Source organism: Ornithorhynchus anatinus, chromosome 12 (assembly GCF_004115215.2).
Source record: "Ornithorhynchus anatinus isolate Pmale09 chromosome 12, mOrnAna1.pri.v4, whole genome shotgun sequence".
Taxonomy (NCBI): domain Eukaryota; kingdom Metazoa; phylum Chordata; class Mammalia; order Monotremata; family Ornithorhynchidae; genus Ornithorhynchus; species Ornithorhynchus anatinus.
Window position 1 is genome coordinate 15,947,535 of NC_041739.1, and position 72,089 is coordinate 16,019,623.

Sequence of the window (72,089 nt, forward strand, 5' to 3'; positions counted from 1 at the left end):
GAAATAACATCCAAAGAATAATAATGAGGATGGTATTTGGTAAGTACTTACTATGTGCCAAGTACGGTACTAAGAGCTTGGGTAGATACTAGATAATAAAGTTGGACTTTGTCCCTGCTCCACCCATGGAGCTTACAGTCTAAGACAGAGGGAGAACAGGTATTTAATGCCCATTTTACAGTTGAGGAAACTGAGGCACAGAGATGTTAAGTGATCTGTCCAAGGTCATACAGCAGTCAAGTAGCAGAAGCAGGATTAGAACTCAGATCACCTGATTTATTAATAATAATAATAATGGTATTTACGTGCTGACTATATGCCAAGCACTGTTCTAAGCACTGGGGTAGATACAAAGTGATCAGGTTGTCCTACGTGGGGCTCACAGTAATTAATCCCCATTTTACAGATGAGGTAACTGAGGCCTGGAGAAATTAAGTGACTTGCCCAAGGTCACACAGCAGACATGTGGCGGAATCTGGATTAAAACCCATGACCTTCTGACTCCCTGGCCTGGGATCTTTCCACTAACCCATGCTGCTTCTCATAATAATGTATTTTTAAGCACTTAACTCTGTGCCAAGCACTGGCACTGGGGTAGAAACAAAGTAATCAGGTTGTCCCACGTGGAGCTTTCCGTTTCCAGGAATGTGCCCTTCTCACTGGCCACTCTGTTTCTTAGTGGATTCAAAAGCATCATCCGCTAATCACTCAGCCATGCAGGGCTCAAATCTCACATCCCCAAATTCCTATACTCTCCTTAACACATTAATGCCCCACTGCAAACTCTCCAGCTTTTAGGAAAGCAAAATAATAGGAGAGGCGAAACTACAGGAACCTATAGCTATTGGTTCAGGAAATAACTGGCTTGAGGGATTGGTTTTGGATGTAGAGACCATTCCTCAGATTAACTTCACAGGCCCAGGAAATAGTCTGTGACTGGTTACTATGGCAACCAGATACCTGCAAATTGAATTGGGACCATCATGACTATTGCAATTTTCATGGTAGAGAGGATCTAAGAAGCCTCATAGCCCACTCTAGATGTTTCCATTCTTTTCACTCTTCTCTTACACCCCCGTAAAGTTGTTCTTAACCCTTCACAACTGTATTCTAAGCTAAACATGTTGTGACGCCCAAGTAAGAAAGCTACTTCTCTGCGTCCACTTCAGGAAGCAGAATGAGTGGAGGCTCGACCCTGTATCCCAAGTGCCACACCAGAAAGAGTTATTTTTGTTTTTTTGTTGTTGTTGTTAAGCTCTTTCTATTGCCCAGGCATCATACTAAATGTTGGAGCACATTCAAGATCATCAGGGTAGACACAGTGCCTGTCCCACATGGGGCTCACAGTGGTATTAATCTCCATTTTACAGATGAGGTAATTGAGGCCCAGAGAAGTTAAGTGATTTGCCCAAGGTTACACAGTAGATAAAATGGTGGCATCAGGATTAGAAGCCAGGTCTTCTGACTCCCAGGTCATGCTCTTCCCGTAAGACCATGCCGTTTCCGACTTCCAAACCATTCTCAATTTCTGGGGAATCACCCAAGAGCCAGAGATATTTCTGGAAGGAACAAATGACTACATCCTCTTGACACTACTACAGTCCCAACAGGGCAGTAGTGGTGATGATGCTTGCAGATCTGAGTAAACAGGCCTCTCCCTAGGCCCTACTGCCATTCTGCCATTTCCACTGGCAGCCCTGCTGGCAATCCAGCAACAAAGCACAAGTGGCGAAGCCCTCAGGTGACTGGTTCATCCTGAGCCGCTACCACAAAAGAGGTGAGTGAACAGAAGCGGTAATGGAGCAGAGGGTGCTGGTATGAATGATTTTCACCTTTTGCCTCCTCTGTCCCTTTTCTCCCTTTTCCCTTACAGAGAAAGTGCTACATCCTGGTACTGAAATCCATTTCTCTCCTCATCTCACTCTTCCCATTGACTGAGATATGATAGATGTCAGCTGGCCACCTTTTTGAAAAATCACCTTGTTAAACTTTAGGTATTTCTGTACCCGCATCCCCCAACTCCCAAAACAGGAAACAGAACAGATCCCTTAAAATTCAGGGCTGTTCAACGAAATCAGAAGGCTGGTCAGAGAGAGCAGAACCTTTCTTGCCAAGCAACAAGTCAGTCACAAGAATAAATGTTGGTGCCTTGCCAATAATAGATGGACTAAATCTTATTTGTGAGGTCTACGACTGTTCAATTTCATAAGTAGCTACTTGATGTTTAAACATCTCTCTTCTTGATTCTGTTTGTGCTTCTTTAGTTGCTTCCATTAACATTAATGGGAGTTATATGCCTGCATTCAGAGAACGGACAGAATTTCACAGGGTTTATGACCAATTAGACTAGGGGCAGTTATGATATTTTAGCAGTGTTTACTGAGTTGTTACACTAACATGTTTTCTTCCAAGATAATTTTTAAATAATCATCAGCGGGCAAAGGCATTCTTCAAACAGAATTACCACTCTGACATGATTAACTTTTCATTCCTGAGGGTTAAGAGAATCATCAGTCATTTCTTCTACACGTTGACTGGGGATGCTATTACAGTACATCATCCAAAATGAAGGCCAAAGGGTGGCACAATGGGTTATAAATACCCCTCCCTTTATGGCTGCCTGTGTTTAATATTTATGGCTGAGCCAGATTTCCAATTTGAGTTTTTAATGAATTTATATAGATGCTTGGGAAGTTGCAACTCACCCACATGGAGATCCTAATCTCCCCCGTGGCTAGCAGTTCACCTCTAAGATTTTTATGGACTTTTATTTGCCACCCCGCTCACCTTTTTCTAGCAAGAGCAATAATAAGCACTCTTTGATGTCGAGGCCCTGTAACAAAACGTGTTGCTACAATGCTGCAAATAGAAAAATCCCATGCTAGTTGAACTGGAGCACTGACTCCCTTATCTGCTCATGCAGAGGGTGAAAAGAGGGGCTAGCAGGTACATGTAGGTCTTGAAAGTAATTTCCTCTTGTTTTTCCAGAAGCCCAAATTATTTCTTATCCATTCAGCCCTCACTAATGATCAGGGATAGTAGAGGTTTTCCCCTCTAATTATTAACACTTCGGCTCACATTTCACCATGCTTGCCTAGTAAGGATCATAATTCACTCACCCAGTAGATATCCTACATTGGTGACTTTCATTTCTCCTTTATTTGTTTCTTAATGTTTTCACATATACAAGGAAGTCAGAAAGGAAGGATCAATAAAGTCTGCAACAAACAAGCCATAAAGAAGCAATCTGCACTATTTATTGGACCAGTCTTACTGTAACTCGGCATATGAACTGAATGTTAAAAATGTTAAATTGTCTGTAACAGAACAAATTGAGTTACTAAGAGACTCATTTATCCTGACTAGAAAATTGAAAACTTCATATGCATGCATGTGAATCAGCATATGTGGATGTAAAGCAGAGGGATTTCACAAGCTGAAGAGGTTTTCTTGGTCCCTTCAGGGGAGTTTTATTTTTCTTCAAGAGACTGCACCAGTTTTGACCTCCTCTATTTCTCTTTGAATGAATCTGAATCCATGATTCCTGCAGACAAACACTAACCGAGGTTCAAAGTATAAACAGTTTGTACCTTAACTGCGGATTTTAAATTCTTGTTTCCCCCTCTATCTCAATTAAAGAAGTAATTTAGTTTACTGGAAGAAGTATGGCCTAGGAGTCAGAGGGCCTAGGTTGTAATTCTGGCTCTTCCAAATTTCCTGCAAGTCACTTAACTGCTCTGTACCTCAGTTTCCTCATCTATAAAATGGGAGTAATAATGAGTATTATTATTATTATTATTATTATTAATTTATACTAGATGCCACCTTAGGTAAAATGAATTGAAATGCACTTGTCTGCCACTATCATCAACACCTCCACTGCCAGTTGCAGAGTCGACATTTATTGTACACCTATTTTGTTCAAAACCATGTATTGGGTACTGAGGGGAAATATAAAATCAATCAATCAATGAAATTTATTGAGCACTATGTGCAAAACATGGTACTAAGTTCTTGGGAGAGTACAATAAAACTGAATTAGCAGAGATGTTTCCTGCCCATGACAAAGTCTAGAGGAAGACAACGTGTCTGACCAAAGAATGATATAATCTAAAGAGTGAGGCAGCAAACCAAATAACATCCTCATGCAAAGAGAGACAAGCCCAAGTGAAAATCATAAAATTATAAGTGTGTTCATGAGTTTTAAGAAAGCTGGGATTGAGGGAATGATGAAGGGAGGAAGGGATGCATTTGATGTGGGAAAGTATCACGTAGAAGTGTTTAGTAGCTTTGAGAGAAGAGAGAGATAAGGTTTGTCTGGCCATGGGAAAGAGGGAGGAGAAGGGGTTGCCCAAGTGCAGGGGAGGGGAGCAGAAGTGTCCTGGGGAGGGGAAGGGGATATTTTCTTAAATAGAGCTGACAGCACGAGTTGATGGAAAGTGAGATAAGGGGCAAGCTATGGGTGAGAAACAGTTATGGAGAGCTTCAGAACATATGAGCAAATGATATGATGGATATAACAAGAGGGAATAACATAGAGCTTTAAAGAAGAGAATGATGTTATCAGACTGATTCTTGAGAAAGATGAGCCTAGGTGTTGACCATAGACTTGACTGCAGTGGGGACTAAGAAAGGCAATGTATAATCCAGTGATACAGTGATACGGGCTTTCATTAGTGTTGCTTCAGTAGGAGTGGAGACCAATTGGGATCTGTGGAACATTGTTGAAAACTGACAGGACCTGATGACTGAGTGAAGGAGAGAGCAGGAATCAAAGATGACTCCAAACTTCATATATGAAGAGATGGGAGGATTTTTCTGTGGCTGAAAGTGTTGAGGACCAAGAGAAGAAGGAGAGGAAGTGAGGGTTTAGGGGAGATGATGAAGAGTTCAATTTTTGACTAGATTTGAGGTGATGGTGGACATCTACAAAGAGGTGTTCCAGAGACAGGAAGAAATATCCATTGTAGGCAGGTTACGTGCCTACCAACTCTGTTATATTGTACCTTCCAAGTGCTTAATATTGTGCCTGCACACAGTAAGTGCTCAATAAATATGATTGATTACTTTTACAATAAAGGAGAATGAGGGAAGAAAGGGAAATCGGGGTAATCTCTCTAAGAAAGTGAATATGAAGCAGGTAGAGCAAAGTGAACCAGAATAAGCCTTGAAGAACAACCATAGTTAAAAGGTGAGGTAAAGGAAAGGAATCAGAAAAAGAGAAGAGATGCAAGAATCAGACAAGTAGGAGATGAACAAAGATAGCACTTTGAAGCCAAGCTTAGAAAGGACTATGAAAACAAGAGGACAATTTAAGCATCAAGGACATCAGAGAAATCCAGAATGATAAGATTAGGAGAGAGTAAGTGAAGCAAGATTTTTGTTTTTGAAACCCACTGATTGAGAACAGTGCACTCCATGACGTGAACAGTTTCAAAGCAAAAACAAGGACGCCCTGACCTTGAGTGTTTGGTAATTTTGCTTTTAAGTCAAACTCGACCATTTGGTTCAGTAGTCTGAGCACAGGGCAGTTTGGCCATGATGGTCTGGGTTTCATTTAAACTTTGTCACTTTAGACTCTAAAGAAAATGCTTAATGTCTTCCCCTTAATAACCTCCTCTATAAAAGGGGATGATCATTCTTGTCTGCCTCCTAGATGTGTTGGAGGGATTAATCTCTGAAAAACACTCTGAGATCCAAAGCAAGACGCTACACCAATATAAATTACTCCAGCTGCTGTATTTCCGAGCAAGAGCTCAGATAAATTGTGCCTTCATAGTCCAGTTTTGTTTGACCCTATTTCTCATAGCCATGTTGGAAGATGCCACAAGAAACTGGTAGCTGGTGTCAAAGTGAGATTCTGGGACACTTGGAAATTCTTCCTACTCAACATATTAACTCTTCTAACTCAAAATCCTGGAATCAGTTCTGTACACTAATGACAGGCCTCTGGAAGCTCACATACAGAAGGTCAGCAGAATATGAACCACTTCCAGAACCTGATGAGTTCTGAGGTATCAAAATTACCCTGAGGAAGATTGAGATTTTGTTCCAAGCTGTATCTTGTGAGCTTTTTCCATAACCAAGGATTCCCATCAGTGATCCAAGGTTAAAGGCTCTCCCTATATTCTGCTTCCTGAGCAGAAAATTCTACTTCCTAACCAACAGTGGTGCAAAGGCAGATGAAGACATAATAAACTGAAAAGGAGAAGGTTAACGCACTCTTCGGAAGAATGACCAAGTGTGGAATAAACATGGCCCCACATTGTAGAACCAAAGTGAAGTTTCTTAGAGCAGTTGTAGTTCTCCCTTCTACTCTTTATCTGGAAGACCTAAACTTTATCATAGTCCCCATAAAGTATGTCTAAAGCAGCCCCATCAACCTTACATACCCTCTTGCTTAAGAATTAATTCATGTACTTACTCCCTTTTCCTTCAGTATGAATTCATTTTAATAGTGATGGTGTTTGTTAAGCACTTATTATGTGCCAGGCACTGTACTGAGCACTGGGGTGGACTTTAGTATCTGTCTCCCCTGATGGACTGTAAGATTTTTGAGACCAGAGATCTAGCACTCTCCAAAGCATTTAGTATAGTGCTCTGCATATAGAGAGCACTCAGTAACTATTGTTGATTGATTGAGATGAAATTTTCAGACTGGATTTGCAGATGGGGAAAGCTTGAAGACAGAGGTGAGTCCACTTCCTTAGTTACCCCAGTGCTAAGTACTATGCTCTGTTAATAATAATAATGAGAATGATATTTGTTAAGCACTTACTATGTGCCAAGCAATGTTCTAAGTGCTGGGGAGATACAATGTAATCAGGTTGTCCCACGTGGGGCTCACAGTCTCAATCCTCATTTTACAGATGAAGTAAATGAGGCACAGAGAAATGACGTGAGTTGCCCAAAGTCACACAACTGACAAGTGGTGGAGCCAGGATTAGAACCCATGACCTCTGACTCCCAAGCCCGTGGTCTTTCCACTGAGCCACGCTGCTTCTCTACTGCTTCACAGTAAGTGCTCAATAAATACCACTGATTTCCTGAAACTCCCTCTCCCTTTGAATCCTTCAGATCATACCTCTCAGAGAGGAAGAGGGTGATCAAGGGGTTGAGTACAAGGCCCAGTGAGTTTATCTTGGAAGGAATGGTGAGTGCAAGCTGGGATGTAATGGGGAAGGAGAGAGGTGATTCATAAAATTAGAAAACTGATAGAGGGCCTAAAAACTACTTTCATATATCCAGTTTAAAACAATACCTGAAAAGGCAGCAAATAGAAATACTAATTAAATGTCATCTTAAAGAGTATAGAAGTGGGGAAGTATTTCCTCAGTTGTAAGTTTTTTTTTATTTATCTTTTAGGGATAAAAGGAATATTGTTGCTTGGCACATTGCTTTTATTTCTGTTTCCTGTAGGAGTTGACTATTTCTGCATTTCAGTCAGTTATATTTATTGAGTGCTTACTATGGGTAAAGCACTGTTCTAAGCACTTGGGAGAGTACAATATAACAGAACTGGTAAACCCATTCCCTGCCCACAAGGAGTTTACGGTTTAGAGAAGGAGCTTTTTCCTATTAATATTCCCTATTAAAATAAAATATTTCCTATTATTTTCCTATTTTTCCTATTTCTATGTTTATTTGATCACCTTGAGGCTGGCTGTTAGGACCACAACTGGTCTAATAAGCAAACATTTTTAAGTTCACTTCTTCAGACGTTGCATGTTGAAGGAGAAGGCTCAAGGATTGGCAGGAATTTCCCAGATGTGCAGCTAGCAGATGTGATCTCCTGAGACTACTGCTTTCGAGTCCATAACAGCTGTTGGGTTCCTTTAAAGATAGCAAGTGTGTGCCCTAGTTCTCTTTGGTCAGCAGCACCAAGATCTCTGTGCTGTAGCACCCATTCAGTTTACAGAGAGAACAGTCCTTCTGCCAAGCAAGTACTTTTGAGCCCTTAAAGTAAGATTAGCATCAAAGTGAACATGCACAAGAGGAATTCTGTCTTGATGTCTAAAACCGGTCACCTTATATCGTTCACCTATGAATTGGGGAGACATGAACATTACAGTGTAAATTCCTGCACACAATAAGTGCTCAATAAATATGACTGAATGAACTCCTTGAGGGCAGAGATCATTGCTATCAACTCTATTGTACTGTAGATTCCCAAGCAGTTAGTACAGTGCTCTACACCCAATCAGTGCTAAATATATCCCACTGATTATTGATTGATGCCTTATCTCATCTATCTTGCTGCTGACTCCTTGTCCTCCCCAATTCTGGAACTCTCCCATTCTGGAACTCCCTTCCTTCCAAATGCCATACCACCATTCTCCCACCTTCAAAGTTTTAAGGGTACATCTTCTCGAAGAGGCCTTCCCCGGTTTAGCTTCTTTTCTCCTAACTGCCTCTCCCTTCTGCATTTTCTATGTACTTAGATCTGTGACTTTCGGACATTTGATATCCACCCCACCATCAACACAGCATTTATGTACACATTTACAAATTATTATAATTTACTTATTCATATTAATGTCTGGCTCCCTCTCTATACTCTAAACTCACTGTGGGCAGGGAACATGTCTGTCAACTCAGTGGTACACACCAAAATGCTTAATATATAATAAGTACTATTTATAAATATAACTATTTATAAATACCACTGATTATGATGATGACCTCTATGTACATTTGTAAAAACACATATATTTGCTGAAAAAGAAAATCACCCATAGATAATCAATTGGACTGATTTGCTCTCTTGCTCTTTTCTTTTGAGGCTGTTCTATCAGGAAAGATGTGGATGTCCAAAATTTTCCTCTGGGTGAGAGATCTGTTGTCCCAGGGCTTTCCTTGTTATATTCTCATTTTATTTATCTTTACCTTATTGCTGTTCTGTGTAACCAAAGATATTACCATGAGGTCTTTGAAAGGCAGATGTCACACTGGGTTGATGTGAGAGACCCTAGGGAGCCCAGAGCAAATAACTGAGACCTTTCTGAAGCCAAGAAGAAAGAAAGCCCGGCTCTAAAACACGGTTGTGTGTCATGACAGTGTTTACTTTTCTCATCATCATAAATGGAGACAATTAATACCTTCTTAGCCAGATTTATTGTTGGATGTTTGCGACCCTGTGACCCTGAATAAGACTCGTGTCTCTTCCCCTGACTTTCATGGAATGAGACTCTGACCCAAATCTCAAGTGCCACCCATTATATGTACCAGTTTCTAAATTCTATGCCTGAGCAGAATTTGAGCAAAATGGCTGTTCAAATTTGGCATAATGTAAAGACCTGGCATTATCAGTGTTTCATTTTTCCAGGGCAAATATCACGAGAGGTTAGGGGTGGCAGAGGTCTTTTTTTTTTTGCAGTAATGTTCTGCATCTCCCAAATATGTAGGTGTTTGGATATGGGGTGAGAGCATTTAACCAGGTGACTAATGAAGGGAGAACACCAGCCATGAAAAAATATCCTGATCACATATGTTATCATAGCTTGTACATAAATATACCCTCAAGCTATTCTTTGGAAGTTTAGTGATCAGCCCTATTTTAAGAAATTAATGCTGCTGCCACTGAACAGTAATTTAGTTTTGTGGCCAGAACATCAATGGATTGCCAGTGTGTCCCTCAGTTTAAGACCGTCTCTTCCCACACCCTGCCAGATGACATCTTCCAGTAATCAGTGCAAAATATTTTTCAAAAATAGTGCCAGCAAACTTGAAAAAATCTGAACCTTGTGTCCTTTAAATTTCAACTTGACACTCAAATCTTAAATGCAAGCAACAGTTGGTTCCAGAATTGTTTTCATCCATCTAACCACCTATGCTATTATGTTCTTTCCCTTCCTCTTCAACTTCTACTTTCTCCCTTCCTCTTCACCTTAAGTATATCTTAAGTTGCTCTTCCTTGATCAGAAATATTGGAAATCTACACTGGCTTTCAGGCCTGAGTCAGAAATAATCAGTTAATGTTATTGTGTTCTTAATGAATGGCAAGCATTCTACTTATCAGTCACTTAGAAGAAAACACGTGCTCTGTCTTTGGGGAGCTTATGATCTTATGGATTGCACATTGGGTTTTTCAGTCGCACATGAACTCATATGCCCTTAGAATATGAAGGACAGTTCTTTCTATTCAGTGCTGTTAATAACAAATACAATAAATATTCATTAAATCATTGTTGACTATGGATGCCAAATTTCCCTAGTTAGTTTAATTGACAACATTTTGTGGAAAGTTTCAATGGCCAAGACAGCCATTCGGGCTTTTCCGGTATAGCTGTTCCTATGACTAGTACCTCGATTCTTCCTCTAGCACTCATAATCAATCAAAAAATAGTACATATTGAGCACCCACTGTATGAAGAACAGCGACTGTCCTCCCTTAGGTCCCCAGTAATCTCTTCCTTGCCAAATTCAATGGCCTCTACTCTATCTAATCCTCCTTGACTTCTCAGCTGCCTTCAACACTGTCGATCTCCCTCTTCTCCTTGAAACATTATCTAACCTTGGTTTTACTGACATTGACATCTCTCTCCTTGTTCTCCTCTGACTTCTTCTCAGTATCTTTTGAAGGCTCCTTCTCCATCTCCCACCCTCCTAACAGTGAAAGTACTGTTACTCTCCCTAACAAAATAACAGTGTTACCCTAAAGGCTCAATTCTCATTCCCCTTCTATTCTTCATCTTCACCCACTTTCTTGAAGAACTCATTCACTCCCACAGCTTCAGCTAATAAATCTATGAGGATGCTTCCAAAATCTACTTCTCCACCCCTAATCTCCCTATAATCGTGCATTTTCTCCTGCCTTCAGGATGTCTCTTCTTGGATGTCCTGCCGACATTTCAAACTAAACATGTATAAAACAGAACTCCTCATCTTTCTGTCCAAACACTGTTCTCCTTAGTCTTTCCCATCAGTAAAAAACTACCCTCTCTGTCTCCAAGCCCATAACCTCAATGCATCTCTCTCAATCAATATATTCCATGTGTCACCAAATCCTGTCAGTTCTACCTTCACAACATCGCTAAATCCTGCCTTTCCTTTCCCTCCAAACTATAACTATGATGATCCAAGTACTTATCCTATCTAGGCTTGACTACTGCATCAGACTCCTCACTGACATTCCTGCCTCTTCATTTGAGTCCATACTTCATTATGATGTCCAGCTCCTTCTCCTAAATAAATGTTCAGTCCATGTTTCCCAGCTCCTCAAAAACCTACAGGGGTTTCCGATCCACCCCAGCATCCAACAAAAACTCCTTACTACAAGCTTTAAAACATTCAATCAGAGCTTTCTCTTCTATCTTCCCTTTCTACAACCCAGTCCAAACTCTTCATTCCTCTAAGAACTTACTCACTTTACCTTGAGCTCATCTATCTCAATGCTGACCCCTTGCCTAAGTCCTCCTTCTGGACTGGAATTCCCTCTACCTTCAAATATGACAGAGCATCACTCTCCCCACCTTTAAAGCCTCAAAAAAGTAACATCTTTTCCAAGAGACCTATCCTAAGTTCTCATTTTCCCTACACCCTCTCCCTTCTGTGAAACCTATGCAAATAAATCTTTACCCTTGAAGCACTTGATATTCACCCCACCCTCATCTCCACAGCACTCACGTGCATATCCTTAATTCATGTTAATATCTGGCTGCTCTTCTACACCATAAGCAAACTTGCAGACAGGAAACATGTCTACCAACTTTATTGTACTCTTCCAAGTAGTTAGTGCAGTGCTCTTCACACAATAAGTGCTCAATACTATTCACTGATGGGGAAAGTATAATATTATTAGAAGATGTGCTCCCACCCTCAAATAATTTACAATTTAGAGAGGAGACAGAAAATAATTTCAGGTATGTAGTAAAGAGAATATAAATATGGCTATGTAGAAGAATTTGCAAGTCTCTTTGTACAGTTGCCAAAGGTCAAGGAGGATTAGGGTAGACCACAGTACACTAGATTTGGCAAAGAGACAGTTATAAGTAATAATGTTGGTATTTGTTAAGCGCTTACTATGTGCAGATCACTGCTCTAAGCGCTGGGGGATACAAGGTGATCAGGTTGTCCCACGTGGAACTCCCAGTCTTCATCCCCATTTTACAGATGAGGTCACTGAGGCACAGCAAAGTTAAGTGTCTTGCCCATAGTCACACAGCTGTTGAGTGGCAGAGCTGGGGGAGTACCTTGGGGAGTAAGTGACCTTGGGGAGTACAGTCTCAGTTGAGTAAAGATGGTGGAAACCAGATTATGGAGAGTAATAAGAGAGTTGGTGGAGAGGAAGTGGAGACCAGGTGGGTTTACCACTTCAGAGTCTAAAATCTGAAGGAATTTCATATTCATCCTTAGATCATGCTTGGGAGCCGATGACATGAAAACCTATTGAATTAATTCTGCCAAATCCCTCTATTGATAGTTTGTTTCAATTCTTCCAGTCAGCAATCAACTCCATGAAGCCCTGGAATATTCCCAAAGGATAGGGAAGAAAGTTTCTTATATAAATTTCCCCTCAGTGCTTCTGCAAAGAGAATAACAATGGGCTGGGTGTTGTTATGAGTAGCAAATAAAAGGTGTTTCAATATAGAAAGCTCAATTTCTGCCTCAGAAAATCTACCTGCAAATGGTTTCCTTTTATTATTAAGAGAAAGTACCCAAGGAGGTAGGGGAGTCTTGGTCACAGATCTTACCTGAATCTATGCAATTGTTTAGACTTGACATCGGTATGAGAAGGCTAGACTGCTTTAGCAAGTGCCATGATCTTGTTAGGCTCTAGGGCTATTTACAGGGCACATTAAAATATTCAGGCAAATAATCACCAACCCACAAAGGATGAAACGCAAACCAAATACAACTCCTTACAAAGTCTCTTAACTTTATGTGACCTCTCGTGAGTGCAAAATTTCAAACGGTGAGCAACATTTTTATCTCCTTCCAGAAAGCTTAAAATAACCATTCTGGCTTACCTATGGAGGGTTCTTCAGGAACTGCTCCAGAAACAGGCTAGTCACTGATCTGCCTAATCAGCAATTGTATCCATTAAAAAATGTATTGGTACAAAGAGGAAGGGGAGAGATTCTGCTTCTTCCCAAATATATCGTGTGTGATTTCTGAGCAAAGGGAGAGGAGTTGTGGGGACTAAGTCAGCACTGAGTATTTTGAGTGCACACTCACCAGACACACAGAATATCTTATGTTGGGTTCCGCCCTATACATTTCTACCATTAGACTGCACCATTTCTATTTTTGCTTTGTAATAGAATTCCAGTGTTGAATGACAGTCTCACATGTGCTTTGGCTGGCATGGTACTCTCACCCAAGGGGACTGACTCTGAGAAGACAGAAGATTCCATTTCCCAGGTGAATGAACCCCTCGAGGGAAAGGGTCCATGTCTAATTCTCACCTGTATACTCTTTCCCAGTGCTTAGTACGGTATGGTGCTCTGCACACAATTTGTGCTTGATGTGTACTGTTTAATAATAATGTTGGTATTTGTTAAGCGCTTACTATGTGCCGAGCACTGTTCTAAGCGCTGGGGTAGACACAGGGGAATCAGGATGTCCCACGTGGGGCTCACAGTCTTAATCCCCATTTTACAGATGAGGTAACTGAGGCACAGAGAAGTTAAGTGACTTGCCCACAGTCACACAGCTGACAAGTGGCAGAGCTGGGATTTGAACTCATGACCTCTGACTCCAAAGCCCGTGCTCTTTCCGCTGAGCCACGCTATTTCTACTACTGTTACTAACATCTTTGTTAGGAAACAAAGAATAACCTATTGTTTTCACTTGGTTATGAAATGTTAGTGAATGAAACTCTCAAAAAGAGAGTTTTTCAGCTTTGGGAAAGTTAGCAATCTAACCCTGGTCATTTTCTCTGCACAAGGATATTGGACTATAACAATACACTGTTGTTTTTTTCAAGAACTACATCAACATAAATTCCCAAATACTTATTTTCCAAGGGGATATTTGACAAGTCTCTAACCGGTATTTTAAACTTTTTTAAAGAAAAAAACAGTCTTCTTTTGGTTTGCAGTGGTTATCAGAATTTTCATTCACTATAAAACATGTCCGAATAACAAATGACATACTCAGAAAGGAAAATTAATTTAAACAAGTCAGGTAGAAACACTCCTTTCTTTAGAGAGAAGATCTTTTGTAGAAGTTCATCTTATTTACTGCCTGCCCAGATGAGTAAGGAAGGCAGTTGGTTTTTTTCCACTCCGCTCCTTTTCATGAAAATAAACGTCAGTCACTACAAATATTCCCATCTCTCTAAATTTCCACACAAATGTGCTCCTATATGATTCACCTAAGCCAGAATGAAGAAATCAAGTCTTGTTAATTAGTAAAATTCGTTATTTAAACACAATATTCCAAATGGTGAATTTTCAGTTTGGGAGCCGAAACAGCTCTCCATAATGTTCAAAATGTGTTTTCCCCCTCCTTCAAACACTATGTTGCATTGGTACAATCCTTCCCTGCATTTTATATACATTCATAAATAAGAATGAGATGAAGAAGGCTGATATAGCTATGTTTCTATAAATTTTGTTTATTTTGCAGTGTCTTTCATAGTGTCAAGCCATCAATAAAAAGAGTACTAAAATATACATTTTTCTTTCTGCACTACATCACCTACAATAATAGGCCCTCAGAGAAGCAAACCCATCGCACTAACTTATTAACTCCCTTCCAATAATAATAGTTAATCCCTTTCCACTAGTAATTCCATCCATTAGAAAAAAGGGTTTCAAATAATCCTATAATCATAGTCCTGGAAGGGATCTTGAGAGAAATGTCCAGGACTTGGCCTCCAAGCAAGTGAATAATTAGTCTATATATGACAAATGGATGCCCATTCTTCATAATTCTATGATTCTCAGAATCCCTTTATTATTAAAATATGAAATTGTTTCTCTAGAGATCCTAGAGTTGCTTCAGTAGCTATCTGTAAATCACATCCAGCATTTTGTACTCCTAATAATCAAGACATTTGTCCTTAAATCCTACAAAAATTCTTTATTGATTCAAAGGAATTTATTGAGCCATTATGACGTGTAAACCACTGTAGTAAGCACTGGGAAAAAATACAGGGATGACCATTAGACATTATGTTCAAGGTGTTGTTGAAGAAGGAAATAGTCAACGATTCCAAAAATGACAAAGCATTGGAAATTGCACTTTTTTATGGGAAGATTTGCAGAAACTCTTTGAGAGTAAACTCTATTAAACACTGGAACAGGTAATCCCCTGGGGTGCTAAAATCACTTATGCTAAGATCTTTTAAAGTACACTAAACCCCCACTCACTTGGATGATTCAGCTATGAAACAACTGTAGTCAGAGCAACAGATTAGAAATTCTCTTGAGATTCCTTCCAATTCCTAAGATTTCTCACCTTATTATTTTTTATTTTAATTCCTTTGGGGAATTATACCATTTTTTAAAAAACTACACTTAATTCTGTTAGAGTTAAATGAGGCAGGAACATTCCCTGATTGGCTAGGCCAACAACTCAGCCATTTCTTCAGCCTTGTAAATTTATATATAGTTCTAGTGTCTCTTTCTACTTTCATTCTATTGTCTAAAATTAGATTGTGGGAAAGCAAAGGAGAATTATAACAAATGATCCACTCAAAGGTTCTTGGGTATGCTGTTTCTTAGAAAGAAATCAGAATCACAATACTATAAGGCTTCTGAATTCTTCTAATACTCATAACAAAACACCACCTTCGAATGAGATTGCTACTTAATGTCCTTCAAAACTTTTCAAAGTATTTTCACCACAAGCACTGCTTCCCTTTTAGAATCTAAGAGTCACACTGAAATGTGAATCAAGCCTTCTCTAGGAATGTTGGATATCCATTGCTCTGCATTCCAGGTAACTGTTTTCAGTGCCAGTGGCAGATTTTCAGGCAGCAACTGAATATAAGGATTTCCATAAGTCAATCAATCCTATTTACTGAGTGCTTTCTGTGTGCTAAGTACTTGGGAGACTACAGTATAATGGATTTGGTAGAAACGTTCCTTGCCCACAATTACCTTACAGTTTAGAAGGCAATACAGACATTAATATAAATGACTAAATTACAGATATGTGCATAAGGGCTCTGGGGCTGAGGGTATGGTGAATAAAAGGTACAAATCCCAGTGTAAATGCTGTTGGACTGATAATGGGATGAGGACCCAAATGGTTAGGAGATTCAAAATGCGATGAGGAGATGGAAAGTTAGTCAGGGTAGACTTCTTGGAGGATAATGTGAATTTAGAAGGACTTTGAAAATGGGGAGAACGGTGGTCTGTCAGATATGAACAGGGAGGACATTCCAGGAAGGATGTAGGGCATAAGGGACGAGAGCGAGGCAGAGTAGGAGGGTCAGACCACTACTTAAAATGGTAATAACAAGGACAAAAACACTTCTATATCTTTTTTGCTTCCCATATCCTTCTAGACTTTTTTTAAACCTCTTTTTCCAGGCTCATAATTTAAAGCAGTTGATTCTTTGCCTGGAAAACTTGAGTTAAGAAAATCTTTTACCTAACAGGACAGAGGCATTAAATCTTGCCATTTTGCACTAAGCACAAAGTTTAACTTCATTAAATATTGATTGCTGTTGTGTATTCTTGAAAGTGAAAGCAGAATGAATTCATAATAAAAGTAATTTTAGGTCGATGTTGAACAATCTAGGAATTATTCAATGAACAGTAATGAACACCTTGCCATTAGAAGATGGATGATAAGAAATAGTAGTCAATACCCCATTAGCAAGTCCATTATAACCTGAAAATAAAAGGATACTTTATTTTAGGGAGCCACAACCTCCTAAAATGAATTCTAACTGAATAAATGCTTGTGCTAATCTATAGTTACAGAAGTTAAATAAATTAGTCACCTCATCATTCCTTTTGCATAAAATGTTATTCATACCCATCACCAGACACACTGTTCCAATCTTATTTGGTGTGCTGGCTAATGTTGTGTCAGCATTTGCTTCATAAGCTTCTACATCAAGGGAGACAGAAGGTGGTCAAATGCTAAAAGCTGCATCCTAGCCAGGAAACATTTTATTATGTCTAATTATAGTTTAAGAAAACCATTTTTAAACTTAAACATTCTGTTACCAAAAGTAAAAGGCTGCCTAGTACAGTAAGCACTCAATAAATATCACTGATTGATTGAGTGCTTATGGGCAGTGCATTGTGCCAAGCACTTGGGAAAGTATAATACAGTTGGTAGGCACAATTCCTGTCTACAAGGAGTTTACAGTCTATAGGAGGAGAGAGACATTTAAAAAAAATACCCATAGGGCGAATTGCAAAGTATAAGGATGTGTACAAAAGTACTTCAGGGTTGGGGCATCAAAGTGTTTACAGGTTACACAGCCAAGGGCATAGAAGACTCAGAGTAGAGGGTGGACAGGGAAAATGAGGGCTTAATTATGGAAGGCCCCTTGAGCAAATGTGATTTTAGGGGGATCTTGAAGATGGGAAGAGTGGTGGACTGTTGGATAAGAAGGGAGAGGGAGTTCCAGGCCCAAGGGAGGATGCCTGCTCACTGTCCCTCGTTCTCACCTGTCCCGCCATCGACCCCTGGTCCATGTCCTACTTCTGGCCTGGATGCCCTCCCTCGTCACATCCACCAAACTAGCCCACTTTCCCCCTTCAAAGCCCTACTGAAAGCTCACCTCCTCCAGAAGGCCTTTCCAGACTGAACCTCCCTTTCCTCTGCTCCTTTTCCCCTCCCCATCACCCTGACTCCCTCCCTCTGCTCTACCCCCTCCCCACCCCACAGCACTTGTGTATTTATGTACATATTTATTATTCTATTTATTTTATTAATGATGTGTATCTTTAATTCTTTAATCTTTAATTCTACTTATTTATATTGATGCTATTGATGCCTGTTAACTTGTTTTGTTTCGTTTTGTTGTCTGTCTCCACCCTTCTAGACTGTGAGCCCATTGTTGGGTAGGGATTGCCTCTATTTGTTGCCGAGTTGTACTTTCCAAGTGCTTAGTACGGTGCTCTGCACACAGTAAGCGCTCAGTAAATACAATTGAATGAATTGAATGAACGTGGGCAAGGGTTCAGGAGTGGGTTTGATAAGAGCATGGTACAGAGAATAGGTTGATGCTAGAGGAGTTGAGTTGGTGGGTTGGGTTGTAGTAGGCGATCAGCAAGATAAGGTAGGAGAGAGAGAATTGATTGAGGGCCTTAAAGCTGATGGTGAGGAGTTTCTGTTTGATGTGGAAGTGGATGGGAGGCCTTTGGAGGTTTTTGAGAAGAGGACTAGACTGAACTTTTTTTTCTTTTTTCCTTTTTTTTTTTTCAGAAAAATGATCGAGGCAACAGACTGGAGTCTGGCCTGGAAAGGAAAGAAGGAGCCAGTGAGGAGGCTGATGCAGTAGTCAGGTGAGAAGTGATAAGCATGGAAGCACTTTGGATGGAGAGGAAGAGCAGATTCTGGGGATGTTGTAAAGGTAGAACTGACAGTATTTCATTTCAGATTGAATGTATGAGTCGAATGAAAGAGGTTATAGGTATTATCCTCTCTGCCTTCTATTATATTCTTACAACTAGAACCTTGCTTTATAGTTCTCCATAGATACTATCTGTTATTTAAAAAGGGGTGCATTATTCCCCAAGAATCTGCAGTAATCCAGAAATGTAATTAGGAATCTCAATGTACCTCGGTCAAAGTTTGAGCCATTAGCGAGCAGCAGTGCCTCAACCCTTTCTCCTGAATCGGTGATTTACAAACTACGCAATAGTAATGACTGTGGAATTTGCTGAATACTTATTTGGGTCAAGTGCTGTGGTAGATACAATACAACAAAATCAGACAAAGTCCATGTTCCTCCTGAGGCTTGCAGTCTAAGGGAGAAGCGAGGGTTTTACACCATTTTATACCATTTTACAGATGAGGGAACTGAAGTACTGTGAAGTATTCATTTTCATGCAGCATAATAAATGCAGCCAAGAAAAAGACGCATGGGGAATTCAAAAGAAGAATAAGCGACTTGCCCAAAATTGCACAAAAGACTAAGGAATATAAGACAAAGACATGTCCAAAACAGAACTCCTTTATCTTCCTTCCCAACCCCTGTCCTCCCCCATTACTACAGAAAGCACCAACATCCTCCGTCTCACAAGCCCATAACCTTAGCATTATCTTCGACTCATCGCTCTCATTCAACCCACATAGTCAATCGGTCATCAAATCCTATGGTTTCAACCTTCACAACATTGCCCTTTATTCTCCATCCAAACTGCTACAACATTAATTTAAGCATTTATCCTATCCTGCCTTGATTACTGCATCAGCTTCCTTGTTGACCTCCCTGCCTCCTGTCTCTCCCCTCTCCAGTCCATATTTCACTTTGTTGCCCAGCTCATTTTTCTACACAACCATCCCCTCCACATCACACAGAAACTCCCTACCATAGGCTTTAAAGTGTTCAATCAGCTTACACCCTTCTACCTTACCTCCATGATTTCCTAATACAACCCAGCCTCCACACTTCACTCCTCTAATGCCAACTTACTCAATGAACCTCCATCTCATCTTTTTCACCACTGATCTCACCCATGTCCTACCTCTGGCCTGGAAAACCCTCCTTCTTCTTATCTGACAATCACTCTCCCCACCTTCAAAGTCCTACTAAGAACACATCTCTTCTAAGAGGCCTTCCCTTACTAAGCCCATATTTCCTCTTCTCCCAGTCCCTTCTGTATCACCCTTTCTCTTAGATTTATACTTTTTAGTCACCCCTTCTTTAGTCCCACAGAACTTATGTGCATATCTGCAATTTATTTATATTACTGTCTGTATCTCCATCTAGACTATAAGCTTAGTGTGGGCAGGGAACATGTCTACTGACTTTGTTATAGGTACTCTCCCAAGTGCTTATTACAATGCTCTGCAAACAGTAAGTGCTTAATCAATATGATTGGTTGGTTGAAGGAATCTCATCAAGGTTGCTTTAGATTTCTACTCATCACCAGCTCTTCTCAAAGTAAATGAAAACTGCTATGGTTTGTAGACCCTATTTACTTGACTTAAAAGCAAAATTTGAAGCTCACACATGGAACCCCAGAGAACCCAGACATCTATTTCCTCTGAAAAGTCTAGCTAGCAATCGATTCACTAAAGCCTACAATGCTTTCAAGTTCTAACCTAAGAGAAAATTTGCATTAGAAATCAAATTTAGACATCCCAATTTTGTGAATCATTTTGCTCTCCACACCTTATAGTGGTTCAGAACTTCCAGGAAGAGGTGAAAAGCATTACTTTTTCATCTTCAGTGTGGTCTAATGGCAAGAGAACAACCCTTGGACTCAGAGGATCTGGTTCTAACCCAGCTCTACCACTGGCCAATTGTGTGATGGACAAGTCACTAAACTTCTCTGTGCCTCAGATTCCTAACCTGTAAAATGGAGATTAAATACCCATTATTCCATCTACATAGACTGGGTAGGACAGAGACTGAGTCTCATCTGATTAACTTGTATCTACCCAAATTTTTAGAATAGTTCTTGGCACACAACAAATATTACAATATTATACATTATTATCTGAATTTCTTGTATCCATCATGGTTAAAAGTGATAGCAAAAAGATGCAAAGGGGATTCCCAAAAACCAAATTTGATAATGGCTTGAGTATAAAAAGGGATAAAATTGGTACATGTACCTTGTCATTTTTATATTTTTATTGAAAATTTGGTCAAAATTAGATTTTACAAATATGCCCACATCAGGCAACATAATCCAATACTCCATATAGTGCTACAGTTTCACAGATCTTCCCCTCAAACAATTGTTGTTTTAACAGTGGCCATGATGATGGCAAAAGGATCAGCGAAGGTCAACTACCATATTTCATAGAAAAAGTATGTAAGATTCTTTCTCAAATGCATACTCATGGATACTGTCTGACCACCAGCAGAGCCATCTTCCAACTGAAGAAAAACTCTTAATTTTTACAGCAAAGACATTCATGTCCACATCAAATGTGTTCGAAGGTACAATGAAGCATAGTAAATTACCACAGCTATATTTTATTTCCCTGAATTATTGCCCACATTGATTATTGTGCCTGAAAAATTAAGAGTTGTTGACTATATGGCATGATGATTCCTAAATTATTCAATTATCACAGTTAGAAAATTAAGCATTTGCATTATAGGAAATGAAAGGCCAAAATGAACAAAATGTACTTTTTAAGCTTCCACATTTTCTGTTAGATCATTTTTTTACTTTCTTAACTGAAACACAAATCTTTATGTCTCAGCTGGTATCCTTACCAGTCTTTTCCAGTTCTTCTAGCTATTACAGTTGGACCAAAATTTAAACAATTCCTTAGAGGTACCTGAACAAGATCTAGGCTCACGAGAGCAATCTGGACAATCAGCTTGCAGAACACTGAAACGGCTATGTTCAAAATGGTTACTTTTACTTGATCTAACACCACGGAAATGGATGGCTGCACTGGAAAGCTTTCCCAATTCTCATTCTTCTACTCTATCCTTTTCCTATGTTTTAATTTCTATTCTGTCTTTCTTCCCCTGTGCTTTTCTATCATTCCAGTATTAGAAACAAATCCCTTGAAAAATCGAAGGGGAATCTACCATCTGCAAAATAATTGATTTCTAAGGTAAAAGGGTCTCTTGAATGCAGCAAAGAGTGCCTTGTCTTGAGGATTTAATTACCATTTACCGTGGGAAGTTGTGCAGTCAGAAAATACCAGTAAGTTCAAGAGGAGCTGGGATGAATTCATGGATGTGTGAGACTGCACTTAATGGGATTCTTGAGGAAAAGGGAGGAATGTAGAAGGGAAAGTTAGAGATGCTAGATGGTTCATTCCTAAGCATCTGGATCAGTGTCAAGAATGCAGCTAACACATGGCTTCATCCAGGCTGCCTGTTTCCGATATCAAGACAGGATAATGGGCTTTACGGATCAGATATCTGACCCAGAATATACAGACAGTATATGCACACCACATATACAATGTATGTATGTTTTTACATACCGTGTATCTAATGTATACAGGCAAAATGTAAACATCTGGGTAAAATGCATGGTTATCTCAGTGATGGGGCTTGGAAGGGAATCTTAGCTACCACAGAGAGGCTAAACTAAATCTTCACCCGGATTCCTCATCTGGATTCTAATTTTGACATGGTTTTCAAACAGGCCCACTGATTTGCATACCATCTTTTTGCAAAGATCCCTGTGCAACAGAGTTGGGCAGAGTTGTGGGGTGCCCCACTGGAGAGGACACCCCAAAGCTGAGATAGGTCTCTTGCCTAGAAGGTGGCAGCCCTGCATAAAAGAGAAGATAATTTTAGAGTGGGAGGAAAAGGAAGCCACTCCAAGAAGATGGCCCCTTAATGAAGAAAGGGCCAGAGAGAATCAGAGACAGTCTCTATTGGCTGGAAGTGCAGGATCACTGGTGGGTAAGGACTACCACGATGGGAGCAACATTTAGACAATCTCGACAAATGTCTGGGGTAACACATGATACACAACAGGGCCTCCTACCAGGCTAATTGATGAGGAGATGGTCTTGGCTTGTGGGCACCGCACGGCATGCGACTAGTGAGAAGCGGCCTGACCTACTGGAAATAGAACGGGCCTGGGAGTTAGAGGATACTGGCTCTAATCCCAGCTCAGCTGTTTGCCTGCTGCATGATCTTGGGCAAGTCACTTATTTCTAGGTGCCTCAGTTTCCTCATCTGAAAAATGAACATTAAATACCTGCTCTCGTTCCCACTTACCTGTAAGTCCCACGTAAGACAGGAATGTGTCCAGGGTGGAAACCTTGTATCTTAAAGCTTGACACATAAGTGCTTAACAAATATTATATTATTACTATTATTATTATTATTCACGAAGGGTTGCTTAGCTACCTAGGCCCTCACCACCTCATGGAGAATTCCTCTATCTGCAGCATAAATCAATACCACTTGGAAAAGAGTTTTTGCAGTTGAAATTCTGTTGTTAACCGGGCAAGTGATGTTCCTTCCCCTCCTTATATTAACAACAGTAGAGGTGATGAGCCAGTGACCATGCAGACCAACCCTGGACTTCCATTTGTGTGAATGTCACAACCTTTTGCTTCATCATTCCTCAAAGCTAATTGACTTATTCTAATTATTCCATCCTCTTTATATATTACACTGAAACGTTTTGGAAATTCCACTGAACCTCATTAACTACTTAACATTAATGGTTAGAGATCCTGCTGTGCCTTCTTCCGTGGTTTCTGTCGATGCCAGATAGTGGACATGTTTAGGTAAAGAAGACATGATGGCCCAAACTAGATAAACTAAAGAAAAACTTTCTTGTTTCCTGGCTTTAAAAAATCCTGAAGCAGAATTCTTTGTTTGAATTTTCTAACTGCTTTTGGAAAGAGGCATAGATGAATATCTAATCAATTCCTATGTAGTATTGTAAAACTGCAGTACATATTTATACTTCAAATCTGATGTGTCCAAACATTCAATCCTTAAAATTGAATAGCCTTCAATTTTTAAGAAAACATTAAAAAAGACCCTGATTTTCTGCCATATTGTGAAAGCTTTATGTCGATGTCTGCTCGAAGCAAGGTCTGACAGTCAAGTTATAAATGCATGAAAATAGAAGGTCATGTTGGAAATTCTTATGGATGCTTTAGCAGAACAGATGAAGTTATTACCAATTAGATATAAAGTGTAAGCCTTTGAAAATTTATGGGTAGCACTATGCCTTATGAACTGAATATCTGAAGAATTGAAACAATGTCAAAGCGGTGAATTGAAAACATTCATTAGCCATAAATAAAGATGAGTAATGATTTGTGACTTGGAGACATACTAACTTTTACATCAAGTATGTACTTGTTACAAAATAGCTTTAGAAATGTTGATTCTCTATAAATTACTGCATAATACTAATACAAATTATTCCCATTTTAGTGAGTGTTCTCTGCAAATTCAAGTTGATTTTTCCAAATTATGAAACAAACAGAAGTTCAACCTTCTAGAGAATTCTTCCAGAAACATGAAAAACAGATCTACAAAGAGTACGTATTTATAAATACTGCATGAATATAATGTGAATTAATTTTTGTTTAAATTCTTAGTTCTTAAAGCAATGAAACATGAAAACCCAATTTACTATTTTTACAGTGTTAGAGAATGGGTGTGATTTTTCTCTTTCAACCTTCTTTTCCCCCAACTGAATAGACATTCCTTTTATCATGGAAGAGGTGGTCTAATTTGGTTACTCTTTTTTTTTCTTTAAATAGTATTTTTCACTTATGTGCTAGGCACTGTACTAATACATTATTATTATTATGGTAATTTTTAAGTGCTTACTATGTGCTAGGCACTGTACTAAGTACTGGGATGTATACAAGCAAATCTGGTTGGCCACAGTCCCTGTCCAATGTGGGGCTGTCTCAACCCCATTTTACAGATGAGGTAACTGAGGCACAGAAAAGTGAAGTGACTTGCTCAAGGTCACACAACAGACAAGTGGCAGTGTGGGATTAGACCCATGACCTCTTGACTCCCAGGCCCATGCTCTATCCACTACACCATGCTGCTTCTCTATTTGCTGGGATACATTTAAGGCAATTGGATTGGAGTTGAACACAGTCCATGTGCCATATGGAGCTCACAGTCTTTTTAATTGTGGTATATGTTAAGTACTAACTGAATGTCAAGTACTCTGCTAAGCTCTGGGGTGCAGATAAAAGATAATTGGTCCTACTTGGGACTCACAGTCTAAATAGGAGTGAGAGCAGGTACTGAATCCCCATTTTGCAGATGAGGGAACTGGGCCCAGATAAGTGAAGTGACTTGCTCAAGGTCAAAAACAGCAAGCAAGTGGTAGAACCAGGATTAATAGTCATGTCTTCTGACTTCCAGGCCTGGGATCTTCCACCAGGCTATGGTGATTCTTGTTTTATCGCTTCCATTTGGTCTGTCAGATGTTCCTACTTCCACTGGCTAATTAATACATATTAAAGACTGGGGTCACCATGGTAGGCTATGTCCAACCTGATGAACCTATATCTACCCCAGGTCTTAGAACAGTGCTTGACATACAGTATGTGCTTAACAAGTATAAGGATCATAATAATAATAGCTATAAATATTATCTACCCCAGTGCTTAGCACTAAGTAAGTGTTCAACAAATACCACAATCAGCATAATTATTTTTACTAACAGTAACAAAGGGAACCAAGAAGTATCTGTGCAATACTCACCAAGAAAAAGATGGTGGAACCACTCACTTAAAATTAATTTCTAAAATGACTTGACCTGGAAGATTTGTATATATACTATACTTTTTACCCTCACCTACTGTTACAGCTCTCCCATACTGCTTATAACTAATAATAATAATAATAATAATGTTGGTATTTGTTAAGCGCTTACTATGTGCTGAGCACTGTTCTAAGCGCTGGGGTAGACACAGGGGAATCAGGTTGTCCCACGAAGGGCTCACAGTCTTAATCCCCATTTTACAGATGAGGGAACTGAGGCACAGAGAAGTTAAGTGACTTGCCCAAAGTCACACAGCAGACAAGTGGCCGAGCCGGAATTCGAACCCATGAACTCTGACTCCAAAGCCCGTGCTCTTTCCACTGAGCCACGCTGCTTCTCTAGTACTAACTACTCAGGAAAGAGATCATAAACATATGCCTGCAGCAAAACCACTTAAAATTCTCTGCAATTGAGAACAATTTATTGTAAAACAAATAAAAGGGATTAGAAAGGTGAACCAGGATATATTAAATTTCTTCTAGGCCTACTCTCTGATTCTCATTAGACCGGCTTAGATTACTTTGAAGCTCTAGGAAAGTGGCTGAACATATTATAAACTCTGTATTGCTAATACTCAGTTATAACTAAGCTGCCATTTTCATAATTTGAAATATCTTGGGTCTTGAATCTATGAAAAACACCTACAATTTTAATAATATTTTACACAATAAGAATATTTTATCATCAACAAAATGGGAATAGTGGTCCAGATCTCCTTCAAGCCCTTGGTTTAAAGAAGAGCTGATGCAATTTCTTGTTCGTTCTGTAATTGAAGAGATATTTTGAACTCTTTTTGATACTGTAAATTAGTGAGTTTCATAGTTACAAAAGAGGAGCTTGGCCTAGTGGAAAGAGCACAGGACTGGGAGTCAGGAAACCTTGGTTTTAATCCCGAAACTGCTGTGATATGCTTGCTATGTGACCTTGGGCAAGTTACTTGACTTCTCTGCACCTCAGTTTCCTTAGCTGTGAAATAGGAATTAAATACCTGTTCTTCTTCCTTTTAAAACTGCAAGGCTCATGTGGGACAGGGGCTTATTGTCTTTTCATCTACCCCACCACTTAGTACAGTGCTTGGAACATTTAAGCACTTACTACCAAAATTATTATTATTATTATAATACTCTAAGACTTCCCATGAAACAAAACTTGTTTTTTTGTGTATACTTCATTGTTTGATTTGGTTCCTGTGAGCCTGTCAAGCAACCAGCACAATAGGCAAAATAGTGATTAATAATTCCTCTAAAAATGTAAAGGAATCTGAAGAAGTCTTCACTTTACATCTGCCTCCAAATAAATTCTGTTCCATACGCCATGACAAATCTTTGTCCTTGCAGCAAATAGAAAGACAGATTCTTTGTGTCTCATTAATTTTTATGTAAAATTGGTCTTTGTGCTCTTGGCTGCTCCCTATCTAAATTGGAAGGGAAAGAGCTAAGATTTTTATCTTCCGGGTTTAATTATCTATTTTCCACACTTCCTATTTGTGATTAAGTGAAGTGGGGTGTATATTTATGATAAATACTTGGTAGGCTGTTTTGGTTATTTATTTCATTCTCTGTAGAGCAATGCCAATGCCATTAAGATGACTAAAAGACAAGGAGAAAAATGAAGGACAAGACAGCCAGAAGTGAAAGGGCCTGTCCTATGTCACATAGAATCGAAATTAATTTCCACATACACACTTGAAATGGATCAAAATTTTTCAAAACAAATATTGATTTTTTTTTAATGTAGCATTCTTCTGGAGTAACTGACTACCTCAGAAAATACTAACCATATCCAGCCGCAGACAGTTCTAAAGTCTTGAGAGCTTTTATTTCATTGTCTCCTCCTATCTTTCAACACTTTACCACCTTTTCCAACAATCATGGGCAATGTAGTATTTATAAAATAAGAATTTTCATATAACCTGAGACCCAAGTTAATAGAAGCAAACAACCTAGATGCAATTTTTGAAAAAGGAAAAGGTAACTTTGAAGCATAATAAAACTGCACAAGATCTTAAGCAGGAAGGGCCAAATAAGAATATTTAAACTGTGTTTGATCTCTGCCTAAGCAGGAGTTAAATCTACCCATCTGACCTGATGCAGACTTAAGTCACATAAACCTGGTTTAACCTAACTCGGGCCCACACCGATGTTACTCAGCAGTCAGCCAGAATGACCAGGTCTAATTACTCCAGTAGAGAAAACCTCATTTCACAGATATTATTTCCTCTGAACCAGGCTGATTTCTTCCTGTTTACAGCTCTGGAGCACATTATCATGATAGGTGGCGAACTGTCAATATTTCTTTCTCCTGCTTGTAAATTATTTTAAGTCTGTCTCTCCAGCTAGATTATAAATTCCTTGTGGACAGGAATTATGTCTTCTATTGTATTCTCCCAAAGGTTTAGTGCGGTGCACTGAACACAGTCAGTTTGGAGCATACTGTTGAAGTGTCTTACTCCTTCCTACCCCTGTACCAGTACAGCAAAATCAGGTCCAAAATGTCAGTGGAGGGAGACATGACCTACAAAATCCTACTATCAGTCATGCCAGCTGTTAAATGGACTACGACTGGGACAGAGGGCCCAGAAAATAAATGTGGGGATGGCAAGAGAAAGAAGTTTCTGCTGGTCATTGTCTTCCTCTGTTTCCCACTTTACTATCTCGGTTTGCTCTTCTAATGAAGCCTTTTTACCTATCTCAGCCCAACATGGAGCATGCATCCTTTTTTCAAGCTCAGAATAAGGGTTTCTCATGGTAACCTCCTTATCTCTGGGAAATGTAATATCTAATGTTAATTTTTGGTTAGGTCGAGCCTTTCTGTAAACAACCGTCTGACCCAACTGGCTCAGTGGAAAGAGCACGGGCTTTGGAGTCAGAGGTCCTGGGTTCGAATTCCGGCTCTGCCACTTGTCAGCTGTGTGACTGTGGGCAAGTCACTTAACTTCTCTGTGCCTCAGTTACCTCATCTGTAAAATGGGGATTAAGACTGTGAGCCCCACGTGGGACAACCTGATTCCCTTGTGTCTACCCCAGCGCTTAGAACAGTGCTCTGCACATAGTAAGCGCTTAACAAATACCAACATTATTATTATTATTACCCAACTACGAGGCTACGTAAATCAGGTCACCCTTGGGGAACACGATGATGACAAGTCTGGTAGTTACAGGGCTCAAACAAAAACATCATTCTATTTCTCTGGGTTCTGCAGTACTTCTAGTTACTTTTCCTTCAACTCTATATGGAACAGGAAAGTTTTTATAATAAGCCTCTGCTGGATTTTGATTGCAATCTATATAGTAGTGGGCCCATTGTCATTTTACATTAAATCATTGACTGCTTTGATAAGTTCCCTTTTTGAGTGCCAGGTAGGAATAGGTTGTACAATTAAAGGGATTAAAGATTGAACAATGCTGTAAAATCACTACTTAAATTTGACTTTCCCTCCGGCTCTCTCTCAGATTGGTTATCACTGGATAGCACTTTTTATCACCCAGACTTATATTCTGACATTCCCACTCAATCAACCGGACATACAGACTCTTATGTATAAACAATTAGTTAACTACAATAAGGGACAAGGCTGGAAGAAGTGTTGTATAGCTGCTAGAAAAGCAGCAGAGATGGGTTTGGGAAGGGTTGAATGATCTGAATGGAGAAAGGACTCTCAGATGAAGGGATGGTTGTGAGGAAGGGCTAGAGAATAGAAGATACACAGTCAGTCTAACCTTTTGATCTGGTAAGAAGGGAGCTAAGACTAGCAACCTAATTTTTCAAAGACAAAAGAGCTGCCTGCCTAGTGTATTTAATTTACCTTTATCTGTTGGCTTACTGCACTTCTAATGTATTGGCCATTCCATTCCTGATTACCTCATGCAGCCTGTCTACGGTTGTTGATTCCATGACTCAGTCCCATAGATAAGTGTGTTGTTGTTGGCATTTGGTATTTGTTAAGCGCTTACTATGTGCAGAGCACTGTTCTAAGCGCCGGGGGAGATACAGGGTCATCAGGTTGTCCCATACGAGGTTCACAGTCTTAATCCCCATTTTACAGATGAGGGAACTGAGGCACAGAGAAGTGAAGTGACTTGCCCACAGTCACACAGCTGACAAGCGGCGGAGCCAGAATTCAAACCCATGAGCTATGACTCCAAAGCCCAGGCTCTTTCAACTGAGCCATGCTGCTTCTCTAGTAAACTTTATCCAAAGACCTGGCTTGTCTCCATCTCCATTCCTCCATAGGTATCCCTGTGTCCTATGAAACAATACCACACAATGAGGCTTACATAGCCTATTCTGAAATCAGAAAGAAAAAAGGTACCATCTATGATTTAAGCACACATCATCTAAGTACTTTTCCTCTCCAAATTTTCACTCTGTTTTTTTAGGGAGAAGGGATAGGGCACCCTCAATATACTCTTCAAGGCTGAAATCACCAGCATTCAGGAACTTACATTTCTATCAGAATTGATAAAAAGGGAGAAGATAGCACCTGAGAAGCATTATGATCTAGATTTTAAATTGTGAGCCCCAAGATGGACCATATTTATTTGCCACCTGTGTATTTTCTTCTAGTGCTTAGTACAGTGCTCTGCACCCAGTAAGTAGAGAGATCCCAGCCCTAAGATTAGTCAGGATTTGAATCTAACTCGGCTACTTGTTTGTTGCGTGACCTTGGACAAGTCACTTAACTTTTGTGTACTTCATTTATCTCAACTGTATAAAAAGGGGATAAAATACCCTTTCTCCCTCAACCTTAGTCTCTGAGCTCCTTTTGGGTCAGGGACTTTTGTTTCATCTGATTTTTCTCTACCTACCCAAGCATTTAGCACAGTGCTTGACACAGAGTCAGTGCTTAACAAATTACACAATTATTGAAAAAAAATCTAGTGGTAATTATAGATTGTTCTCCTTAGGTGTGGCTAACCGGTCTTCATGAGAAGCAGTATGGCATAGTGGAAAGGGCACAATCCTGGACCTCAGAAGACCAGGATTCTAATCCTGGCTCTGCCACTAGTCTTCTGTGTGACCTTGGGCAAGTCACTTAACTTCTCTGTGTCTTAGTTACCTCACCTGTAAAATGGGGATTAAGCCTTGGGGCTCCTTTGTGGGTCACAGACTGTGTCCAACCTGATTATCTTATATCTACCCCAATGCTTAATACAGTGCCTGGAACATAGAAAGCACTTAAATATCATTTAAAAAAATCAGGCCACAGTCAAGCTAGGTCTGGCTGTATGAGGCTGTACAGTTGCATAAACATCTCCATCTTCAGTGAATAATGTTGGCAGAATAATTTGCAGAACATAAGCACATAGAAAAGCAGCACCACTACAGTAGAGTTCCAGTACTGCTTCATGGTTTTGATTACATGTGCCTTATAACAAGAGATATTTTCAGGGAAATATAGAAGCACTTAAAGTTTTTATTTCCAAGATTGCATCCACAGATACATAACATTAAGAAATATTTTCTTTTGAAAATAGTATTTCAGGAAAAAAGAACAGCCATATAAAAATTATAATCATATACAACTTCCCAATTAAATCAAAGAGAAGAAGGAAAAGCAAAGTTAATAGGCCAATTCTGCCATCCAATCTCCCAGTTGTACCTGGATAGAATAGCCATTCCACTCTTTATGGTATTGAAGACAATAGAGATAGATTACTAATGAGGTGGGAACTTGACTGCTATTCTTTTGGATGTCAACAAATTATAAGCATGCAGCATAAGCATTTTGTTCTTTTCAATAAAGAACTAAGCTTCTAATTCTGTCCTAAAAAAATGACTTTCTTTTTTATATATTGCAGAGAGGAAAAATTGCAGACAATGAAATCTAGTTTCTGCTGTTGCTGCTGCTATTATTTGACAATAATGAGTATGACTACAAAACACCCAAAATAGTATAAACATTAAACTGGAAAATTGTGAAGCTACCATAATTCAAAATATCCACTATTTTTTCCATCTACTAATTTTGTTTTCAGATTTCTAGCTTTTGAAGTCTATAGTATTCACTAATTAAAACTGTCAGCAGTTAGTTTTCCGTTAAGCACCCAACTTCTAGGGGGTTTGCTTTCTCTTAAACACTTCCGTTTTGATCCTTGAGTTGTCAACCTTGGAGTAAATTTGGATTGCTGTTTTTGCCTTATTCATTTAGGAGCAATACAAAAGAGTAGGGGTATTGCTCTTCTTAGGCCATGTGACACTATCAAGATAACCACTTGCTGGTTGGGAGGAAAGGGTAGGGAGGTTTTTAAAGGAATGAATCCAGACTTCATTAAATTGTTTTCTTTCACACTATGACTGCACAGTTCTGCATAGGCAATAGCTCTGAGCACATCAGGAAGCTCTTACATAAGGTCAGGACTGAGTGGCCTCCTATATTATTTATGTAATTCACTTGCTACTGTGTATGTTCCTGTTCCTGAAGCAGGGCTAAACACAAAATAATTGGGAAAATTATTACTTTTTTTTTTTTACCTCATCATGAATTTCTGCCTGAAGGTCTAGTAGTCATGAAAGCACAGATCTTTTGCAGACCTTTCCCTGTCTAAGAATCAGCCCCATCAGCACTTCCACTAACCCCATGGCTCTCTCCAGTTACCACCCCATGGTGCTCTCCAGTTACCACCCCATCTCCCACCTAACATTCCTGCTGAAACCCATCAAGCTTGTTGTTTACACCCGGTTGTCTCCATTTCCGCTCCTCCTGTTCTCTCCAAACCAGTCAAACCTCCAATCTGGCTTCTGCTGAAACTGCCTTCTCAAAGGTCACCCCTGATCTCTTCCTTGCCAAATCATCTAGTCCATCCTAATCCTCCTCAACGTCTCAGCTGCCTTTGACACTGTGGATCACCCCCTTCTCCTGGAAACATTATCCAAATTTGGATTCACCTACACTACCCTCTCCTGGTTCTCCTCCTAACTCTCTGGCCACTCAGTCTCAGTCTCCTTTGTGAGCTCCTTCCCTGCCTCCCACCCCCTAACTGTAGGAGTCCTCAAGGGTCAGTTCTGGGTCCCCTTCTCTAACTCCCTCTATACCCATTCCTTTGGAGAACTCATTTGCTTCCATGGCTTCAATTATCATCTCTACGTGGACGATTCCCAAATCTGTATCTCCAGCCCTGATCTTTCTCCTTTTTCAACAGAACCCTTCATCTTCCCACCCAAACCGTATACTTCCCCAGTCTTTCCCATCACTGTAGACAACAACACCAGACTCTCTATCTCAGAAGCCTGAAATCTTGACATTATCCTTAGTTTATCTCTCTCTTTCAACCCCATATTCAATCTGTCACCAAATCCTACTGGTTTTACCTTCACAACATCGTTAAAATCCACTCTTCCTCTCCATCCAAACTGCTACTATGCTGATCTAAGCACTTAGCCTATCCCGCCTTGACCTCTGCATCAGCCCCCTCACTGACCTCCCTACCTCCTGCCTCTCCCCACTCTAGTCCATTCTTCTCTCTGCTGCCCAAATCATTATTCTCTAAAACTGTTCAGTCCATGCTTCCCCACTCCCCAAGAACCTCTAGTGGTTGTCCATCCACCCCTATATCAAACAGAAATTCCTTACCATAGGCTTTAAAGTACTCCATCACCTCGACCTCTCCACCTCCACATCTTACCTCGCTGATTTCCTATTGCAACCCAGCATGCTCATTTCACCCCTCCAATGCCTGCCTACTCACTGTACCTCAACCTTGTGTAACTCACCTCTTCCCCTTTGTCCATGATCTGTCTCTGGTCTAGAACTCCCTTCCTCTTCATATCCAACAGACCATCACTCTCCACACCTTCAAAGCCTTATTCAAATCACATCTCCTCCAAGAGACCTTCCCCAACTGGCTTCATTTCCCCTCTCCCTCGCCCTTGGATTTGTATCCCTCATTCATCCCACCTTCAACTCCACAGCACTTTTGTAGGTATCTGTAATTTATTGTCATGTCTGTCTCTCCCTCTAGACTATAAACTCCCTTTGGTTAGGGACCATGTCTATAAACAGTGCTATATTGTACTCTCCCAAGCACTTAGTATTTCTCCAAAGTCCTACCCAGTACTTCACGTATTTTTTTCTTTTGGAGTGCACTGCAGGTGGTAACTCAGAAAAATAAGAAAGACAATGAAATTAGCATTAAATGCATAGCAATGAACTGTCTGTGTGATTTTACTGCTGAGTTGTCCTTTACAGTCTATCTTTTTTATATAAATAGCAGTGTGTAATTAAGTCTCTCTCTTTCTGGCCATCTCTTAAGAATTATTTCTCTAAATGTCCTAGTAAAAGATGCATCTTCTATATAACATCAGGTGAAAACTTGCATTCTTTATTCTCAGGATGCTGCTCTGTGTTTTTGCCTAATTGGACAACCATATTCAGTCCACAAATTTATGTAAGTATACATTTGTAATCCAGAAGTTACCATCCCTTAGTTACAGCTCAGGCTAGCATTAAATCTACTTACTTTAAGAAGGGTGGCCAGGGATGCTGTGCATCAACTTGGAATATCATTTCCTAGACTACAAGGAAGGGATACATAATTATCCTGTATTGGAGCGACACAAATGCTGTATCTCCTCGTAAATGGTGCTTAGGAGAAACCCACTGACAACTCTGCCTTGTATTCTCAGAATTGAAAGCCAGAAACACTAACTTAAATGGCTAACAAGAAAAGCCTAACTACCTCCAGGCCAGCCTCTCCCTAGGCCCAAAAGACTCGCTCAAGTTTCTAGCCCACTTCAAATATAGTCAGGTAATTCCATTTCCATTTACAGACCACCCAGGGGGAAGCTTATAAAACAAAGTTGAGGATGGAAAGTGATAGAAGCCACAAGACAGATAATAGCATAGTTGCTTATCATGGGATCTTAGCAATTCGTAAGAAAGAGAAAAGTGGAAAAGTCCAGATTCTTTTACACTGTCTCACTTTGATAACATCTGGGTTTGGGGCAGGAAGAAAATATATAGAAAACCAGATTTAAATATTTGGAAAGAAAATCATTTTGTTTATAGACACACAGAAGAAATAGTTACATAGATAAATTCTTAGTATGGTGCTAAGAGCTTAGTACAGTGCTCTGCACACTTACTCATATCTGACAGAGAATTATTCTCATCCCTTCAGATGCTTATTGAAGGGGCATCTCCTCCAAGAGGGCTTCCTTGACTAAGCCCTCCTTTTGTCTTCTCCAACTCCAACTCTACATTACCGGGACCTGCTCCCTTTATTCATCCTCCCTCCCAGCCCCACAGCACTTATGTACATATCTGTAGTTTATTTATTTATATTAATGTCTGCCCCTCTAGCCTCTGCTCATTGCGGGCAGGGAATATGTCTGTATATCGTTATATTGAACTCTCCCAAGTGCTAAATATAGTGCTTTGCACACAGTAAGCGATCAGTAAATACAATTGATTGAATGAATGAATGAATACTACTGATTGATTGATTTGATTTATGCTGGAAATCTGCCCTATATTTTGGGAAAAAACTAACGTTTTTCTGAATGTGAGATTACAGAGAATCCTGTGTTGTAGCACCAAGAAATTTGCAATGGGAAGGACAGATCAATGTCATTATCTAGAAGGTGCTACTGAAATAGATTTAAATTCCCTGGCTATAATTGCTTGCTGAGTTAGACATTACTATGAGCTGGACTGATTGAAGGCCTTTAACTCCTCAAGTTATACTGAGCTACCAACACATCCATAATCTTCGAGGCTAAAAGACAGGCAGACATTGGGGGTTAATTTAATGAATATGGTACTCTAAATGACAACAAAGAATATTCAACGTTAATGCCAGAATGTACGAGGGGCAAGTGAACAGAGATAATCTTTCTGGCTTAAGCATTCAAGCCTTGATTCTTTGGAATTTTCAACATGAAAATTCTCTGATTGGAAAACTCTATGCCATTTCTGTTCTGCCCCTTGAGAGAAGCAGTTCTGATTCCACTATAGGCATCAGAACTAAAGTCAATGAATATATTAACAGTGCATAAAATAGCAATGAGGTAGCAAGAAAATGCACTTCTCCATGTTGCTTTAGATTTATCTGTGATTCTTTAGATCAGTAACAGTCTATTGGGCTGCTTCTTTCTCAGGCTTTCTTAGAGGCACCAATTGGCTAATCCTGAATTTTTAGTGGTACAATATATATATAGTTGTGTATGTGTGTGTGTATACACACACACAGGTCTTCCTATGAGGGTTAGGAACATTGTACTACTGACCTGTAAAATGGGTTCATATCAATTTGGTCATCCATGGCATGAGGTCCCTTACTGGGAGGAAGTTATGAATACCTTGGTATAAAAGGAGTAGCCACCAGCCCCTCTAAAAGAGAATCTTTCTTTTTAGTATTTCGAGCCCCTCCAATTGCCATTCCAATATCTAAAATACCCTTAGAAGGAAGTGGTAGAGGAGGTTGTTGAGAAGTAGCTCCAGGCACCTCAAGAATCTCTTGGCTTTCCTGGAGCTTTTTAGCCTGATTTTAGATTCTTATCCAGTTCAGTGACAAATTCCTTTCTCCAAAAATGTATAGAGCAAGTGGTGAATGTTGATTTTCACATTCAAATTTCACCGCTAAATAATATTCAGAAAAATACTGTTCAAAGTAAAAAAATCCTAAACCCTTCAGCCCAAGATTGGGTGGCTCTTTCTCCTCATATAAAACAAAGATGTTCTCTCTGTGATGAGAACTCGCTCACAGTTGCTTAATTTTACAAGGAAATGCAAATGATATATATCAATCAATCAATAGTATAGATTGAGCACATACTATGTGTAGAACACTGTACTAAGCACCAGGGAAAGTAAAATATAATGATATAACATAATTGGTAGACATATGCCTTTCCCACAACTAGCTTACAGTCTAGAAGACCAATATATGTATATATATGTATATATATATATATATATATGAAATATCTTTGTAATTTGAATCAATTGCCTATAAAGATGTCAAGAAAATGTCCAAAACCAAAAAGGCACAGTTTGTTAATTTACCAAAATCTGAGGATTTAGCTCTCTGACAGAACAGATTCCCTCTGGACCTGCCATTGTGTGTAATTTGAAATCTGTCAATGGTATTTATAGAGTTTCTTGTGGATAGGGAATGTGATGATGATGATGATGGTATTTGTTAAGCACTTACTATGTGCCAAGCACTGTTCTAAGTGCTGGGGTAGATACAAGGTAATCAGGTTGTCTCACATGGGGCTCACAGTCTTAATCCCTATTTTACAGATGAAGGAACTGAGGTACAGAGAAGTTAAGTGACTTGCCCAAGGTCACCCAGCAGACAAGTGGCAGAGCCGGGATTAGAACTCATGACCTCTGACTCCCAAGTCCTCGGTCTTTCCACTGAGCCATGCTGCTTCTACTAACTCTGCTGTATTGAACTCTCCCAAGTGCTCAGTACAGTGTACTACCCACAGTAAAGGCTCAGTAAATATCCTTGTCATGAATCACCTAAGATCTCCTTTCCTTTCCCTAAGCCCCTAAATTGTAAGCTCGTTGTGGGCAGGAAATGTGTCTGCTTATTGTCGTATTGTACTCTCCCAAGTGCTTAGTTTAGTGCTCTGCACACAGTAAATGCTCAATAAATATGATTAAATGAATAAATGAAAACCCTGCACCATGCTCCACTTCCCCAATACTTTCGTCAGGATTACGCTGCCTCATGGCTGCATATAGGCATAGTGGATAGAGCACAGGACTGGGAATCAGAAGGTCCTGGGTTCTAATCCCTGCTCTGCCACTTGTCTGCTGTGTAACCTTGGAAAGGTCACTTCACTTCTCTGTGCCTCAGTTACCTATCTGTAAAATTGGGGATTTTTGACTGTGAGCTCCACGTGGCACTGGGACTGTCTCCAACCCGATTTGTCTGTATCCACTCCATCAGTTAGTACAGTGCCTGACACATGGTAAGTGCTTAACAAATACCATTCTCATCATCATATAATTTAAAGAAGATCCAGGGAGTACACAACAAAGGTGTGAGGGAGTAAAAGCACCTTTGCGGAGAGAGGAGTCATCTCCAAATAAAGGGAATAGTCCATCTTATCTGTTATCTGTTTGCAAGCCCACAGTGACTATTTGCCATGCCAATATGAGATAATTAAGGCTCTTAATTACAAAGAGAGGAGAAAATTATTGAAACATTTAGCATTGCCATAGAATATTACACAAAATTTCCAGAGTGGAAAAATAATGTACCTGAAAAACTAAAAATCCAATAAACAAAGCACTGGTTCAGCATTTGAATAATAGCAGGCAAATCCGAGGCAAGATGTGAAGGAGTAGTGATTCTACTCGCTGGAAGCTACTGGTGTTGTTAACTGAGCATAGTTCAAAATACCATGGGCAGAAATGAGGGATTAAAAGATGACGATAGGTCAGGCACCAGCAGATTCTTCACAAAATCTATTTAGAGTCCTTCAAGTCCAAACAGTGAATAATGCAACAAGTTCTAAAATAGGTTTGTGAACTACCGGGGTAGATATCCCAAGGAAGAATTACACTCTCCAGGGAGTTTCTATTTGTCTCTTCCAAATGACCATGGTAAATGGACTCCTCAGTCATATTAAGTGGCTAGGGGCTTAGTCGTTTCTTGCGTCTTAAAACATCAGATTTCTTATTTCAGCCTTTTCGGTCTTGAACGAGTGTTTGCTTTTCCTTGTTGGCCTCAAGACAGTACTCCATGACAGCATAAAGATTTTGAAGCTTTTTGCAGGATGGATTACCATGTGGCTTCAGCACTTTTTAGGTCATTTTTTGCTGGTCTTTCCTTATTGAATTTCAGATCCATTATGAAAACATTCTTAGATAACAAGCCACTCCTGACTCCCTGGACATTCCCTGTTTTCCCTGAAAGAGGATTCTTCAGAAGATGATTATGCATCCATCTTTTCCTTTCTCAATTCCTCTTTGTTCATTAAGCCCCTGGTCTGGCCTAAGCATTTGGGAAAGTCCCATAAAAAGACATAGTCCTTGTTCGCAAGGAGGTTAAAATCTAATAGCCACAGAGTGGGTACAAAGGATGAAAATCATAATAATTTTCTCTACTTTTTCCCCAAATGCCTTTTTTCTTTCATCCTTCTCCTCACTCATGGATCTTATTGTACATTTTTCTTTTTCAATCCTACTTAGTATTCAATGATTCAAAGTGTTCATAATAATAATAGCTATTGTGATATTTGTTAAGTGCTTTCTATACACCAACAATACTGTACTAAACACAAAATAATCAGGTCGGACACAGTCCTTGACCTACAAGGAACTCACATACTAGAGGGGAGGGAGAACAGGTTTTGAATCCCTGTTTTATAGATGAAGAAAAGGAAACTGAGGTATGAAGAAGGTAAGCAACCTGCCCAAGGTTACACAGCAGGCAAATGGTGGAGTTGGGATTGGAACCCAAGTCCCCTGACTTCCAAGCCTTAGACTGTAAGCCCATCACTGGGCAGGGATTGTCTCTATCTGTTGCCGAATTGCACATACCAAGAGCTTAGTACAGTGATCGGCACATAGTAAGCGCTCAATAAATAAATAAATGAATATTCTTCCCACTAGGCCAAGCTACTTCTCCCAAGATTAATCACACGTTTTCTAAACTCCCAAGGTTGTTCATGATTATATTTAAGAAGCTGATCAGGAACATGGACCAAAGCAGGCCACTTATCCATTCTATGAGAGAAACAATATTTCTTCTGATTTCTTGTTAGTGAATAGAGCACAGGCACAGGAGTCAGAAGGACCTGGATTCTCATCCCAGTTCTTCCACTTGTCTGCTACGTGACCTTTGGCAAGTAACAACCTCTCTGTGCCTCAGTTATCTCATCTGTACAATGAGGATTGATACCGGGACATGGACTGTGTCCAACCTGATTAACTTGTATCTACTCTGGGGCTTAGTATGGTGCCTGGCATGTAGTAAGCACTTAACAAATACCATTAAAAAAATGAAACTATATTCAGTATGTAGTATTATTGTGCAGGGTCAGAACTATAGTTTTGTCACTTGCAAGCAAATGGCACATTTGAATTTTGCTGACAAAACTTCAAGAAGACTTCCAGTGCATGCTTTAGGTAGCCAGTTGTTTTATTCAACTGGAACCAGTAGCTCCGAAATTATTTACTCAGAGCCAGACAAAAAACCACCTCACTCCACCAACATCAGGAAGAAAGAAAATTGCTCTATCATCATCTACAAGAGAATTCTAGAAGCTTGGCTCTTTCTGGGACTTCCCTGTACCGTGATGCAAAAAAAAGTAAGGCGTCAGACCCTTTGTTTCCTGGGAAATGTAGTTTTTCCTTTTCTTCGCTTCAATTCCCTTGCCAAATTTCAACAAGACTTTTGGATGACTGGAAAACACACAACTCTCACAAAACAGTGACCACAATATTGCACAGTCCACTCCCTCCCGCTATTGACCAGTGCTAAATTCAAGGTCAAATGACTCAGGCACCAATATGCATTTCTTCCTTAGCTTCATACAGACAATAAATGTCTACTTTTCTTGGGAATCAATAAATTACAATGTATCAAATAGCTTCCAGGATGTACAGTGAATCCCTACAAAGTAAACACAGTAGAAGAGTATTATAATCCTGAGTCATTACAACTTGAAAATATGAAGTTTATATTTTAGGTTATGAATGTTCATACTTGACTACCATTTAAACAAAAGTGACCACTTCAGAATAAATTAAGAACAAGCCTAGTTCTGCTAACTTTCTATCCTCTGAGAGTTAATCAATGATGATCAGGCCATAAATGGAAAAATCATGACTTTGGGGATGAACAAATGAAATTCTCAGATCACCTTTATGAAGTATTTGCCTTCATTCATAATAAAATAAAAAGGATTTGCTCTTTGGGAAATTGATTCATGATCCCCCTCCCCCGCCCCTCTCTCTCTCTCTCTCTCTCCCTCTCTCTCCCCCCTCCCCCCTCCCCCGCAAGCACATATACACACACACACACACACACACACCCCCTCCCCCCCCAAAAAAAGCAGAAACTGGAAGCAGAAACAGAAACTGGAAGCTATCTCTTAGTGAGAGTTGCACATTGCAAAACCTAACAATTTTTACAACACAGTAGTTCTTAAAAAGTCTTTTCAGCTTCTGATATTGGAAAACATAATGATTATTACAATACAGTGATTCTTCCAAGGTCTTTCAACTTCCTTTAAAATTAAAGGGCACAGCTAATGGAAAACAAATTTTTATTGGGGATCATTACAATCACGATGGTTCTATGTAAAATTAACCAAGCTTATAAGGTCCATGTTATAAATGGGATGCGCAATATGGCTTCTACTTAATAGAGAAGATAAGTAAAATGTACCCTATCGATGAGTCTCACTGAGACTATGTTACTGGCCCTAGCCGTGATTATAAAAATTGATGTTTCCAGTTCCATCATTTCGGATTAGGTAGTCCACCAAAATCAGAAGTGCAAATATCCTAGACAGATTAGAAATGACGGTTTTCAGGCACCTTCTATGTAATCACTAAGGGCTATTTGCAAGATCTGGGAGAGATAAGTTAAGTTTGGAAAATAATATGTTTTCCTTGGTCAGGGTAGAAATAGGCAGTGTTCATGGTAATTTCTTTTTTTTTTCAACTGGGAGAAATGGCACTAAAAGGAAGGAAAAATCCATACTCTAGGAGCATAGTCAATATGTTAAGGTTGTTTATATGTGTATCTTTTTCCTTTCAGGTCATTGCAACTGTAATTGTTTGTATTCTTATCATTCTAAAGGAAAATGATACCTTGTTTCCTAACTATTCCACTGGGCCTCAGGGTTTTAACTCTAGACCTACCGTCCTTCAGCTTCCAAATGGAAAAGGAAATCAGGTAGAGGGTTGTTGTGCTCTTCTTTAGCAAGCATTCCTTTTGTCAGAGAGTTTTCTTTTATGTTGCTAGAGAGAAATGCATTTAACAATTTACTTTCTGGCACCTGAAGTGTCTAACCTTCTGCTTGTTTCCCATCTCTGCATGCTTACTAGGCTCCCTTTTTAATTGCTGTTGGTAGTAGATTTGTTCCAACTGCTCTAATGCAGACTTGAAATTCCAAGTTGCCTGGAATTCCAGGAGAGAGTGATATTTTCTAGGGTGAGTCTTTGTGCCAGTGCCTTGAATTCCAGCAGAGAGTAAGTCTTACTGGAGTGAGCCCTTGTGCCAAACTGACCAAAACTGCCTCCTTTCAGGACCTTTTAGCCCTTACGGTAAGAGGTTTTTACTCCATTTTCATCTCTGCCTTATTAAATCTTTGTTTCTCTCTCATACCCTTCATCATGATACAAATGCCACCCAGGAACCTCCACTGAAACAGTTTCACTCTTCTCAAACATCCCCTCCCCAAGGTACCCCCGTGACTATCTAGCTCTTCCTACTCCCACTCTTCTCAGTTATGAAAAATCAGTGGCTGAGTTATTTCAGGATTTGTCCCTTGATTCCTAATAGTAACAACAGTTATTATCATTTGTGCCATAAATGATAACTATTATTATTATAATTGATTTTTTCAAGTCTTTCCCCTTTCCTATCATCTTGGGTCCATCTACTGGGGTTTCTTCTCTTCCAAGGAGCAACTGTGACCAGCCAACACGGCAAAGGCCAAATGAATAAAGAGGATTCCAAAGCTCACTCACACTTACTATAAATTTGCTTAACACCGCTACTCTGGACCATCTCTCCTAGTGGCTACTGCCTAGCTCCATTAGCCTTGTTTCACATGCTCTCTAAACTGATCCTCCCTGTGGATCCTGCTCCTGCAACTCTCAGGAGCTTTAAATCCCAACACTGATAGCCTGCCCTTGGCCCAACCTCCCCAGAACAAGCAAAGAATGCATCTATCTGCACAGATGCACTGTGAAGTTCATCTCAACAAAACTGGAAGGATGTTCACTCAATCAACCAGTGGTATTGCTTAAGCACTTACTCCATGCAGATCACTGTATGAAGCACTGGGGAGAATACAATACAACATAGTTGGCAGATGTGTCCCCTGCCCCCAGTGAGCATGCAGTCTAGAAGAAGAGACCGACATTATTAGAAAAGACAAGGACATGAAAGGGGGAGGCTGTTCTCTCTTTGGTTACCTTAGCGGACTGTACACCCTTACATGGAATGATCCTGCTTTAATCCCTTTCAGTGCCCTGGAAACAATTTGTGTGCACATGACCCTAAGAGCTGAACTTAATTGTGAAGGTCTTTGATAATTACATAGCAGATGAGAGAAGCAAATGCTAATATATCATCGTGACTGACATGACATTCTTATTTGAATGACCTGCATCACTCTAAGCCTACACTGATTCTAAACTACTTCTCCTGTCAGAATGCAGTACAATTCTTTCACTCCTTTTATCATCACCTGAATGCAGTTTGCTCATTACTTGGAGACCCAGAGGAATTTTTTTCAAACACACATCAGGGATGGGGCAGAAAAGTGGCATAAATGGGAATCTCTTGGGAAAGACCCAGGAGATTAAAAAAAAAAAATTTAGTTTCAAGGAAAACTAATCGCTACAACGGAACTCTTGTTATCGCCTGAAGTTTCAGAGTTCCATCTAGTGGTCGGAGAACAATTCCGCTGCTTGGAACAAATCAGCAGAAGTCCCTGCTGATTTTCAGATTTATTATTGGCTTTAGCTCAACAGTCATGGTATATCGTTATGTCCCATAAAGTGTGTGACCCACTCAATTCTAGGTAAACATTTCATGTTAAGTAGCAGTCATATGTAGGGCAGGGTCCTGCCCCTTTGGAAATCTTTCTACGAGTCGAGACATTGCTCTCTAGGCTCATTCCGGGAGGAGATTATTGATTTTTGTTCTGCAGCTGACTTAGTTTCTTAAGAATCATTTCTGGTACTGAATATCAGTCTCTTAACAGTATTTTGTAAAATGCTTGGTGACACTAGCCTCATAAGCATGGCTTTATATATATTGAGGATCATATTAGCAATGCTGGAGCCTTAAAGTCAAGCAAAGAATCATATTTTCCTCCCCTAATGGAATCTTTCTTACTGGCCCAGTGGCATAGGCAGGAGTTTTGAAAAAAGCAGACAGAAAATAATTTCCTTTGGGGAATAATTTTATATACTGTTTCAACATTTCAATTGTTTTTCAGTTCTTAATGCGCTGAGGTGTCTAAATCTGGATGATTTTCAAAAAAAACCTTGGATATTTACCATGTAGTACTATATATTTTTAATTCCAAACTGTTGTCAGCATGGTAGTTACCTTCGTGAGCAGTTGCAACAGAATGACACTGAGCCAATCTCGACCTCCAGGGTAAACTTAGGCTTTGCCGCAAGTTCTGGGAAACAGCAAATTCATTATGCTTACGGAAACACCACTCTGAGCTGAGCACGAGGTTAGGCATGAGGATGGGTGGTGGTAGAACACTCACACAGCTGCTGTTGGGAGAGGTGAAAGGGAGTGAGTGCAGGAAGGATGAGCAGGAATGTAAACACAGCATGTTTCCAGTTGAAGCTCAGCTTCAAGCAATGAGTCTGCGGATGGAGCCTCTATTTCAGCCAGGGCTACTCCTACAGATTGTGGTGCAGTAGCCATCCAACTCTTAACACAGAGGAAGTAAAATAGTCATTTTGAAGGTCTCTAGAATTGCAGGCTGACGATCACAGAACCCCACTTCCTCCTGCTAAGTCACCTGGCCCATTTTTCAGCTTTCCCCCCTTCCCTTCTCCAATTAAAATTGCTTCCTCACCTCCTCACGGTTTCTGTCACTCCTCTCCCACCCTTTCTGTCATTCCTCTCCCCCCCTCCCTTGCATCCCGAGTCCTCCCCAATATCCATATGGTGATCCTGGTGCTGTTCCCCATACAGTGATTTTAAAATGACAATTGTTTCTCTGTTCACCACCTTCAATCCCCAGAAAACTCCCAGCCACTGGAGGCTAAATAGCCACCGGGCTATGATGGGGGTAGCTGGTGGGCATTGCCTCCATAGCCTCTTTTTTATGGTATCTGTTAAGCACTTACTATGTACCAGGCCCTGTACTAAGCACTAGGGTAGACACAAGCTAATCAGGTTGGACACAGTCTATATCCCACATGGAGCTCATAGTCTTAATCCCCATTGTAGAGATGAGTTGACTGAGGCACAGAGAAATGAAGTTTCTTGCCCACGGCCACAGCAGACAAGAGGTGGAACTGGAATTAGAAATCAGGTCCTCCTGACTACCTGGCTCAGTGGAAAGAGCACCGGCTTGGAAGTCAGAGATAATGGGTTCGAATCCTGGCTCTGCCACTTGTCAGCTGTGTGACTGTGGGCAAGTCACTTAACTTCTCTGTGCCTCAGTTACCTCATCTGTAAAATGGGGATTAAGACTGTGAGCCTCACGTGGGACAACCTGATTATCCTGTATCTACCCCAGTGCTTAGAACAGTGCTCTGCACATAGTAAGTGCTTAACAAATACCAACATTATTATTATTATTACCGGGCACGGGCTCTGTCCACTAGACCGTACTGCTTCCCAGCCTCCTCCACCCAGATTGGCCTGGTCAAACCTGACCCAGTCCTAATGGCTGTGGTGGCCCAAGAGGCCGCAACCAGGATGAGATCATCCAAACCAGGAAACTATTTTTTTTAATCTTACAACTGGTAGAGAAGCATGTGGCATAGTGATTAGAGCAAGCTCCTGTGAGTCAGAAGGACCTAGGTCCTAATTCCAGTTCCACTACTTGTATGCTGTGTGACCTTGGGCAAGTCACTTCACTTCTCTGGATCTCAGAGATCTGTAAAAGGGGGATTAAAACTGTGAGCCTCAGATGGGACATGGACAGTGTCCATTCTGATTACCTTGTATCTACCTCAACCCTTAGAACAGTGACTGGCATACTTACTTACCATAAAAAAGGAAGGTAGATTTACTCCCAGTTTTACATATGAGGTAACTGAGGCTCAGAGAAGCGACTTGGCCAAAAATCATAGATAACAAACCGACAACTGGAGAAACCTGGATTAGAACCCATGTCCTCTGACTCCCAGAACCAAACCCTTTCCACTAGCCACATTTTTTCCTATATCACTCACCAGAAGAGAAGTATAATGATGCTTCCTTTCATTTAGCAATTCCACATCTAATGATTAATGATTTAAATGATTAAATAATTTTATCATTTAATTGACTAAAGAAGGGTGTGAAGAGTAGTCCCAAAGCACACATTGGTATGGTAGATTCATCAAAGATTGAGTAACAGAAAATCCATATGGATCAGGGATTTGGGTGGGTGATGTGACATTGCACTCCACAGTAAGATATGGATCATGCATTTTTACGTTCATCTTTCTCTTATATCTCAAAGACAGTTTACCACTCCCAGTCATTGTTACTCCATTAGCTCTCCATAGGGAAAAAATATCAAACTCACACAGTGTCTGTTTTCAGAATGAATTTGAAGTTGCAAGAAACTGAGAATCTTGTTCAGTTACTGGCTGTAGAAATGTAACTCAGATCCAGAAAAAAACAAAACTTTTTTGAAACTGCCTCAGACCCTCACTACATAATAATGTTGGTATTTGTTAAGTGCTTACTATGTGCCGAGCACTGTTCTAAGCGCTGGGGTAGACACAGGGGAATCAGGTTGTCCCATGTGGGGCTCACAGTCTTAATCCCCATTTTACAGATGAGGTAACTGAGGCACAAAGAAGTTAAGTGACTTGCCCAAAGTCACACAGCTGACAAGTGGCCGAGCCGGGATTCGAACCCATGAACTCTGACTCCATCCCTCCACCAGTTCTGCCATGATTTACCTGGACACCCATAAGAGCTCTTGTGGAACCATTGTGATTTCCTAGATCAATATGCATCTCAACTTGCATGCTTATCTTGAGAGCTCATTTTAATTAGCCAGTAGACATTAGCAGAGCCTTTCCAGCTGTTACTTTATATCATGCCCTGGGAGCATGCTTTTGGGCACTCTTTAAATGGATTTTTGACCTAAAGATGATGAGGTTCTCAAGCACTTATGACAGTACGTGGTGTAAATCTTCATCAGTTGGAAAATGAAATAGAGTAGGTTCTCTACAGTCACTGTGGCCCAAGGCCTGCTTTATATTCTAGGCATGATCACAGATTGTGAGTATTAAAAGGTCTTATGAATCATTTACTCAACATCTTAAAACTCATAACCAACCAGCCTTTTTAACAGTTCTTTCTGAAGTTGAAACCTTAGTCATCTTCTTTCTATACAAAGGCAGTGCTTACAGCATAGCTCAGTGGAAAGAGCCCGGGCTTGGGAGTCCGAGGACATGGGTTTGAATCCCGGCTCTGTCGCTTGTCAGCTGTGTGACTGTGGGCAAGTCACTTAACTTCTCTGTGCCTCAGTTACCTAATCTGTAAAATGGGGATGAAGACTGTCAGCCTCAGGTGGGAAAACATGATTACCCTGTATCTACCCCAGCGCTTAGAACAGTGCTCTGCACATAGTAAGCACTTAACAAATACCAACATCATTATTATTATTACTAGCTAACAACCAAAAGAGGGGTGAGGAATGATCTGAATCTAAACATAATTTTATCTGCTTTGTTTACATGAGGAGAGTTCAATTTTATTGTGCAAAACTGGTACCTCATGTAGAATTATAAAAGAAATTGTGGAATTTGTTAAGAGATTACTATGTGGCCAGCAGTGGGCTAAATTCTGTGGTAGATACAATATAAGGAAATGGGACACAATCCCTGACAATTCAATTTCCGTGGCTTAACCAGACCAAGAAATGCTACAGCATTTTATTTTCTCTGTCAGACCTGCATTTCTTGTCCCCTCCCATCAATCAATTGAACATTCGTATTTATTGAGAGCTTACACTGGGCAGAGCACTGTACTAAGTGTTTGGGAGGGAATAATACCACAGAGTTGGCAGAACACATTAAGGAGCTTAAAGTCCAGAGCAGGGAGACAGACATTAATATGAATGTCCCTCTTCTGTTACCCTTCCTTGTCTATTTTAAAAGCTTCTATACCCAGATCCCAGCTCCCCTGGACCTCTAGCCTTTGCCAACTATCTGCTTTCTCCTCATTTCTCCTGGGCACTGTAAAAAGAAGACCTAAGACCTATCTCTAAGTTGGCTGGGAAATAGAGAATCAGAAAAGCCTAGTCCACAGCTTTGTAAATCATAGTAATTAAATAGCTGTGTGTTTTTTTAATATGACTACTTTTATGAACACTTTATCTCTGTAGTTGAAAGGAAATTTAGACTTTGTGGGTTTTGTTTTATTATCTGAGTAAGCATGGGCTGCAATCATACACAAAGCATTTTGGAAGGAACCACAATGAGAGAGATCACTGCAAGGGGTCCCCATGGTTCACCTTTCTGCTTGACAGTGGTCTAATAAAGGGAAAACATCCTCAGAACACTGTATTTTCAGTAAATTTCAGTAAATTTCATTTTCAGTAAAGGGACATAAATTACTTCACCACCACTCTAACCCTCCAGAGAATGCTGGGAGATTAAAATGAGCCAGGGTCATCCTTCATGTATCTGTGGACTATAAACTCATTAAGGGCAGGGAATGTGCCTGTTAATTATATTGTGTTGTACTCTCACAAGCACTTAGTACAGTGCTCTGGACATAGTAAGTGCTCAATAAATACCATTGATTGATTTCTCTAGAATGGCTTTTTAACACGATGTAATTCTTCCCATTAGCACACAAGCTCGTTGTGAGTAGAGAATCTGCCCCTTCTCTGATTTTTTACTTCCCAAAGGTTTATTTCAAGGTGTGGCACCTAATGGTGCTTTCTTAAATCCCACTAGGTCTGCTACTTGTTCAGTTGACTAGCAAAGCCAGCTTTTGTGATCTAAACTGAGCTCACCCTCCTGTCACTCAATATTACTGTCATTTAATGGTTCCATAATCACAGTTGACTGTAAACTTCAAAACTGCCGGAGGGTTGTTCTTTTTTCTCTCTGGTTCATTTTGGGCAAGTGGGCTCCTTGGATAAAAATTCATTGTTTCGGCTTGCTGCCATTGACCAAGAGCCTCAGTAGTTAGACCAAATAGAAGAAATTTCCCCAAGGTGAGTGTGTGTGTGTGTGTGTGTGTGTGTGTGTGTGTGTGTGTGTGTGTGTGCGTGCGCGCATGGTGTGTCCAGATATGTGTGAATGTGAATTCCCTCAATCATGTTTACTGAGTGCTTACTGTGTGCAGACCACTGTACTAAACACTCGAAATGTACAATTCGGCCACAGATAGAGACAATCCCTGCCCAACAATGGGTTCATAGTCTAAAAGAATGCCTGTGCTCGTATGTGGATGTGTGTGTGTTCACATGATTTTTCCTCCTTTTTTCACTGATATGAGTATCAGCAGTATTTTTTGAGCACTTACATATTTAGAAGTCTATTCTAAGCATTTGGGGAAAGAAGAAAAGAAGGATACCTCCCGGTCTGAGCAGCTTATAATAGGGAAGTCAATAAACAAATATTAATAAACATATCACATGAAGTGAGAAAGAACAGAAATGTAGACTGAAATAAACTAAAAAACAAGCAAATAATTAGACAAATATCTCAATGAGGAGCTATATATTGGGACAACATGACTACGAAGGAGGGGACCTATTAGGGAATGCCTCTGAAGAGGTCATTTTAGGAAGGTAGATATGTGCTTTACCAAAGTGGAAGTGGAAAGGCATCAGATTTGTGAAGAAGGGTGTGAACAATCAATTGGAAAGAGTGAAGAGCATAAACTGGGGTGTGTGACAATCTCCCCTCAGAATGCCAGGGGATGGGCCTTGGTCTTGGGACTTCAAGACCAAAAGTCTACGTGTGGGAATTTTATTTACAGTGCTAGTGGCCTGCACATTGTCACTCACACTCTTTCAGTCATGTGTCAACCGGGGCACGGAGGGCAAAACGAGTAGGTGGACAGGGTGCAACATATTGCAAAGTGTAAACAAAGGACATTTTTAAGTGCAGGCACTATGCAACACTACTGCATAGTGTTGGTGGTTTTTTATGGTTTAATTTTTTTAATGGTGTTTATTAAGTGCTTACTATTTGCCAGGCACTGTACTAAGTGATGGGGTAGATACAAGCTAACCAGGTTGGACACGTTCCATGTCCCACATGGGGCTTACAGGATTAATCCCCATTTTATAGATGAGGCAACAGCACAGAGGAAATGAAACATAATGAAATGAAATGACTTGACCAAGATCACAACAACAGGCATGTGATAGAGCCGGGATTAGAACCAAGGTCCCCTGCCCACCAGGCTCTTTCTGTTGGGCCTCACTGCTTTCCACGATGCTCCGGCACTGCTACCCAGAAGGCATCTGCAACTGTAGTAAATGCCATCTTTGCCACCCAATCTAACCAGATAATTTTCAGGCTTTCCCATTGGACCTGTCCATTTTATAGAATTCCCAGGAGGTTCTTCATTCAGAAGCCTTCACCACTGATGGTAGAGACCTAAAGGGCAAAACTAAGACTAGAACCCAGGTCTCGTGATTAATAATAATAATAATAATAATGGCATTTATTAAGTGCTTACTATATGCCAAGCACTGTTCTAAGTGCTGGGATAGATTCAAGGTTATCAGGTTGTCCCATTTAGGGCTCACAGTCTGGATCCCCATTTTACAGATGCAAAAACTGAGGGACAGAGACAATAATAATAATAATAATAATGTTGGTATTTGTTAAGCGCTTACTATGTGCCAAGCACTGTTCTAAGCACTGGGGTAGACACAGGGGAATCAGGTTGTCCCACATGGGGCTCACAGTCTTAATCCCCATTTTACAGATGAGGGAACTGAGGCACAGAGACGTTAAGTGACTTGCCCAAAGTCACACAGATGATAAGTGGTGGAGTCAGGATAAGAACCCATGACATCTGACTCCCAAACCTGGGCTCTTTCCACTAAGCCACGCTGATTCCCAATCAGTCAAACCTACTGAGTGTTTGCTGTATGCATTGTGCATCACTTGGTGTCATATTTGTTTGTTGACTTACCTATTTGATTATAAGCTCCTCAGGCTGGGAGGTGACTTTTACTCCAAGCACTTAGTATAGTGTTCTGCACATAGTAAGCGCTCAATAAATACGATTGAATTAATACTCTCCCAAGCGCTTAGTGCAATGCTTTGCATACAGGAAGCGCTCAATAAATAGAACTGAATGAATGAATGTGGAGCACTGTACTTAGCATTTGGGAGAGTACAATATAACAGAGCTGGTTCCCTGCCCACAAGAAGTTCAAGTGCTTAGTACAGTGCTTTGCACAGAATAAGTGCTCAATAAATATGATGGCATGATTGAACAAGTTTACAATCCATCATCGTGACATATCCTTGGCTCATCCTTTACACCTTTAATCCCCGCTTGACTATCAATGGGGCTCCTTATTAGTTCACTAGAGACAACAAGCCCGCGAGTCAGAAAAACTAGGTTCCTTGAAAACTTTAATGATAACAACAATAATAGTATTTTTAAGCACTTTACTATAAATCAAATACTGTTCTAAATATTAGGATAGCAGCATGGTCTAATGGAAATAACTCTGGCCTTGGAGCCAGAGGATCTGGGTTCTAATCCCAGCTCAGCCACTTGTCTATGTGATGATGGGCAAATCACTTCACTTCTCTGGGCCTCAGTTACCTCGTCTGTATAATAGGGATTAAGACTGTGTGTCCTATGTGGGACATGGACAGTGTTCATACTGATTAGCTTGTATCTACCCCGGTACCTAGTTCTGTGCCTGGCACATAGTAAATGCTGAAACAAATACCACACACACAAAAATAGATAAATATTAATCAGATTGGACACAGTCCCTGTCCCACATGGGGCTCAAAGTCTAAGAAGGAAGGGAAAATGAGGATGGAGAATAGGGTCATCAGTGTGACCTGTGATCAACAGACTGTAATGCATGAGTCCTCCCTGGGGCATAAAAGACAGAGACTTTATGTTCTAAGTATGCTTTTTTTTTCTGAAGCCCACCACTGTAAGTTGGTGAAAACCTTCAGTCAAAGGAACTGAGGTGGGGAGTTGATAGTGTTCTACTTGGTGTGGCAGGAATGTGTTCTCTGTGATTTTTTATATGCTATTTGTTATGTGCTTACTTGTGTCAAATATTGTCCTAAACTGGGACATAGTTTCCGTCTCACATGGGGCACACAGTCATGAGGGAGAACAGGTCCCTATTTTACAGTTGAGAAAACTGAGGCACAGAGAAGCTAAGTGACTTACCCAAGGTCACATAGTACAAACCCAGGTCCTTTGGCACCAAGGCCTGTGCTTTATCAACTAGGTTTTTATTTATTTGCTTCTTGGCATTCTATTTAAGCTTCCTTTGCCTTTGTTGTGTTGTTAAATGTGTCCATTGGCCTGAGCTGATGCTGGCATTTCACAACAAAATTTAAGCCACGGAACTCTCAGAAATATTACTGCCAAGAGACGCAGCAGAAAGCTGAATACACCGAACTGAACACATGTAGGATTTTTACACTGTTTGCAACCTGTCAATTTTATTTTATGGTCAACTGCTATAAAATACTGGAAGAAGAAAGGTTTCATTTTATTTTATATGGAAAGGCCAAGTCGGATGCACCAGACACTCTGATCCATAGGGTCCCATCTTGCTCCTCACTTCTGAATATTTAAAGAGTTGGGTCTCCAGGAAACTAAACTTTTGAATACCTTCTAAAGTTAAGAACATATTGTTTCCAATATTTTTAAGCATAGAGATGAAAGAAAACTTTGAATAACCTGAGAGATTCTTCTTATCCCTCTGAGCAAGTGGCACCACCCACTCGGTTGGATGAATCTCTCACCAACTCAGAGTTTCCATAGATGGTCTAATTCAGGGTCATGAGATAGAGGAAGCAATCCTGGGTTGAGGGTTGCTTTGTAAAATCCACTGGAAGACAAGTGGCTAATCTCTCATTTGGGGAGTTGGGAATAAGGGAAAGAAGAGGATGAGACACAGGTGGCAACTTGATGGTTCCTCCTTCCTTGTGGATAAAGCATGGCCCTGGCATTCAGAAGGACCTGGCTTCTAATCCCAGTTCCGCCACTTGTCTGCAGTGTGACCTCGGGCAAGTCACTTCACTTCTTTGCGCCTCAGTTCAAATGGGGATTAAGACCGTGAGCCCCATTCAGGACAGGCTGTGTTCAACCTGATTTCCTTGTATCTACTCTAACACCTAGAACAGTGCTTGACACATAGTAAGCACTTAATATCATCATCATCACCCTTCAATCAATCAGTATTTGTTGAGCACTTTACTGAGTGCAGAGCACTGTATTAAGTGTTTAGGAAAGTACAATATAACAGAGCTGGAACACACGTTCCCTGCCTACAAGGAACCCCTTCTTTCTAATGGCTCTATGTGCTTGTGACACTATAATTTTTATATTTGCTAACTTCTTACTATGTGCCAAGCACTGAACTAATCACTGAGGTAGATAAGCTCCACAGAACTTTTGTACACATCTGTAATTTATTTATATTAGTGTCTGTCTCTGCACGCCCCCCCCCCCCACCGCAACCCCCGCGAGACTGTAAGTTCAGTGTAGGCAGGGAAAATGTTAGTTTATTGTTGTATAGTACTCTCCCAGCACTTAGTACAATGCTCTGCTCACAGTAAGTGTTCAATAAATAAATATTAGATAATCAAGTCCCACACGGGACTCACGATTTAAGTAAGTGGGAGAGCCGGTATTGAATCTCCATTTTGCAGATGAAGGAAGTGACACAGAGAAGTTAACTGACGTGCCCAATGTCACTCAACACTTAAGTGGCAAAGTCAGAATCGGAACCCATGTCTTCTGACTCCCAGGCCCATGCTCTTTCCACTGAACCACGCAGCCACACTATCTGATCCAAGTATCTCACAGCTACTTGGATGTCTTATGAAATGACTCTCTTTCAAATTAAAGGGGTGTTGCCAAAATCCTAAATGCATTTTGCATCTGGTAGACAATCAACAAATATAGTCTGATACAAAAGTCAACTCTGCTGACATGGTACCTATAAACAATCATTTGATTTTGTCCCAACAGTTGGTGGTCCTCCAATGTGATCTTGAAAAGAGGAAAGGATTCTCTCTTGGAAATTTCCCAAGGTTACCCTCTGGGTGGGGGCGTGGGGAAGGGGGAAGATAGGTGGAATTAATGAAGACTTCAAAGGGGGAAAAGCCAACCTGTGTCTAACACCAGAAAGCTCCAACCTGCAAACACACTTAACCGTGCTTTTCTATCATGTATAATTTTCAAGCAAATTGAAAACAGCCCTCTACTATGTTATCTCACTGTAGGCAGGGATAAGGAATTGTACCTCCCAAACACTTAGTACAGTGTTCTATACACAGTAAATGCTTAATAAATTCCACTGATGGATTAATTTTAAGATTTCAGGAACTTCAGTATTATAGGTCTAGCTTGGGTCAATAAAAATTGATTGCTAAATGAAAGTGCTCTTAGAGTATCATTACTAAGAAGAAATCATGTAAAATACATTAAAAGTCCAAATTATGAAAATTAAACTAGTTCAATATATTTTCTAGTGCAGGAGTGGTTTTTCCAAAGAACACTGTGTTCATAAAAACTCATACTATAGTAATGCTTTGCTTTGACCAATGCCACATAAGAGAAATACTGTTCCTTCCACAGCCATATAGATCTAAAAAAGATACAGAAAGACACAGGTAATGGAACAAATGTTCTTAATTCCCCAGTGGTGCTATTTCCAAAATGTATTAAACTCACGTTAAAGAACTGATTATTTGGTGTAGAAAGAGTGATAAAATGCAATAGAATAACAGGATTAATAACCATGTAAATATGTATCAACAACACAAAATTTTTAAGAGATGTTTTAATGTGCTCATATATAAATATCTAATTTTCAAAGTATTTTTCACATCCTATTCAGCAAAAAGACACCTTGTGCTAATACATTAGCTATCATTAATCTCATGCCAAACCAAGAAAAAAAAGCTGTTGAAATGATTCATCACTCTATCTTCATATCAAACTACTTCAAAAGTTGAGGAAGTGAGGAAAGATGAAGCAGTATGGCCTTGTAGAAAGAAAATGTGCCTAGGAGTCAGAGGACTGGGGTTTTAATTCTGGCTATGAATGTTTAACTCAGGATACTTGGGAAAATCACTTAATTTCTCTCTGTCTCAGCTACCTGGTCTGTAAAATGGAGACTGTGAAACTGATGTGGGACAGGGACTGAGTCCAATCCAAATATCTTGTATCCAGTGCTTAGTATAGTGTCTAGCACATAGAAAGTGCTTAGCAGATACTTTTTTTTTAAAAAAAAAGGGAGTCATAGGTAAAAGGGAGAAATGTTTAAGCTAAGGTGCACATTGCAAAACCACAGTATTATCGAGAAGTGATAGAAGACTCTAAGGAATTGAATAGTGATAGTTCAAAAGAACAATGAATGGACAGCAATTTAGCAGAGGATTCTCTGAACTGTGAGATCACTGTGGGCAAGGAATGTATCTGTTGTTATATTGTACTCTCCCAAGCGCTTAGTACAGTGCTTTGCACACAGTGAGCACTTAGTTAATACAATTAAATGAATCACAAATCCTATATTCTTCCAGCTCCTTTACCTGAGGATTATTTATATAGTTTGAACACGGTGCAAGATAAGCCTCATTTAATTTAAATACTCTTTCCCTTCTCCCCAGAGAAAATGTTCATGATTCTGGATATCCATTCCCAAAGGAAATATTTAGTCTCCATATTCTGGGCTTGCTTCCCTTTCCCTTTCCATTCATGATCCTTTAATTAACAGTCACCTGACTTAGCAGAACTAATACTATTTTTGTGACTGCAACGAGGAAATCTCTTGGGATAACAGGATTTGCAATATAAGGCGCTTTAAATCTGTCAACCACTACAAGAATATCAATGGTCCTCACAATACCCGAGGGGTGTGCAAAGTAAATATTTGTCGAGTTTCAGGCAGAGAACTTAAAATATGATAATACCTTACGCCAAATACCTCAGGGTGAGAGGAAAGAATAGAGTTTAGAGGTCAAAAACCCATTTTCAAACTAGTCCATGAAGGCATGACTGCAATAGTTTTGGCGAGACCTAGTTCAGCTTTTCCTTTTAACTCAGTGTTAAAGTGCTGCCTTCATGTCAGAGCCTAAGGAATCATTCGTCAAAGGTCAGCTTGTCACCTGTTTAGTTTCCTGAGTTTAAACATTCACAGCAAACAGGACGCGGGGGTTTTCGGTTCCGTTATGGAGATAGGCATGCAGTTTCCCACATTCTGCCTTTCGGAAATAAGTTTAGGGAAGGTGTTAGTCACAGTCATAGATGACTGCATCTCTAGCGCCTGTAAGTGCTATTTCAGACTTTCCAGTGAAAGAGTCACTTTGCTTTCAGGAATCTATGCTTTGCCCTCTTATGAAATAGCTATTGAAAGTAGGTGGCAACTAATTACATGCATTCCTTTCTACAATATCTATAATCCTTTATATTCCACAAAACACTGACACTGACTACCGAGAGAATTTATTTTAATTCTGTCTGTAATATCCTTGATTTGGGATTGATATTAAATAACAATTAATATCAATTTAGATGTGATTGAATGATGTCTTCCAGTACATAAATATCTTCAAGCAAAATTAAATCACACTGCAGGAAGAGGTGGAAAGGATTTTACTAGCAGTGGTTTCAATTTTCCCTCCGGAAGTAAACCTGCATTCAGTGATGGACTCATAACGATATCGTGCATTGGCTGAGTGTTTTCAATTTTCCTGAGCAGTTTCTTATCAGTTGTCTCACTTTATCCTCTTCCCATCCCTGTACACTAGGGAGAGGCAGGTATCATTATTCCCATTTTGCAGAGAAGAATAGTAAAGCAGACAGTTCCGTGACTCCTCCCCCCACCCCAGCAAACCTTATTAAAAACACATCTCCTTCCCCTTTATTCACTCCATCCTAAGCCCCACAGCACTTTTGTATATGATAACAACAATAATAATGATGATGGTATTTGTTAAGAGTTTACTATGTGTCGAGCACTGTTCTAAGTGCTGGGGTAGGTACAAGCTGATTTTCACCCACCTGTGAGGGTGTCCTTTAGAAAATGGTTCTCTTTCAATCAGTCATTTTATCAATCCACAAAATAATAATTATGGTACTTGTTAAGCACTTGCTATGCACCAAACACTCTTCAAACTCTGGGATAAATACAAATTAATCCCCTCTAGATCGTTAATCCCCTCTATACTGTAAACTCATTGTGGGCAGGGAAAGTGTCTGTTTATGGTTATATCGTAATGATAATAATAATAATGATGGTATTTATTAAGCACTTACTATGTGCCAAGCACTGTTCTAAGCCCTGGGGTAGATTCAAGGTAATGAGGTTGTCCCATGTGGGGCTCACAGCCTTAATCCCCATTTTACAGATGAGGTAACTGAGGCACAGAGAAGTTGTGTCTTGCCCAAAACACACAGTTGAAAGGGGTGTAGCCAGGATTAGAACCCATGGCCTCTGACTCCCAAACCCGGGCTCTTGCCACTAAGCCACGCTGCTTCATTGATTTACTTAGATTAATTAATTGACAAGTATAGATTAACATCTGTCTCCCCCTCTAAACTGTAAGCTTTTAGAGGGTGTTGGAAAGTGCACCAACTCTGTTATATTGCACTCTCCCAAGCGCTTATTATAGTGCTCCTCATGGAGTAAGTACTCAATGAAGATGATTAATTGATTGAAGGAAAAGTGAAGTTAGCTACATACTCATCCAAGGTCAAACAATCTGCCAGTAGCAGAAATAGTAGTAGAATCCATATTTTCTGTCTCCCGGTCTCTTTCCCCTAAACCATGCTACCTCCTTGAAGACAGTACACATGTACTGGAGTCCAGGTTTAAGAGGGAACCTAGCCAGTGGCCCAACCAACTAGTCTAAACAGGGCCCCCAGGTTTGTGTGAGTGTGTATGTGAGTGTGTGTTCTGCCTTTTAACAACTATGCCCTGAAACACAGTCAGTAGAAAACAAAACAAGAGGCATAGTTTGCCGGGATTTAAAGTCATGGTCCAACCACAGTTTGCCATTATTTAAAATCATTGTACAGCACACCTGTAACACTGTTCCCGGGTCTGGCTGCTAAATCTTGGCAGGACCCAATAAAGCAATAGAAGCTATGAGAAAGGTCATGAGATGACCAGGGGATGGGGAAGCTCAGAATGAGGATGAAATACAGCATTGGGATTCTTTGATATTAAAAGGGCAAATGTGTGTGAAGCAAGAAAGCGAGAACTAGTTGGGGAAGGGAGCATGTGATTCTATTCTAACAAGAAATGCCTTTAATGGGTCCTATCACTGGTCCATCTGGGCCAGGATTCTGTTTGTGATAGTAAAATAGGTGAAACTATGTCAGATGTGCCCTCTACAATGGGGATTGAGAATGGGAGCCTTATGAGGGACAGGGACTGTGTCCAACCTGATTTTATTGTATCTACCCCAGCTTTTAGTACAGTATCTGGCACATAGCAAGCACTTAATGAATACCATTATAGTAATAATAAGTTAAGGACCTTTTACGAATAAACTTCACCCAGTTCTTCTTGAACCTAATGATATTTTCAGCCTCCACAACTTCCTATAGCTGTGAGTTCCATATGTTTATTAACTAGTACCAAAGAAAGGTTCCTCTTTTCTTTGTTTAGAACCTACCACTTTCAAGCTTCATGGTTACCATTTCATCCTATTGTAGGATTTGATGAACAGAAATTCCAGGTTTGTCCCATCCACAACCTTCATAATTTTGCAAACTTCAAAAGTATGTCTCCTTATCAGTCTTCATTTTTCCATGCAGAAAAAAACTATTTTCAGTCTATCTTTTTGAAATATTTTCCTCAATCCACAATTATTTGGTTGTCCATTTACATAATCTATCCATACTTTTATTGAGTGCTTATTTTTTATGTATTTTGAAAGTTCTATACTGAGCACTGAAGTAGAAGCTAATCAGGTGACACACAGTCCATTGGGCTCAGTCTTAATCTCCATTTTACAGATGACGTAACTGAGACACAGAGAAAGGAAGTGATTTGCCCAATGTCACACAGCAGCCAAGTGGCAGAGCTGGGATTAGAATCCAGGTCCTTCTGACTTCCAGGTCCATACTCTATCCTCTAAGCTATACTTACTGTTTGCATAATGTGGTATTTGGTGCTTGGGCATGCTCTCTAAGTCCCCAACCTCATGGATTTTACAATGTAATGGGAGAGATAAGCAGAAACAAATCACATATATTTAGTGGAAACAGGAAGGAGACTATACATTCAACTAACGCCCTCCCTCCTCACCTCCGCCAAACTGATTCTCTTTCCCTCTTCAAAACCTTACTTAAAAATCACCTCCTCCAAGAGGCCTTCCCAGACTGAGCTCCTCTTCCCCCTCTACTCCCTCTGCCATCCCCCCTTTACGTCTCCGCAGCTAAAGCCTCATTTTCCCCTTTTCCCTCTGCTCCTCCACCTCTCCCTTCCCATCCCCACAGCACTGTACTTGTCCGCTCAACTGTATATATTTTCGTTACCCTATTTATTTTGTTAATGAATTGTACATCGCCTTGATTCTATTTAGTTGCCATTGTTTTTACGAGATGTTCTTCCCCTTGACGCTGTTTAGTGCCATTGTTCTTGTCTGTCCGTCTCCCCCGATTAGACTGTAAGCCCATCAAACGGCAGGGACTGTCTCTATCTGTTGCCGACTTGTTCATCCCAAGCGCTTAGTACAGTGCTCTGCACATAGTAAGAGCTCAATAAATACTATTGAATGAATGAATGAACTATGCCTTTTCAAGTTCTACTACATCCTGCCTAAGATCTAGTGAGAAGAACTGTAGGGTGCCAGGGGCAGAAGGATCATGGTTTTATCAAATGGGAAAACTATGTTTTTCTTTGTTTTTCCCTCCTACTTGATGGCCTCCATTATTTTAATTGGCCAGTTTAAACAATTAATCAATGGTAGAGTGTTTACTGTGTGCAGAGCACTGTACTAAGTTCTTGCAAGAGTTCAACACAACAGAGCTGATAGACATGTTCCCTGCTCACGAGGTTACAGTTTATAGGAGACAGATATTAATATAAATAAATAATTTATAGATATGTACATAAATACTGTTGAACCCTGCCACTAACAAATGAACTAAAAATTTGAAAGATTACTTTAACAGGGCACCATGACTGTTTTCTTCAACTGTGACTGAGCACTTCATCATCATGTAGCTAGAGTTTGTATTATTTTACCCTACATGCATTACATTGCATTTATTCTCACTGAAACTCATCTGCTACCTATGGCCAGTTACTCAGGTTTATGAGCTCTTCTTGCAATTTATCTCCATCTGCACTGCATTTCATCATCTAGAAGAATACAGTGTCATCCGCAAACTTCCATCATTTATCAAGATGTAAAACAAAGCCTTCCTAGCTTTAATCCCTAGGGGACTCTACAATGTGCATTTCTCCATTCCATACTGGACAATTACCTTACTCTTTGTATTCCATCTTTTAATGAGTTTTCTATCCATGACAAAATCTTTGCTCTATCAATCAGTGGTATTTATTGAGCACTTACTATGTGCAGAACACTGTACTAAGTGCTTGGGAGAGTAATTAGGACAGAATTAGCAGACACGTTCCATGCCATCACGCATTTACACTCTAGAGGATAATCCGATAAACTGGCATCTCAGTCAGTGGTTAAAACCATAATTATTAGATGTATAATAACTAGCTGAGGTTATTTTCCCCCAAGCTAACCTCATCTAGTTCTAGTCTCATCTCATCTAGTCTTGTCTAGCCTAGCTTTGTACTAGTCTCCTGGATGGTGACTTGGTTCAGGGCAGTCTCAGGAGAACAAAGGACAAGAGACTCTGGCCCCAAAAGGGGCATCTCCCAGGGGATGACCACAAACAATGACTCCATGGAGTTTCTCCTCACTGGCGACTTCCAGAGAAGAGACCCCGGGCTGGATTACAAGAGGGCAGAGTTTCCTGGGAGCTGCAAGGCCCGCGCAAATGGAGAAGAGGTAAATGAAGAGTGGAGAGGAAAAAAAAGACAGCTGAGGAGTTCCAAATGGCTCTGTTGGATGCTTCTACTGGTGCAGAGAGGAGAAAGCTGGAGGGAGAAGGGGTCAGGGAGTGATGGGAGAGGTTGGTTATGTTTTCCAACCACTGGTTTACTAATCAGTTGTTTTACTGCTTATGGTGTGAAATCTTGTCAAAGGCCCTGTAAAAAGCCATAGATATTTTGAGTAGGGATTTCACATGCTTGTTGCTTCTTTCAAATAATTTCCCAGATTAGCGAGATAGGATTTCATCTAACAGAAACCATGCTTTCTTTCCCTTAAGGTTGAATTGCTTTAAAGACTCCCTACCTCTAAGCTTACTTATACACTCTACCGATGTTCCAGGTACAGGATTATGATTCTTTTATTTACAGTACCTGAAATCACATTTGGAACCCTTTTCGTAGGATTTATGTTGATCAGACACCAGTCCTCCAGTGCAGGAGCCATTTGTAATGATAGGTTACAAATTCTTTTTAAATTTCCCTAACTTCCTGTCTGAATTTCTTCAGTACTCAGGTGGATTCTCCCTAGTCCCATGGACTTCTTTATATTTAGTTTCACAGTCTAAATAAAACATTATTTGTGGCTGCTACAATTTAATTTGAAACCCTTTTAAAAATCTATTTCCATAAAGACCACACTAAAGCATTTATCATTTTTACCTGAGGATTATCAAGTGGACTAACTGGATCTCCTAGCTACCTTCTTGCCTTTGATTATTTGAAGACCTTCACCTTTAGCTCAGGCATTCTTCATTTTATTGAGTACCTACTGTGTGCACAGCACTATACTATAATGTTGAGAGAGTCAGAATGAATTATTTGGCATGATCCCTGCCTTCAGGGCATTTAAAATCCAGTAGGGATGATAGACATTCTTCAAACTACGTTTTTGGTTCACCTAATGTTCAGTTTGCATCACCTCCTTTTCCCTCAATTCCTGCAAATAATCTAATTTTCCACCTGCACTTTACATGGTATATGATGCTTGGTAACTCTAATTAAGCATCATTTACCCTGTCCCAAATCAGAATTGACTCAAAGAAATTCCAGAAACATCATATCTGACATAAATTCGGCCTGTTGAAATTTCTGCTCTCCTATTTCAGACTACACAACCAATCCTCTTTGATACAGAAGATATCCCTGGACATCTGGAGTCAGTGGAGGGATTTGAGGAGAAGGGAGTTATGGATCGAGTGATATTACATAAAGACGAACCATGCGGCAGCATGTCGTGTAGACTTAAAGGAGAAAGACTGGAGAATGGGAAGCCAGCCGGAAGGTTTACTACAATAGCTACCAATGGAAAGACCCGACCCCATTTCATTTTCTGCAATCAATTAATCAATCGAGAAGCCACATGGCTCAGTGGAAAGAGCACGGGTTAAGGAGTCAGAAGTCATGGGTTCTAATCCCAGATCTGCCACTTATTAGCTGTGTGACCTCGGGCAAGTCACTTCTCTGGGCCTAAATTACCTCATCTGTAAAATGGGGATTAAGACTGTGAGCTTCACGTGGGACAACCTGATTGCCCTGTACCTACCTAGTGATTAGAACAGTGCTTGGCACATAGTAAGTGCTTAACAAATACCAACATTTTTACTATTAGTAGTATTTACTGAGCACTTAATAATAATAATAACAATAATGATATTTGTTAAGCACTTACTATGTGCCAAGCAGTAGTGTCTCATGAGAGGATGAAAATATCAGTGTGGTACACTTAGTGATCCCCTATTTTGAAACACAAGTGATAACATTATTGGTTGAAACTGATTTCAGCTGACTGTCTAGACATTCTCATGTGACGACGGGCAAAAAAAAAAATCAACCTGAGGTATTCTGGCAACATATTCTTGCACCACATTTTTCTCTCCTCACTTTTCCATAATTTAACTGAACTAATTTTATTTTCCTTCTGTCCCTAGAAGATGCACAGTGCCCTTTATTTCTTGGGAAGCCAGAGTCAATCAACTCTATTTATCAAAGATCCTCTGTGTGCAGAGCCCAGTAATTGGGGATGTGTAATCCAGTGTAATTCTTCTTGCCCATACAGCAGTTTAGTTTTGAATAAGTTTCACTCAGTCCAAGCATTGGAGACAAATAGCATTGCTAAATGCAACTGAAAAATCAAATATCTTTCCTGCTGAATCATCCCAAAAAATCTAGGGTTTGCTTGCTATGGCAAGATAGGTGGAATAAAGCAAGCCTCTTCAATATGCTCAAATGAGCTACTATCTTCAGGAGAGAACCTTTTCCTGAGTGCTTACAAATGGCAAATTGTATGCATTATTTATATTTCAACGTCTCCTTCCCTAACTAGAAGAATAATTTCTTCTTTCAATTTGCTGACTTTGGTGAATGAAACACTGAATAGGAAACTTCATGATTTCACATTATATTCTTTATGACTAGTTTTAGAAATATTCTTTTAAAAAAATATGCTCAGGGACAGAGTTTAAGGACTATAACTAATTTTGACAGTTCATCAGGACAGGATTTAGACATACAGAGTTTATAGTTCAGTGTGTGTAGGTGTAAATATATATGTACATAACATATAATATATACATATATATGCATGAGAGAAAATGAAGGTAATAAAAGATAAGAAATTATCCTTCATAAGTAGTGAGGATACGAATGACTCATTCCCTGAATGACAGTCTGGAAAGATGAATACAAAACCAGATATCTTTCTATATTAATGAATACTCTACATTGGTTTGCGGCTACAAGCTGTCACTTGCAGAAGCTTCTGCTGATTTCTGAGTCAGCTTCTTTGACTTGCAGACCCATCAGAGCTTGAACTCAAGAAAACTCTCTTCTTTCCAGACCTCTGCTCACTAGTATGATTTGCAAATCACTAATGCCTCCTGGTCATCATATGGTTGGGATTTATTGTTCCTTACAATCGTCTCTTCTGATCATTCAGTTCAAAGTTACAAGATTTTCTCTTTTTCTGGCCTCAGGGAAAAAGAAGAAATGTAGCCCACCTGGTATAATTGATATAGAGAAGCAGTGTGGCTCAGTGGAAAGAACATGGGCTTGGGAGTCAGGGGTCATGGGTTCTAATCCTGACTCCACCACTTGTCAGCTGTTTGGCTTTGGGTAAGTCACTTAACTTCTCTGTGCCTCAGTTACCTCATCTGTAAAAATGGGGATTAAGACTGTGAGTCCCACGTGGGACAATCTGATCACCTTGTAACCCCCCCACACCGCTTAGAACAGTGCTTTGCACATAGTAAGCACTTAATTACTATCATTATTTATATGCATATATTATTATTATATAAAGTCATAATATAAAGTCATAAAACCCAGTACAAAATTTCTTTACAAGTATATTAGTTCATTTTAAGGAATTAATTTCAAAATCATTAATGTTTTGGAATTCTGGAATCATCAATCAAATTTTTTTCAGTACTTACTGTGTTCCTAGCATGATACTAAGCACTTTGGAGAGTACAATGTAATAGAGTTGGTAGGCATATTCCCTGGCTACAGTAAGTTTACAGGCTAGATGGAGAGACAGACAATATAAATAATTTCTAATATGTAATTTAATTTAGACATACCGGCATAGAAACTTATCCTCCTGCTTGCCTGGGACTGAGAGGAGTTATTACAAGTACCTCCTTCCCAGCAGATATTCAGGGGATTCTTTCTTCAGTTAAATTGTATGGGATGCCAGAGGAGTTTGACCTGCTACTTTCATTTAGTCACACTGGACTCACATTTGCATTCCAAATCTAACAGAATTTAAAATCCGGCCAAGTTTTCTTTGGGATTCCAAGAAAATGCTCAACAGCAGTGTAAAGGACCAATAGGATGTTTGTGTTTTTCATGAAATAGAATTTCACAGACTTCTCCCAGATGGTATTCTGCCAGCCACGGGATGGAATTCAGAAAGCCTGGATAATAATGTGATAATGTCCCTGACCAAATGTAATTCCAGTTCATTCATTCATTCAGTCATACTTATTGAAAACTTACTGTGTGCAGAGCACCGTGCTAAGTGCTTGGAAAGTACAATTCAGTGATAAAGAGAGACAATCCCTGCTCACATCGGGCTTACAGTCTAGAGGTTGTGCATGTCAGCTACCTGGCTTTGATAAACCTGCAGTGGTTGAAGTTTAAAGGGTGAGCTACAACTTTTATTCATACGTCCATTCTATTTAATACCTGTGTTACAGACGGATGCTTAATACCTAAATAAGAGGCATGGTAATTAAAATTATTTTTGGCCCATAACATTGATAGGTCCAGTTTGAAACTCTAGGCGGAAGCATCTCACATATGCATGTGAATTGCACTTGGATGTGGCTTGTAACCTATGTTAACCTTTCTCTTCTAGCTTTGGGTAGGTCACTCTACGGTTACGATTATTCACTGATGTTAATAAGGAGTTACAAAGCCTGGACTTGTCACCCTCCTGGATTTAATGGAAAGGGTGAGGCAATGCTTACAAGTCACATGATCCCTGGATCTCATTTCGGGAAACATGCCCAGCCCCTCACCCATGAACTTCTTGGAATCCAGGAAATCCACCAAACCTGAACTCTGCCCCTGTAATGTCAGGGGTCTGGGGAGCTTCTTGTCCCATGTGGGTAGAGCAGGGATTTCCCCCCATCCTGTGGGGTGCCGCCCTATGATGGGGATATACACGTACACATGGAAACTGAGTCCTTACTTCACCCAAATAGAGTGCTACACCATCACTTCCTCCTCCACCATTCTCACAGTCTGCCATGGGCCCTTTCAAAGATGCAGAAACCCTTAGCTATTCCATAGTACATTAGCCTCTTACCAACCTCTAGAGTAAAAGTCAGCAATCCTTGACCCTAGAACCATATCTGACTCTTTTCGATACCAGATATTGCATTTCAGCAGAGGCCCCAAAGAATTGACATCATGAGGGAAAAGTCACTGCCTTCATCTCAAAATGGATGCCGGTTCTGCTTCATGGAACTGGAAAAGGGCCAATGCATGTTTTTTGTGTGTAAGCGACTGGGGGAGAGGGTGATGGGCATGTAAAGATGGCATCCAAATCCATGTTTTCTGCCAGGATGGGGACCAGTAGAAGGGTCATTTTCCGATTAGCCTGTGAGCCCATCACTGGGCAGGGATTGTCTCTAGCTGTTGCCAAATTGTACATTCCAAGCACTTATTACAGTGCTCTGCACATAGTAAGCGCTCAATAAACACTATTGAATGAGTGAATGGTATGGAGAACTGGAGCTGCTCCTACCATCTCTATGACCCCTGTGGGGATGACTTCATTCATTCATTCAATCATATTTATTGAACGCTTACTGTGTGCAGAGCACTGTACTAAGCTTTTGGAAAGTACAATTCGGCAACAGATTGTCTCTTTCTCTGACAGCGGGCTGTCCCCCCGTCCATGCTGCTATCAGTAAGCAGCAGTAGCACTGAGGTGGGCTAGCCAATCTGGGTAGTGAAGGGGGTTTCTCATCTCAGATGGGGTCCAGACCAAGAGCAGCCCCATGCTGGAAGACATATGCACTGATCACTGTCCCCATGGACCCAGAAGGGAAGGTTCAGCTGGCACACATACCTGTTCTTTAACAGCCGGGCTAAGAGGTGACACCGGAGGAGGGGGAGAGTGAGAACTGCTTAGTTCAGGCTGAATCTGCTCAGAGAAAATTCAACACCTGCTTCATACTAAAAAAAAAAATAATCCAGAAACCATATGCCCTAACAGAAGCAGCCTCATCTTCAATCCACAAAAGGATAGAGTTGTTACCTATTTTTACCTCAACACAGCTACCCTAGGTGGACCTTGTGAAGAGAATGGACAACAGCAGAATTTCCAAGCAATTGCCAAATGGTGAACTGAAACTGAGAAACTGAAAGCAAAGAAGGCAGAGGAAATATTTCTGGGATACCTTAAAAAAAAAAAAAGACAAACAGTGCTGCATCCTCTCTGAAAGCCAGAAGTCTCTTGCTTGGCCTCCTGCAGTCACGAAAGAGTGTTTCTTTTTGAATAAAAGATGTTTAAGCATCATCCAGAAACTAGGAGACAAAAGTGAAACATAAAATATGACAGAAAAATAAGAGATATGTAGTCTATGCTTATAGTGTGTCCTAGTGGATAGAACATGGGCGTAGGAGTCAGATCTGATTCTTATTATTATATAATTATAATATAAATATAAATAAATATAAATATTATTATATTAAAAGCTATATTAGACTTTTAATCTAGGTTCTGCTACTTCTCTGCTGTGGGACTGTAGGCAAGGCACTTCACTTCTCTGTGGCTCAGTCACCTCATTCATAAAACGGAAATTGAGGCTATGAGTCCCATGTGGGTCAGGAACTGTGTCCAACCTGATTAGTTTGTATCTACCCCAGCTCTTAGTAGAGTGTTTGGCACATAATAAGCGCTTAACAAATATCATTAAAACAAACAACAAACAAAAACCAAAAACAGTATGGCCAAGCCTGCAGCTATTTCATTGGCTCTTTCAGTCACCACACATATGTAAGTGAATTTCACCTTTAGTAGAATCTTTTTTGAGTATGAAGAACAGCTATAACCATTTATTCTAGTACTGAAGAGGCCCACCAATACTCCAATAATAATGCTGCCTGTTCCTTGTCTCAAAGCAACAAAGGGGAGAGGAGGAGGAGAAGGAGGAGGAAAAGGAGAATTGTTGAATATTGTCTCCAAAGTTATACAGTTCTTCCTCAGGGAAGAGCTCCTCCACTTTCAACTTCCAAATTGATTCCAAACTGATGAACAAACAAAGAGATCCCTGAGCAATGTCTTTTGGGGTTTTTTCCCACTTTCCACATGGCTGATTTAAGTAAATTATTGCTCAGGGAAATTCTGAATTTGAAGACAATTGCCATTAGTTCTATTTAGACTGTGAGCTCCAATGCGAAAGGGATTAATCTAGTCTGAATATCTTGTATCTGTCTCAGAGTTTAGAACTGTGCTTGGCTCAAAGTAAGCTCTAAACAAATAGCAAAATTTGGAAAATGCCTTTATGGGCTGTCCCATAAAGACCCTGGAAGCCTAACATTGGTAGACTTACATTTTTAAAAGTCGTGAAACAAAATAGAAAACATGTCCAGTAAAATAAAAATGTATTTAATCCCATATCTTCAAAATCCTGATAAGCTTAGAATGCTAAAGCTTCCTATCCCCTGATTGGGTCCTACAGACTTTGTCCAAAGAAACTAGCTGAGAAATCAAACCCTTCCATCCTTCTCCTTCAGCTTTCCCTTTCTTCTGCCTTTTCCCTTCTCAATCAATGACATCTAGTGAGTTCTTACTTTATGCAAAGCACTGTATTAAGTGCTTACAAGAGTGCAATATTCCCACTCAATCTGTGCCCTCTATAAGCTCATTGTGGGCACGGACTATGTCTGTTATATTGCTATATTATATTCTCCCAAGTGCTTGGTACAACGCTCTGCACACAGTAAGTGTCCAATAAATACGATTAACTGACAGTCTAGTGGAAGAGACATACATTAAAATAAATTCCAGGTAGAGTTGGCAACACTGTATAAGGCTACATACATAAATCCTGTGAGGGTAGGGTAGGGTGAGTACTTAAGAGCCTCCCATCTTTTCTTTCTCCTCCCTTATCCCCTGCTTCTCTGACCTTCTTCTTAAACTCACCCTCCCTGCCACCACCTCACATGATAACTTCTCATTTCCTCTCTTCCCTGTCTTGCCTTTCTTAGTGTCTCCCCTGATCTCACCCGTATTCCCCTATCTGTCAAGATATTCATGGGCCTTTAGCCATCAATTTTTCCCCCTCTCACTCTCTGACCAAGCCTTCAAAACTGAGGAACATTCAGATAGGTGGAGTTGTGAATAATGTGAATAATCTGTATTTAAGTTCTTTTCATTTTGGCTGTTCTCTTTTTTGATATTCATTTACAGATTTTTTGAGGTCAATGGAGAACATTATATTAATTTCTTCCCAAATTTACAAGATAAAAGTCTAAACTCTGATATCGGTTAGTGTGTAAATGTTAAGGGTGTGGGATTCAGAGAGGAAGGCAGAAGGAGAAAATCCTTATTTTGTTATAATTGGTTAACAGCTACAACTGAATATTGAAAATGGAATTCCAAAAATCAGCCTTATTCCTTGAGCACTTACTGTGTGCAGAGCACTGTTCAAGGGCTGAAGAGAATAGAGTTCGAAGACACAATCCCTATCTACATCACCCAACAAGAAAAATATTTTCTGAGCCAGATGCTTATTGCAGGTTTCACCATCTGGACCTGATGACTTGATAGAGATTCCCGAGCAAGGAACCAAAACAACTGCATTTTGCAGAGCGGAAGGGAACAATCATCAGCAAAGTGGGCCAGAGGAATGCTGTGAGGATCAAGGTCCCTAAGAGCAACCTAACAGCTTTTGTGGTTGTCTGGAAAATGGCAGTAGCAGGTAAATTGCCCCAAAGGACTGCATCAGAAACTCTGTGGGTTGTTTTTTTTCCCCATAAAGATATTGTGTTGCTCGCAGGCAAAGCTGCAGTGCAGAGATAGCTATTTCAAGTCCTTCTTCTTGGGAGAGACTCTATGGAATAACTATGGAAAAAAGTTTGCCATATTTTCCATCTGAAAAATATACTATATAAGAAACACCTGCAGAAGTAGCATCTTGGAACACAAATGCACTAGATCGTGAACAGGATCTGCTTTGCGAGCCAGAATAGATGCGTCAACTGAGGCTACATCACAACAGCCAAACAAAATGAGCTAAGAGGCTCTTGAAATTAGGGTCTGCTTGGGGTTAACCAGGAGCTGCTTTCAGATCCAGTTTGGCTATGCAGCCACTAGAGCTTGGTATGCTCAGGAAATGTAGATCCATGAATCCAAAGCTCAGGTTGAAAGTACTAAAATTAAGCTCCGGGGCACAGTAGCTTTAATGCAAAAGCTTATCAGCCCCTTCGAATCAGGGCCAATCGAATTCCAAAGAGAAGGCTTGCCAAATCTGCCTGATGCTGGTCCATAAATAGGGTTTCTTATTCTAGGAAGAGAGAGGAGCTTCTCAGGGGCAGAATTCTAGTGGTCTTTTCTACTCCATCAAATTTAAATCCCCTGAGAAGCATCTGGCTTGATCGGCAGCTCCACTCCATAAAGGAGGGGGACTTCGGGGAAGCAGAGCAAATTTCATTCTTAAACTGAGGTACACCTTAAACCACCAACTTGGAAAACCGTATCTTAAACAGAAAAGCCCAGTTCACGTCTAGACAGAAATTTAATCATCATAATCCCTCTCTCTCACCCATATCCCTAATCAGAGACAAAGTGAGCCTAAATACAGTCTCCCAAGTGCAGAAAAAGATCATTTGGTTTGTTTTTTTATAAGTGAAATATTAGCATATTTATGTTTTAGTGTGATCTGTTTAATTAAACCTTACTTAACACTTAGTATTGCATTCCTCACTTCTCAGTAACTCCCAGATCCATTAGCTACTCTACTCTATTTACCTATGTAATGCAGAGATGAGCTGCTAATAGTTGGAATGCCTTCAAGTTAGTAGAGTTTTATTGGATAGAACTAATAAAATCAATAGTGTTTACTGAATTTCTATGTCAGAGTACTATACTAAGCACTTGGGAGCACTCAATAAAGGAATACACATGCATTTGGTGAAATAGAACTCAGAATAGATATGTGGGAAAGTATAAGCAATTCACTCTGTTTTCCTCCTCTAGTTCAGTGCTTAGGAAATTCATTTAATTTTGTTTGGTCTTAAAACAAGGATTTGACTAAATGCAATTGGTTTCCTGAAACATCAGCTAACCAAGGACAAGGTTAAATTGCATTTGTATAAACTTGATCTAAAGAATCAGGCTGATTTTCTCCTAATACCTAATATATCTTACTCTATTGTTATTTGCATGATAGATAGTGGAGTATATCTTTAATATTTCCAAGTACCCTGTTGATGTATTACTAGGCAGGACATCTTTCAAATTAGGAAATAGTGAAATATGATACATGGTCAAAGATCTGGGATTCAAGAAGCTGGAATCCTAGCTGTATCCCTGCCTATTCACTATGTGAAAACAAGGACTTTTTTTAAAAAATCTGGGTTCTCTATATTCTCTATTAATTGTAGAAGTAGTGGTCATACCCTTCCTTCTGTGACTAGAATCCCTCCCCGTTCCCATCCTGCATATCACTACTTTCCCCACCTTCAAAACCCTTTTAAATTGTGTCTCCTGGAGAGGGCTTTCGTGATTAAATCTTATTTTCCCAGACCCTACTACCATTTCAGCACTTCCACATGAATAAGACATTCATCCTCAATCCCCAAAGCATTTGGGCACCACCATAGTAGCATTTATGTCCATATCTTTAGACTTTATCTGCTCCATGCTTTTTTATGGGATTTGTTAAGTGCTTACTATGTGGCAAACACTGTACTAATCAGTGGCATAGGTACAGGCTAATCAGGTAGACGCAATCCAGTCCCCCATGGGGCTAATGGTCATATTCCTGTTTTACAGATGAGGTAACTAAGGCACAGAGAAGTTAAATGACTTGCCCAAGGTCACCCATCAGACAAATGACAGATCCAGGATTAAAACCCAGGACTTTCTGATTCCCAGGCCGACGCTCTAACCATTAGACCACCCTGTTTCTCATGATTTGTAATTACTCGTAACTTAGTTTAGTCTCTTGCTCCCCCACTAGATTATAAAATCCTGGAGAGCAGAGATTTTGTGTACTAACCGTATTGTGTTCTCTTAGGCATTTAATGTAGTTTTCAATACAGAGTAAATGTGTAATACATACTATTAATTGGTATTTACGGAGCACCGATGGAGTGTGGCACAAGTGCTAAATGCTGAGGAGAAACTACAGAACAGAAAATTCCACAGAATAGATTTTATTCCCAAAATGGGGTTAGTATCACCTCCCCTTACTCCTTTATTGGAATTTTGGTAAAGTAATAGGTTATGGTCTATAAAATGCTCAGATAAAGATGTCTCCTAGTCACCACAGATCATCCTCTGAACTGGACTATGGGTAAGATATTTATCTGTATCTACCCCAGTGCTTAGTACAATGTTTTGCACATAATAAACACCTAACACACACTGCAATTATTATAATTTGGAGTTGTTTCCTTCTAAAATTGTCATCTGCACCCCACAAGCAAAATCCTTATGCCCAAGTAGTCTAGTCTAGCACCTGGTAAGGTAATCAAGCTTTGCATCGGAACCTTAAACCTCCAATATTTTGAATACCATTCTGAAGAAATTAATTTAAATTAAATATCATAGAAATATCAGAGATAACATCCCTCCACTGCTTTTTTCCCAATGTTTAATATTGATTAAATCTTGATTTTGTTTATTGTTTTTCTTGAGAATCTGGTACAGCCTTACTTACTGGGGTTTTTGCAGAGTTAGCAAACGAAACTTGGCCAATATCTATATTTCCTCTTTTCTAAGAATATAAAAGAGACACTATTTGTTTTATTTGTAAATTTAGTTGAATGTATATCAGCCAAACTGCTCCAACCTCAATATCTCAGAGCAATAGCTTCCAAGGCTAGTAATCAAGGAGACCAAAAACATTTCCCCAACCAATAATGTGTTATGATTCCTTTACAGAAGTTTTGGGAAAATTAATT